The sequence below is a fragment of the Rhopalosiphum maidis genome, chromosome 4 (assembly GCF_003676215.2).
Source record: "Rhopalosiphum maidis isolate BTI-1 chromosome 4, ASM367621v3, whole genome shotgun sequence".
Lineage (NCBI taxonomy): Eukaryota > Metazoa > Arthropoda > Insecta > Hemiptera > Aphididae > Rhopalosiphum > Rhopalosiphum maidis.
Window position 1 is genome coordinate 39,633,756 of NC_040880.1, and position 72,089 is coordinate 39,705,844.

The 72,089-nt window shown below is 35.6% G+C and overlaps 6 protein-coding genes across 6 annotated transcripts; 4 read left to right on the forward strand and 2 right to left on the reverse strand.

Annotated features, from left to right (window-relative positions):
* The first annotated feature begins 348 nt into the window (after positions 1-348).
* On the forward strand, positions 349-992 carry LOC113558153 (probable deoxyuridine 5'-triphosphate nucleotidohydrolase). Its single transcript, XM_026963660.1, has 2 exons — positions 349-583; positions 646-992. Exons 1-2 carry the CDS (start codon positions 349-351, stop codon positions 990-992), a joined length of 582 nt encoding a protein of 193 aa, XP_026819461.1.
* A 14,204-nt stretch (positions 993-15,196) lies between these two features.
* Positions 15,197-16,192, reverse strand: LOC113558155. Its single transcript, XM_028188685.1, has one exon. The coding sequence runs from the start codon at positions 16,190-16,192 to the stop codon at positions 15,197-15,199; it is 996 nt and encodes a 331-aa protein (XP_028044486.1).
* A 155-nt stretch (positions 16,193-16,347) lies between these two features.
* On the forward strand, positions 16,348-17,595 carry LOC114253694 (protein ecdysoneless homolog). Its single transcript, XM_028188686.1, has one exon. It carries the CDS (start codon positions 16,348-16,350, stop codon positions 17,593-17,595), a length of 1,248 nt encoding a protein of 415 aa, XP_028044487.1.
* A 31,068-nt stretch (positions 17,596-48,663) lies between these two features.
* On the forward strand, positions 48,664-50,121 carry LOC113558156 (golgin IMH1-like). Its single transcript, XM_026963662.1, has 2 exons — positions 48,664-49,744; positions 49,838-50,121. Exons 1-2 carry the CDS (start codon positions 48,664-48,666, stop codon positions 50,119-50,121), a joined length of 1,365 nt encoding a protein of 454 aa, XP_026819463.1.
* A 5,913-nt stretch (positions 50,122-56,034) lies between these two features.
* LOC113558998 lies at positions 56,035-56,499 on the forward strand. The gene has a single exon (XM_026964590.2). It carries the CDS (start codon positions 56,035-56,037, stop codon positions 56,497-56,499), a length of 465 nt encoding a protein of 154 aa, XP_026820391.2.
* Positions 56,500-65,608: 9,109 nt separating this feature from the next.
* On the reverse strand, positions 65,609-71,418 carry LOC113556215 (UDP-glucuronosyltransferase 1-7-like). The gene is made up of 7 exons (XM_026961033.1): positions 71,191-71,418; positions 70,125-70,405; positions 69,647-69,723; positions 67,974-68,522; positions 67,654-67,876; positions 67,378-67,597; positions 65,609-65,885 (listed from the first exon to the last, which is right to left on the reverse strand). The coding sequence occupies exons 2-7, from the start codon at positions 70,363-70,365 to the stop codon at positions 65,609-65,611; spliced, it is 1,587 nt and encodes a 528-aa protein (XP_026816834.1). The 5' UTR covers positions 70,366-70,405; positions 71,191-71,418.
* Between the last annotated feature and the right edge of the window lie 671 nt (positions 71,419-72,089).

Sequence of the window (72,089 nt, forward strand, 5' to 3'; positions counted from 1 at the left end):
CTGAAAAATTACTATTATTATTATTACAGTATTATCTTTTCCCTTTCCTCTCTTTTATATATATATATTATACATGGACAGAGGACGCCGTCACCCCGACCCGGGAGAGACTCAGTTCTCGACCAAACTACTGGACAGAGTCTGTCGCGCGCGCGAGCCCGCACGTGTATTTATACTAGTTACCATTTCTTAAAATACTCCCTCCCATTATTATATTAATACATATATATTTTTAGATAAAATGATACTGTATGTGTGTGGACTTAGAATAAATACGATAGATTTTAAAACATTTGTCATTGTTAATAGTTTTTTAAATACTGTATGTGCGTCACGTGTATATTAATTATGACAGACGTTCGTAAATTAAAAGTTTTTCGAGTTGTACCACACGCACAATTGCCTACTAAAGCCACTCTACAATCGGCAGGTTACGATTTATACAGTGCATACAGATACAACATATCGCCTAAAGGTAAAGAACTATTGGACACGGGTTTATGCATATGTTTACCCGAAGGTTCGTACGGTAAAATAGAACCGGTTTCAAAACTGGCTTGGAAATATCAAATCGATGTCGGTGGTACGTTTGTGTATTATAAAATATTTTTTAATTGTATAAAAATTTAATGTTTTTACATATAGCTGGTATTATTGATGCCGATTATCGAGGAAACGTCCATGTCTTGTTATTCAATCACTCGAAAAAACCGTTTATTGTGAATCCTGGTGACAAAATAGCTCAATTGATATGTCAACCACTCGTATGGCCGATAGATTTGGAAGAATCCACAAGTGTAGACGTTACGTCGCGCGGTAAACGTGGGATAAAACGCAATCGTTCGGTTTCATCGTCACCGCCACTAATCACTGACGATCTCATTTGTCATGAAACGTTTGATATAAACGATTACACGGAACACGTATTCGACAACGGCGGAGATCTCATAGAAGAGATAGATGTAGAATTATTTATGGATCCGTTTGTTTGAATTTTTAATTTAATATATAATTTTGTAAAGAACTCATTTTATATGTATAACAATTTCATATATATTATTAATAATAAATGTATGTGCAATATATTCGTGCGTCTGGGTTTTTTAAAACCAACGTATTGATTCGAATGGTATATCGTATATAGATGTAGTTATTTTAGTTTCATAAGAAACAATAACTCTACGAGAATCATGTCCGATTTTTTTAAAATCCAAATTTTCGTTATGGTACACACGTAACAAGAGTATACCCATTGGAGGGATGCGTGCGTCGTGTACGTATACCATGTTTTTGGAGTAGCGTAGTCGTGTCCTCCATACGTCGCACACGCGATCTAAACATACGTCGTGTCTAAATGAGAAATTATTACGATCAAATGTATAAGTGTAATAAAATTGATCGTCGTGCGCATAAATAGGTAAAATTGTACATTGCTGGGACATGGTCGGAGAAAAATATGAATCCAACGCCAACCGTATGGAAAAATCTCCAAACACTCGGTCTGTTGCATTTTTTTGAAAACTATAAACGGCGTTTGGATGAAAAACGTAGTCTCGAGATCTAGCGTTAACGGAATCGTAATTCCGTCGTACGAACACCCCGTTTATTGGGTCGAAACAATCGATCGTTTGGTTGTTGTAGTGTCTGCGTTCCAAGTCATCCCACATGGTCATGCCACCGACGCCGGAACGCGTTTCACATACTTTTACGTTTTCACATATCAATAATTTAGCGTATCTGATACGTTTTTCAAAAGGTTCGTGTGTTAGTAATTTACCACGTACACGAAACACGTCTACAATCATTATCGTAAAGTTTTGACAATCCGATATCCCGGTACGATCGGTACACGATGCACCGGGACGTATGTATCGCCAGGATCTCGCATTATTTTTTTCGTCTATCGGTAACAGTACGGCTTCAAATGTGGCGTGTTCCGGAAATTTTTTCTGGTACAACACCGATTGCAATAATTCTCCGTACCGGTTATATGAACGCGTTCCGGTTTTTGTGGAATTTATTACAATATTGTAGCCCGCGTATCTGGGTTGTACGCATATCGACTCGTAATCATTTATTGGTTTTTCGTATAGTCGTACTGCCCGTGGCCGATTGATATGTCGGAACGTGCGAGCCTCACAAGAACCAATAGCGGTCCGTATATAAAATGATTCGTAATATTGCATAAATTTTAAATGAATACTGGGTTCCGCGTCCGCGATCACGTGATCGCGTAACGCCGGTGCTACAGATCTTGAATAATGCATATGTTCGGGCAACAAGTGATATAATAGATTTTGCGAAAACTGCGTGTACTGTTTTGTACGCAAGTTATGCATGGCGATACGCTCGTATACACTGCATGTTTCATAATCCGAAGATTGCGGGGACTGCATCATTTTTATGAGACCGAATATAGTCATGTTGTCGCGACCGTCATGCGTCGCGGTAACGTCTCGTAATCTGTTGATGTCCGGTAATATGACGTGATCCCGTTCGCAGGAACCCAAATGTAATGTCGGTTTTACCGAACACAAAACTACACCGTTATCGGCTACCGTGGTATTTATATCGATTTCCGTTAAACGTACGTCGTTAGTTTTAATCGCGGGATCGTTTTCGTTTATATTCGACGGTCCAACGACTTCTGGTTCAGTGTTGATTGACAACGTGTCGATTTTATAAGACCGTGTTATATTTTCCAGAGTAAACAGCAAAGCCGCGGTGTGTGTCGGATGTAAGGTGCGTACGATTTCCCATAGTAACAGTTTTGACGATTCGTAATTTTCGAATACTTTCAACAAGTCTTTGACCAACAATCGTCGACACTGCAACAGTAGCCGTCGTCGATCGGTAACGTTGTCCATATTATGGGTTTTTTCGAATCTTATTTATTATTATCATGTAGCGTGAACATCGGACAGAGGAAAGAACAGGATTCTTGGATCATGACCAATTGCTATCATTACGATGACTATAGGGTCGAAGATGCGTTTATAGATGCCATGACGCTTAAACGTCAATCGTATATGGCGTGTTTGGCATACAAACACAACCGCAAACGCATAAACCACACGTCGGTTCCGATCATACTCGGTACTTATATCGATTATTTGATACGTGGTGAAGAGGCAGTCAAACGGACTAGGGCTCAATGGGGACAAGTTATATTACAAGGAGTGCTCAAGGTATACATGTCGTTTTCTACGTTTGATGCACTCTCTATGCACGTGCGCGAGAGCAAAAACGAACGGTCCATTGAGTGGTATTTTTACATAGATGATGACGGTGTAGCGTTGAGTTATTGCGATCGAGTAATAACTATTACGTACAAGCGGGAAACTGTTTCGAGTCTAGATAACCCACAGTTGTGGATACAAATGATAAATACGGCTAATCCATTTGGCGTGGTTTCCGAAGGTAGCGAGTATTTGGACATGTTTAACGTTATTCTGAGTTATCCGTACGATATGAACGATTTAAAAAATCGTAAGTTTTTGAATTGTGGTACGGTCATAAACAAAGGAATAGAAATGTTAAGAAAAAACAACACGTCGTGTAACGTAAAGATGTCGGAATATTTTGAAATCGGTAATCTGTACACGGCTCTTAGCAAAAAAACCGCGTACGATCACGACGGGTCCAGTAAATCGTATTCGCAATCGTTCGACAGTACGCTGCACGACGGTCGCAGTAATAAAACCTCGCATTATCTATCTACCGTGATACGTGGTTCAAACGAAGCTTTTCGTAATTCCACGGCTCTGATATACCCGAACGATGCTTTTAATTATTTGTGTGCGGTGAACACTAAAGACTTGATATCCGCCGGCGAACAAAACGTGTTGGCCGATTTTGTGATGATGACCGAGGAAAGTGACGAAATACTGGTATATCAGTATCTGAAGAGTATATCCAAACCTGACGGGCGGAACGTGTTGATATTGAACGGGTTTCTCATAAACTGTCGGTGCGATTGGACGTTCGACGTTTTTTTGTCTGTAAAACGACATCGGGACTGTGTGAACGTTACTACTAAATACTATGAACCGTACATATATTGTTATACTAAATCGTCGATACCTATCAAATACAGTGCCGAATACGATGTGTATTTCTCACCGGCCGAAACCACGAAATACGGTATAGCGTACGAACCCGGCGCTCGGTTCTCTACTACGGCGAAGATTCTGGATCCGTGGGCGTTGGTTAAAAATCCACCGGCCAAGACTACGGTAGCCATAAACAACGTCAAAGGCAGCGTGGCCAATGTCACTTCGAATTTTCACAAACAACTGATGATGTCCTCATTAGGCATCACTTGTTATATCGAAATCGATGATGATGCTCGTATTCGTATATCGAACAGCGCAATAACCGGTCGTGGATACGCTCCGTTCACCGATTATTTTGCAGAAATAGATCGAGTGTTTGTCAAAGACCTGCCTCATATCGAAGACACTGACGCCGGTAAGGCTCTGCACTCGCTGTTGCGAATGTTCGATTTGCGTAAATTACAATACACTTGCGAGGAGACCAAAAACGAAACGTACGTGTTCAATAACGCTCCGCACCTGCGACGCAACGTGATACGGTACGTACAGACTATAATGAACAAGGATTCGTACATGCCGCCTAATCCTTGGAATCTGACGGCTTGGGTAATGTTTGGAAACGTACAGGGCGCCTGTGTAGAAGACGGTGTGGTTTTTGATAGAGAATTCGTGGAACAAGTACCGCCGATACACTACAACGCTTGTATTAGCGTAGAATTCACATTTAAAAACTCAAAAACCGCCAAAGACGTACGGTTTATAGACGTGTACGTAGACACTTGTGACGACGATACGTTAATCGGTTGCGTGGTGACCAACAACGAAGTCTATACAAAACACAGTAGACATTGTAATATATTGGTCACCGTAATAGGTAATCATTATTATCATCTGATTCATTTCAAACCCAAGAGTCAATATGATAATTTAAAAATAGACAGCGTGAAAACCAATAAAGCTCTGACGGTGTTGATACGAGGTCAACATTTAGGGAAATTCGGAGTCGGTAGTAAAATAGCCAATTCTTTTGGACAAAAAAACGTGTGCGCTGCCGTTGAAGATTTATCGCGATTTTGGGGCATTACTAGAGACGGGCGCCGCGTACACGCGCAGATTGTATTCAGCGACGTTTCTCTAATCGGTCGCATACCGGCGGGTCAAGTGCGTTCCATGTTAGCCCATCCGGATTGTGCTGTGGGACCAAATAAAGAGATCATAGCTCCGCAGAACATCGTCATACATGCCATGCACCCGTACACGAATCTAAAAATATTCGACATACGAGCCGATACGTTGGTGAACGTCAATGGTTTCGATTCACAAGCCCTTAGTTCCACGACTCTGGCGTTGCGCACGGTACCGGTATTGCCCGAAGTCAAGCGCGTAATCGGCATGCACGGGTTTCAATTGATCGACGTGTGAGTGTTTAAATAAAGGCGCTTTGGTATAAGTATTTTAGTAGATCTAGAGATTCGTAAAACGACAGAGCTACGTCTGCGTCACTATTAGATTTATTTATTTTGACTCTATACATTTGCATATAGTTTGCGTAACACGACCATATTAACATTACTGTTCCCATTACAGCGCAGAAAACAAGCAACACGGTCAGGAACACGATGAACAACCATAAAGTGGTACGTTCAATTGGTGCCGACGACGACGACGACGACTTTATGGATCCGGTTTCCCGGGGATACAGTTTAGAAGACGGTTGTTCTCTGTCGATGCCGACGATACCTGAGACCACTTTAGATTCCGACATGTTTAGACGAGATTTTCGTATTTTGTACAATTCGTTTTCGAAAATTGACGACACCGGCTGTGATGAAAATCACGTTAGAACAATGCACAAACGATATGAAGCTTTCGACGACTTGTGTACTTTAGGTGTTATTAAGAATTTAAATACACGTACGGGTATTGTACAATTAAATATTTCACGTTTACATAATATTGGATATATTTTGATGTATGATATAGAAAAACGTATACCTATTTTTACTAGATATGTAGATTTATCTTTTTTGTATAATGTACGTTTATATATGTCGGATTGTATATGTTTAAAATCGTTAGACTCTTATCATTTAATAAAAATAAAACAAAATTTCACGTCTACTTAAAATGTATATGTTATTTTTTAAATAAAAACACCGTAATCGCTATCATCATTAAATATATTAAAAGGACCAACGATTTTGTATAAAATCCGGTAGCCGAAGTGCATAACACCAGCAACACTGGTATTGTAGCCAATATCAATATAGCAAAGGGGTAAATTTTCTGTTTGTTGTTTTCGGCGCGCAATAGCCACTTTGTAAGTTTATCCGAAGACGTTAAACCGTCGCCGTTGTAATTCGATCCGACTTCAAGTTTCGACGATTTCGGATAATACGTGTTATCGTTTATAGCATAATTATAAACGTCCGTTGGTGATTTAGTTTTGTCCGTAAACATAGTACTCTGTGTACGTAAAATCGTGTTAGACAACAGTAAAAATGCGTACAATTACTGTGCTGTTATTGATTCTTTTATTAATACTAGTTATATGTTCTATATATATAAGTGAAAAACGTATAAAAACTTTCGAAACGGGTGATCGATCGGATCTCTTTAGATTTAAAATGGACATTCGATATCCGTCTTACGAGAACCCGATTATCGATGTAGAAAACGAGCGAGAGTGTAATGTCCACGGTTTAGAAAAATGTTCAATGACCGATCCCACGACGTTGTTCGGGTGTCGGGAATTACTGGTGCGCTGTACACATTTCAGCGAAGACACTAAATATTACGAAAACGACAACGATACGTATATCGTTATACCGAAAAATAATTCTACAGACGAAGGGTACGCTCTGGCGATTACAAATCTCGACCAAGCGTGTAATCCGTTTCATGGCGATCTGGTGCTAATATCCACTGATGTGGGTTCGTCTGATTATATGTTCGTATGCAAATGTAAGATGGACGGATACATAGGTAACGATACTATTACCGGGAATTGTACCACGGTCCGCGTCTGTAACGGAAAAATCGACAACATTGACAAACCGTTGGAAAACATAAATTGCGTCTGCGCTAATTACGAAGAAAATTATAGATACAACGATTTGTTACCCACGTGCAAATCAATCACAGTAAAAACGGCCAACGAACGATATCGAGATTGGCATTTTTTAGTGCCTTGGATTTCAGACAACCTTTTGTCTAAAAATTACTTTAATCAGACGGTCGCCCAAAACGTAAATACTTCTAGACTATTGAATCCGTGCAAGCACGCTCTACACGATACATCTCTGGAAATAAAAGCCGGGCACTATGATCTATTATATAAAACGTGCGTGTTTCAAGGTTCCGGAATACCGGTTCGTACTGGACTGTTGGCCAAACAAGACAATTCCGATTTCGATATGATCGACGGTGCGTTGTTTTCCGAAAATTATAAACAGATTCGTGTTTTAGATGGCGTGGTAGGAAAAAGACAGTACGCCGCGGTAACGGCTAAAACAAAATTGGGTGATTTTTTACCATTTAAAACTTATACCGTGGCGATGTCCGAAAACACAAAAGTCGGTATACCTGGACATTTACAAATGAAACCGAAACGATCTCTAATAGGACCGGTGTGCACAGCGTATCTTACCACATACACGTGTTCCATGGGTCCGAATTATAATAACACGGTACGCGGTATACCCACACTTAACGACGATCATCCACCAGGTTATTTCTATTGGGGTACCGAAGAATGGGAAAACGCGTATGACATGTTTTTGATGGGTGTACGTAACAATGGTTCGGGTTTAGAGTTACAAAACGATCGGTTGGACCGGTATAAGGAAAAATTAAATTATTACGGATTTCGACTGGTTTCGCAGTTATGGGACAGTGACGATTCATTGGACAATGGTATTGTACGTTTATTGGACGTAGATAATTACAAAAAACATTCGGAATTGTTACATAAATAAATTGTTCAGTAATCTGACAAATGCGACAACGTAAACAGTGTCAATTTTGATTGAAATGTAACATTCCGACATTATAAACAACGTGTTATATAAAACGGTATTGTAATATTTTCGTTAAACGAATTGGTAAATAATTTTTATAACAACACACTAATAAAATAAATACAATTATATATAATATAGATGTTAGAATCATAACCGATGAGATTTGCCAATTATTAATCACCGAGTTAAACGGATTGATACGTGTTTCGTTATACCATGACGCATCAGAAAAATACATTGCAGTTTCCAGTTCGGGGATAAGTCTCAGTTCGAGATTGGGAAGCATTACGACCGGTTGCGAACAATCAAAATTTGGTATACGCGTTATTGCATTTTGTTTTTGGAACTTTGGTGCTATTACAAGTCGCAACAGATCCATGTTGAAGAGAACCGTTGAAACCGCGTCTATAGGTGTGTAATATATTATACCGTTTTCCATAATTTTGCTTGTCCATTGTACCGTTCGTATTTTTTTAAATTCATCTATAGTCAATTTCATTTTAACTATATATAATGAATAACTTTAATTTGAGTAAATATTCATTTTCTCTGTTGGTGGACGGTGTTAAATTGTTCAACATGGCGTGCACGTACAACGATCTCGATGTAAATACTAACGATGCTGGTAGTGTTGAGGGCAATTCTTATGTTACAACTGATGATCCGACGTTACCCGATGTACAGACGAATGCGACTATGTCAGAACCGGTCGACGACGTGGTCCACGTCAATGATGATGGTGTTGAGGCCGATTCTATATCCGCTGCCGATACTGCGTGTGAAACTGATATCTTGTTGCACATAGAAGAAGCCGTAAATAATATAATAGCTTTGTCCAAAAGTAGAACTGACACTGTGGACACCGAAATAAATTCCGATATTATCGACGTGTATAATAGTAATGAAACGCAATTGTCCGTAACTGCTCGAGCGTCGTCAAAAATTCCCAAATCCGCGAATGTCGATATGTCTAAGGTGTTTGCATATATACATAATATCAGCGACAGTGTGGTTCGTATTTTAAAATGTTCCATAAGTGATATCGATGAAAAGCGTTTGTACGATGTACTGAAATTGTTGGAGACTTATGAGGCTTCTATGATGTTTTTGGCGTTTAATGCAAAAAATTTCGATAACGTATCCTGGAGTACGGCGCACAGCAAATTAAAAGAAAATCGATTCGATAAGCGTGTGGTCGTATTATGTAAAAAATATTTCAAAAACAAATCCGTGAATTACGTAGTGTCGACTATAAGAAAATACAAATGTTCTTTGATAGAAACGGCGTTACACGATAAACTAAAACCCAATATGATGTTTTATACGAAACCGAAGCCCAATATAAAACTATTGACCAGATTTCAACCCGTGCTCTTTGCTGCACAATATTGATTTTTTTTTCATTCAAGTTTTTTTAACGTATCTTTAAAATGCTCCGCCGTTATTCTGTTAAATTGTTTTTCTAATAAATTTATATCGGCTCGTACGTAATTACGTGTACTTGCTACATTTTCATGTTGTAAAAAGTTTTTTACAGCTATGAGATTTGGAGTCGTGTCGTACATAATACTAGACATAGTAGTTCGATTACCATGTACACCGTATCCGAATGGCAGTTTTTTTCCAGTGGCTCTAAAGAACACGGCCTGTTCGCGATTCACCAGAGTACGCGGAGTGATGTTAAATAATCTTATATCTAAATTATTACGCTCAAACATATTGTATTCATTAATATATAAGATTTTTAATTGTATTACAAAATCATTAAATTGTTTAATGTAATTGGGTTTCCATAATATGATTTTTTTTCGGGGTGATGTATTTTTACGTTTTATATCTACTACAATTGTTTTTTCCGTTAACTGTTTTAAATGGAACGTTGTAAACTGTAACAGTTCCGTAGTACGTAAACCCGTATATACGGACAACAATAATGGTGCCATAAATTTTGTAAAATTACAAGACATATATTTTATGAATTTAATAAATGATTCTTTGTCAATTATACGTATGTGTTTTTGTGGCTTAAACAACGTGGGATCACATTTCAAATGTTCGATTTCCTCGCCCGTACCAAACACACCGTGCTTGCGTAATAATTTTAAATATCGATTTATGGTGTGTATGGAATAATCACGGACACGCATGTAACCTAAACATATATCGAATCGACGCACAATGTCGGGTTCGTCCAGTAACGATAACTCGGACACCATGGTCGTCAGAAATCTAGGTAAACTAACGAAATCGTTTAGCTTTATCGACACTCGCTTATTAGAGGGGATAGGTAGTTGTTTGCGTATAAATTCTTTAGATGCGTCTTTTGGAATAGAATCTAATAAATCATTTAACGCACGTTCGTTTATAGCGCGTAATCCAGGTTTGAAATTATCCATTTTTTACAAATATCAAAACTATGTTGTACTTTTTAGTTATTTTGATATTTGCTTTTAGTTTGTTTTTCACGCTTTTATCTAAGGACGGTTTTATAAATAGAGAATTACATATATACGATAAACTGTTGAAACAACCCTGGTTAGAACGCAATGTATTAATTCTTGCTAAGAAATCGATATTTTCATAAAAAATGCAATCAGACCACGAACGATTGAACAATGCTCGAGATACTATATTTCAAGATATAATACGTAAACAATTCGGTACAAACGGACTAAATTTAATCACTACTATGTCTATTATATATTTGATGTTGTTCATTATATTTATAATGTTATTGTTCGGTATGACGTCGTACAAAGATTCACAGTACGCTGATTTTGTAAAAAAAACCAAATCACCTATGTTGGTGTTGCCACCAAATCTGGATACGGATTAATTAAATTCTATATTTTTTACTAGGATTGTATTTGTCTATATCGGCACCATAGTTGTTACGACGTCGTTTGTGCACGGTACCGACATCGATAGAATCGCTGTCTTCGGATTCGGATTCGATCTCGTTGAATTTGGTCGATACGAAATTCGAAGACGGTTCCACATTGGCGAATTCTATTTGCGGAAAATCTTTATGATCTGTGATTTTTTTCTTTAACTTGTAATGAAACAACCAATGAGACACGCACAACGTCAATCGCATAACCATTACCAACGATATTATCTGACTATTGGTTATAGGAGTATACGAATTGTTTTTATCGTAGGTCGACGGATCGTCGAAATCGTTCCACTGAACCAAATATTCGGTTTTAACATCGTTTTTATATATATCGGCTCCGTAGTTTGTGCCAGTTTGATCGCATACGACGTTGAAATTTTCAAATATATCAAAATTTTCTACCGGTACGATTTTTGTTTCGGGCAATTTTACAGGTTGATCTAATAAATATTGTATCATCGGCAACGATATAATCACCGTGTTGTTGTTATGCCATATCGGTTCGGCTAAAGACACGATCGTGTTCACGTAATTAAAACTATTTTTACCTATACTCTGAGCTATGATATCTAATAATATTTTAACGTATTCGTTATTATAATACGGGCACAAATCGGGTTTGAAAAAACGTTGCACCGTGTAATTTATACTTTCCCATGAATCTAAAGATACGCTCATAATGTTATTGTAACTTTTTTATTTTTTGCTGTAACGGGATTTTATTATCGGTATTGGTACGTGATAATATAAATGCGCTAACTCGCGACAATTGCGATATCGGCAATTTCAGAAATCTATACGTATTGATTATGTCATCAGCAGACGGCGTAGACACTGGTTTTCCGTAATTGTAAAATCGCCATTTCGTTAAATATATATAATAAAGTAGAGTTATCGGACGTTGAGCTATTTTACAAAAGTTTTTGCCAAACACTTGATCTAAAACGTGCACGTATTCATCGAAATCTATAGATTCTCGTACTCGCGTATCTTTATCTACTACAAATTCCACATTACCACTATATATAATATCGTACATCGATTCTTTTGGTAATATTTCAAAAACGTGGATGAAGAACACGGTACGAACGATATTCAATATATCAGTTTCGGTGAGACATAATTTTTCGTCGGATTTTGTCTCTTTACTAAAATACAGATTGTTTTTCAACAGACATGAATCGATTTCTGGTTTCGGCTGTTCACATAAAGTATAAATGTACCTAGCTTTATTGGACTGATTGTTGTACAAAAACATTTTATTCGTATCATCGATAGACACTATTGATTTGTCGTCATCCATATCGGGTTTTTATAATGTACACGTTTGCTAATTATCATACATCGGACTATAACCCACTACCTCTAAAAGAGCATTTAGTAAATCGATATAGTATAAAACCCAGAAATCCGGGATTTCGCGTAAAGATCTATCACGACGATTCCGATACAACTGTTGACACGATATACAACGTTATCGAAAAACTGTACAACGAAAGATACACACACGTCGTTAACATGCGAGGTTCCATAAAAGATATATGTCGGATAGCTCGTTTGTTTAACATAACCGTACTCGATAAAAGACTAAACAACTATATAGCATCTCAAATTTAATTTTTTGAAATTAAAAAAATTATATCAACACATTGTCGAATTCGATATTTTGTTGAATGTCATGCGAGTTTCTTGACTGGTGATGTACCGCAACGAAGCCAAGACCAACGGTGTGGCCACACAGTGTTTATGTGTAGTGTATTTCAGCAAACGTGGTTTATTGATTAATGTGAACGTGGCAGATGACACGTTGTTGGTTCTCAACAACGCAACTGTGTCTATTTGTATTTTATTAACGTTTCCGTTTTTCACTAACGAACTACCCATGTACGCAAACAGATATCTGTGCAGTTGTGGTAAATCGGTAATGAATTTAATATTATTATCGATCTCGTCGTACATTATTACAGAATTGGCGGGGTTATCATCGAACCAAGTTTTCGGTGAACATTTTTCCGTAAAAGCGTTCAGACTCATGTAATGAGTAAGTATATCGAACAGTTTTAAAGCGTCGTATTTCCCGTTTGTAAGACTAGATATGTTGGACGCGTACGCCATAATCTCATCGCATGATACTACGTTGGTTACGTGGTCTTTGAACAGGGGTAGATACCAGTTCCATGTGGACGTTGTGGTGTACGTGACTACCGAATACGAAACTTCGTTATTACCGTCAGTGGTATGCGTGTATTGATAAATTAGACCGAATATGGTCGAGGCGTGTGCGTTGCATATGAATCTGGATACATGATCGCTACACGGCGACAATCCCTGAAACATACATTTGTTATTATGTTCTGATCCGGCGTTGCGCCGATCATACGAAATACGTTGATAAAAATCGGACATCTGACATAAATATAGAATATTTATAAACTGTACGACCAGTCAGTGCCGCACGTTCGTCCGTAAAACATCTATATAACTAGTAATTTAGAGAAAATGGGTATATTGAATCGTGATCTCATAACCGATCGTTTCAACAATGGTCTGTATAAACGTACACATTGCAACACGTCTAATATTTATATCGACGGTGAGTTGATACGATTCAAAGGTATGACCGATCACAATAAAACCCAGAGAAACGCCGAAGAGGCTATAGCCCGAGAAAGTGCAAAATATTTACGAAATCTGGTCAGCGTGTTACAGTCGTATTTCGGTAAAACGTTCGATGTTGTATACGTGTACATGGACGGGAAACGAGTGCAAAACAAAGAACAACGCAGTTACGACGTGGACATATGCACGAGTTTGATCCGGGACGTTTTCAAAGAAATGTGCGAACGCGAGGGGTATCGGGTCGTTCAATTGGTCTCTGGTGAAGGTGAACTACAGATGTATTTGAATCGTGATAAATCGTCAAACCTCAATGTGTTTCTCACAAAAGACAGTGACATGTTGTCAATTCTATACGGACATACGCCTAATATAAAAAACGAGGTATCTATAATACCGAAAACCTACAACTTTGACGATTGTCCGTTAAACATAATTGATCAAAACGATGATTACGATAAATCTGTAGAAGTCTATGATTCGTGCGCTTGGGTAGAGTGCAACACTCATAGTAAACCGATGCGGATATACGGATTCGACGACACTGTGGGACGTTTAAAGTTTTCAAAGCTGGTGTTTCGCACGTTTTGTACCATGTCCGGTACCGATTTTACGGATTCGTTACTGACACCCAGTATGGTCGGCGGTTTTTTTACATGCATACGACCCGAAGAATTAGACATAGTCAATCATTACGAGATGGATTTGTTGGATTGCAATATAGACGCACAACGAAACACGGACGTTTGGAAAAATCGTATTTTTGAAATAGTGACATTGATTTTATTATCGGGGTTTCGGAACCGTGGAAGTATGAAACAGATAAAAAAAATTCACGAAATCGGTAAATTGAAAAACATTGTCGACTTGAAAAACGAGTTATACGATATAGTGCGCATATATTATATGTATATTTCGTTAGGTGTTATGTTACCGGTAGATGTACCACGGTTAAAAAATACAGCGTATAACTATGTAAAGACTATAGTGCATATCTGTAAAGACGGCGCTTTAGCCGATTATAACGATCGATTAGTTGCATCGAGTCTGTACAACTGGTCAAAAAATACGACACTGGTCGAATGTCTGAGAAATTGTGTAGAATACGAAAACGTTTTAAAGACCTCGGTATCAGCTCCGTTGCTTAATGAAGGCAACGTCCGACGACGGTTGTTTGAAGACGACGGAGAATCTGAATACGAATCTAAGCGATTTATCATGAACTTGGATTATAAAATTAATTTAAAAAAATACATGAACAAGAATAAGATCTTTCAAAACGAAATCGTAATATTATAATATAGTTTATGCATACGTATACGATTATGTTTAATATTTTGATTTTTTACACAGGCCCCCGTTCAGATGTTAATGGACGTGGAACCGATACATTTTATGGACATCGATTGTCGGAGTATGAACAACACCGTTTCCGAACAACACGTCGGAGCTGGTTCAACAACAGTTACACAGGCCATCGTCGAAAACACGAATTGCAATAATGTCGTAAATTTTAAAAACAAGATCAATAACCTCAACAGCTACGAAGACGAAGACGACGATGATTTTGAATTCTTTTAGCAATATTTCAATAATAAAAAACTTTTTTAGTCTATAAATCGTATTCCTTTAGCGTCACCCAACATCGTTTCCTTAAAATTAAAATCTTTATAATACGGGTGTTCGATGGGCACCGAATCCAAATCACTGTAAATAACGTTAACGCTAGCCATACGGCTACCATTTCGTACGAACTGGTCCGGAGGGCAAGGCATGTATCGTCCAACGTCCTCTATCGGAGAATTTATTGTAAAACATTTATACGGTATTTTTATACTTTTTTGATTTGGATACAGTGTTTTGTATTCGTACGTTTCTTCGGAACACCGTGTAGACCGATCGTCGATATTTATGTTGCGCACGCGCGTAACGTTTGGGTCACCGCAATCGCAATACATGGTACCGGCTTCTACGTCCACGACCGGTCGTATCGACGGGTGTGCTCCGTAAATATATTCGGAACAATAGTTACGCATTGGATGCAATCTATCGTACGGGTTTTCTATGAAATTGTTTCCATTGGAATCTTTACCAAAATAACGACATCTGAAACGATACGCTCCGTTATTCAGCAATTCGTCAGTATCGTGCATATCTATTGTCTCGGCACGCACTCTGACATTGTCTCTATAATCCCATAAAATATTCAACGGGTCGTTTATCGATACATCGTTGCAAGCTATCACGTCGTTTCCCGTTTCGCCGCCAAACAAGCGTGGGTATTTGGACCGACATGTTACCGAATTAATCGTCATTAGTATAGATGTCGTTTTTACGTTACACGCGGGTCTGCGGCCAATAGCACAGTACACACCGGGTTCCAATTTAGTGTTTTCGAAATACATAGAATCGTCGTTTGTGACATTTACTACGTGCGCCGTGTCGTTGGCGCATGCTCTTTTGCAATCGGTATCGGTTCCGGACATTCCGTAAAATATCGGTTTTTTATCGCATTTGTTTGCAAAATTTACGGCAGCGTTTGTTGTGATTATGTTCAATTCTGGTATATTATTAATGCCCGAACCGTTTATCAGACCGGCCATGGCGTCGTTTTCCTTTAAATGTCTAGCGTTTTTGACGGTTCTTTGCAATATATCGGTATCAAATCTGATATATAGTAATATAAACGAAATTAAAATTAAAATCACTATTAAAAATATACGTAAAATCATTTCGTAGACACACGCACGTTCGTAGCATGGACGATGCTTTTGCACGAGCTGCGTTGTACGCGGCCTGTGAAAAGTCTCCTATATTAAAACAAATAAAAATAGAAGATCTACAAGTTTCGGAACTACGGGAATTGGTCAACATCAACAGTTCGTTTCAGACGCGATATCTGCCTATACTAGTTTCTAAGTTTATTATAAAAACCGCTTTGCAATTAGGCGTAAACACGTTTAAAAACGATTATCCCGTACTCTGTGAGTACATCAAACCCGAGAATATAAAAATCACCGTAGAAAGTGATGAAATAGCGTGTTTGGAATCGTCTCCGTCTTCTAGCGTCTTTAAAAAACACAATATAATATTCACGGTGACCAAAAATATAATCACCGGTGCATTGGGTCTTTCGTTGGATAGTTTGGAAAAAATATTAAACGACGTCGGTACGCATGTTACAGATTCTGAAAAACAACCGGACAACGTCCGAGAAAAAATCGAAATAATAAATAAAAAACAACATCATATACCCATAGTAGCGTCGATAAGTTCACCTAAACATTTCTCGAATTCGTTTTCCAATACGTTCAACGATAAATCTAATACATTGAACAATCCGAGTGTCGTGAAATCATTACCATCGGTATCGGTGGTACAACAGAAAACAAATTCGACGACTAAACGAAAATCAGATTCCATCTCGATTGGTAGTGATGATGATGATGATGACGACGTCGTCGTCAAACGATTAAAAGAAACGACGACGGATCGGATTCACGAATACGTAGAAAATACGTTAAGTTATACAAACAAAGAATACGATTTAGAAAATCCTAAAAACGATGATGATGGCGTACCCGACAACGACGACGGGTCTGTGGTAAGCATAAGTCCGTCGCATTCAGCGTCACAATGTCATAATACCGAATCCATCATAGATTACACCAATCTATTGGACAAGACTATTGATAATAATGTGAATGCGACCGACGCGAGAGAAAACGATGAGGATTTTTTTCTAGACGATACCGACGACGTTGATCATCATCTGAACGTTACCGATAATAATGATAATAATAACACAGTGACTGCTATTAAACCTATTGATTATGACTATGATGATAACGACGACGAGTACGACGTAGTCAGTAAGAGTTCCATAGAACTTGTGCCGAGTCGTTTAAAAAAAAATACAAATGTCGATAAATTTATAAACTCGACAGAAGCTTTTCTGTCGAGAGTGAGTAATAACGATGCCGAGCTATCATTCGATTTCGATTAAATATCGACGCGGGCGTCTCGATTTAATTAGTTGCGCACAAGCGTTGGATCATGAACGGTGTACAAGTGATTCCCGACTTTATCATACACTCGCAACAAGCCGACGCTTATTTAACGTATTATTTGAGTTTTTTATCGCATATTCAAAACGAACAACGTCTGCACGAGAACCCGAACGATTCCAGATTCGTGCTTGTCGGTAACGTATCCGTGATACTACATTATGGAACGGTCACGTCTATTGAATACAAAATCAAATATGGCCGACGATATAGACTGCCTCGCATCGTGCATAATCGAAACGTGTAATCACGACGTGACTATACGCACGCAAGCACGAGCTTTGGCGGGATATATGCTCGGATGCAAGTCCATGGCACTGGTCGAATGCTTGCGACTGTTCAACAACAACAAACAAAAAGCACGTGATATTTTTAATAAACTTTTGGCTTGCGAATCGGCGTTTATGGATATAGAACCGCGCTCGTTGGGCATAGATTTGGTATCGTACACCACGGCGGAGATCATACAACAATCATTAGACGTAAAACATTATCAAAAAGAGAAACAATACAAATGCATTGGTCGAAAAATTCCGAAAATAAAACCGAATATATTGTTCAATGACAATGAATACATTTGGTTAAGATGGTGTGTGTTTTTTTTTGGTGTATTAAAATCTTAATTTTTTTTCACACAGCGATTTTGTATTTATAGGTATTTCAACAATGAATTTGAATCGACAACGCCTCCGTTAGAAGACTACAACGATACGTCGCGTGCAACATCGTCTGCCATAAATGGACAAATCAATGACGTCGATATCATTAAACCTTTTTTTATAGTAGAGTATCAACGTTTCGCTAATATATTGAAAATAAAAGAACACGATTGCGTGTACGCGTATAAAATAATAGCTATAGACAAACGTGCTATAAATATCGAAAAAACCGTTTATAAATTTTGCATGACACATGATATAGAATCGGATGTGGACGATTTTTATGAATCTAAAAATTCGTACACGTTTATAAAGAACAAAGATGGACGATTCGTGTGTACAAAAAATAAAGCCACTATGGACAATTTAAATTTTGAAAAAAGTAACGATATAAATTTTTTGGTAATGATATATCACGAAGTTGTAGTTTTCGAAATATCTTCAAACGTATACGAATCGTATGTATACAAAACTACTAAACGCAGTAATCTTATAAAACAAGAAGCTCTGGTACATTATTACGATTCGAGACCCTCGTGCAGTCTGATATTTTCGTCAGAACTGGCTTTTTTCAAATATAATGTTTTGTTATTCATTAGCAATTTCATAAAATTCATGTATTGTTACGCTACAAATCAAAATATATTCGATCCCAAAACTTATAATGATTTTAAAATCTTAAACATTTACGTTTGCGAGGCTTGTCTGTTCATATCGAGTACTAACTTATCAAACATGTCTTCTCGAACACACGGACCGTTGATCGCCTACACCAGTGAACGACCGAAAACGCTATTGAACAAAATGCAAAACAAAACGTTTGTGAACGAAGGATCCAGAGCGATGCAATCTATGAACATGGCTTCCGACATCGGTGTCCGATCGAACATGATTGAAATAAGCGCCGTATTGCATTGTAATAGTTTTAAGAAAAATAAAAAAGATTTGTTTTTAGATACTTCCGATATATTGTAACAAAAAAATATTGTATTTATAAATAATAAAATTACATATACAGTACACGATTATATATATTGTATTTATTAATAACAAATGGTTTAAATACATTAAGTTTTAATATAATTATAATATAAAGATACATCGAAATTGTCGACAACCCATTTACTACAATAATAACGTTTTCTGATTCTTTCGAATTTAATAGGCAACTGATTGAAAAAACTTTTTTGAAAATTTACCGGTGCTTCGAGATTCATCTTCTTGTACAATTCGCCAACGCGTATCAATCGATCGCCCGATGTTGGTTTGTTGTCTTGTAGCAATTTCAAATGATCGCATAACGTTTTGAATGCTTGTTTTACAGCATGTCTCCGGTTTTCGTGGTTCTGCTTACGAATCGCGTCTTCAAGGTTACGAGATTCGATACATGTAGCGCATAAAAATTTTATCTCGTAATACGAAAAACCTTTACGGTTCATTTGTAAATCATCGATTTTTGTCAAATCCACGTGTTTTGTACCACATTTGGAACACTCGTTGCAATTGCGGTGTATCGATTTTTTACAACAATGGGACGCACAACACCAAGTATTGATCGGATCGTAATTCTGCATAATGACTCCGGTAACTTTGACGTTTCAACAACTAATGAATAAATGTACCGAGTTATATCTATATATATACTTATCAATTTGATTTATACGACCATTTATTGGTCTATGACTATAAATCGATACAACGGCTATGGTATCAAATGGGGTTTTAATAATAGTGTGTGTGTGGTGGGGATACCAAACTCTGTATAAATACACGTGCGGGCTCGCGCGCGCGACAGACTCTGTCCAGTAGTTTGGTCGAGAACAGAGTCTCTCCCGGGTCGGGGTGACGGCGTCCTCTGTCCATGTATAATATATATAAGAGAGAGGAGAGAGGAAAGGGAAACGATAATACTGTAATAATAATAATAATAATAATTTTTCAGAAAAGTTTTTTTCGGCTACACCGATCGGTTACCACGTTATATGGCGCACGGTCGATTTTACGCCGTCAGACCGTACGAAACACCGTGTACCACTTGACGTCAACGTCCACTGTAGCCGTGCGCGTTATGTGGTACACGGTGTTTCGTACGGTCCGACACCGTATATCGTAAAACGCGCCCGTAAACGTATCACATGACGCGGTATACGGTGTCGGACCGTACGAACCACCGTGTACCACTTGACGTCAACGTCCACTGTAGCCGTGCGCGTCAAGTGGTACACGGTGGTTCGTACGGTCCGACGGCGTAAAACGCGCCCGTAAACGTATCACATGACGCGGTAGCCGATCGGCGTAACCGAGACGAAAAACTTTTTTGAAAATTATTATTATTATTATTACGTTTACGGCGGTTTATTATTATCCATTAAACAAGGACAACGATTATGATAAAAGTTATTTTTTATAAATTCAGCGTATTATCTATCCGTATTATCTAAGTATAACGATGCACCCGTAAAGGTAATGTTAGGACAAAACTATTGCTACGTTTACGATATACGGTGTCGGACCGTACGAAACACCGTGTACCACTTGACGTCAACGTCCACTGTAGCCGTGCGCGTTATGTGGTACACGGTGTTTCGTACGGTCCGACACCGTATATCGTAAAACGCGCCGTAAACGCGTAATAATAAATCGTCGGAAAAAACTTTCCTGAAAAATTATTATTATTATTGGACGTCAAGTGGTACGCGGTCGGGTTTACCGTAGGAACCACCTCGTACGGCGTAACGTGAGTGTTCGTGGGGGTCTCGTCGGAAAAAAACTTTCCTGAAAAATTACTATTATTATTATTATTACAGTATTATCGTTTCCCTTTCCTCTCTCCTCTCTCTTTTATATATATATTATACATGGACAGAAGACTCCGTCACCCCGACCCGGGAGAGACTCTGTTCTCGACCAAACTACTGGACAGAGTCTGTCGCGCGCGCGAGCCCGCACGTGTATTTATACAAAGTTCGGTATCCCCACCAATATTATTTATAATTATATGTGTGTATACATATAATAAAGATATCTCGAATGCCGGGCAGTCAGTATGTGTTTAAACACTGATGCGCGTGTTTTTAAATTTGCATCTTAACATGTATGGAAATCGTGATAACGAATATTTTCGTGAAGCACTTAACAATACCGATTCGTATTTATATAAAAAAATTTGTAAATCCGGACCCGTTGTTACGTTCCGTCTATTGGTTTCGGAAAACTTTGATTTGCGATCCGGTATAGCCGTGCACCGAGTGGAACCGACTAGTACGCGTTGGTCTACAATTGGTCCAGTCGCTACTGTTGTCGCTACCGCTGCTGCTGACGACAACGATACAGACAAGCTTGAAAATAACCAATGTGATGGACCGTGAAAACTTCGACAGCTATCGATACCAATATCAAAATCAACTCGATTCCGAACAAATCGTTCAACTGGAATCGCAACTGGACGAATGCCATAAACAAGATTTATGTTTTGTAGTGGACTGGTACGACGATTCGAAAAACATAGTCGGCGTAGGCTGTTCTTATTTAGAACCCGATTCTACGATACGTTTAACATTGAACATAACGCCGGGTCTGTTCGTACTCAGCGGCGATGTGAAAATTTTACGCGTAGTAGCGTCATTGTACGGTTACGATACTGTGCACGTGTACAAGCACGCGGTATACCAATCTAATAATTTTACTATTTTAGACGTGATGTTGGATCACGATCGGGTGTTAACAGACAAAAACTATTTGTGTAAAATACAAACGCCGACAACAGCGGCTAGTAAACGGTTGCACAGTATTTTCAAACGGGACAATGATGCTAAATATAAGTTCGCGGCCGTGAGTAATTATTGGAACGCCAGTAAACAAGTGATGTTTGAATTGATATGCGCAAAACGCAAAAACGATCCAAACGATTTAAAGGTACCCAAAATCACGTATCGTTGGTTTGATGCGGATTTACAACCGTACGTCGTGCCAAATCCGATCATACCGATGATAACGTTCGACATAGAAACCGTGTCTACGGACCCGTATCGGGTGCCCACGGGCGAGGACGAAGACGACGTTTTGTTCACTACGTCTATACATCATGTAAACGATTGTGTTTTGTACACGTTGGTGTATCTGCCTATCGAAAAAACCGGAACCGATGAACTGTTGAACAAAATGATGGAACTCGATACGTACTATGAATACAATAATCAGAAAAACGTGATTGAAGTGTTCATCGACGAATTGGACTTGTTGAAACGTACAATGGCACTATTGCGATATCCGACGACGACGACGACGACACCAACAACGAATTATAAAAAATACACCAAAACAAACAATAAATTACATTACTTAATCGGATACAATTCGATGCGGTACGACATGAAATATCTGTTGTTACGATGTCAATTTTACGGTATACATCCCGGAGAATTCGTTTATAAAAACGGTTATTCTTTCGGTTTTGGACAAATCCACGTTGATTTGTTTTGTGTGGCCATGATGCGTTATAAACTAAAAAACTATAAATTGGACACGTTGAGTTCTGAGATATTGAACAGTCAAAAAGAAAACGTAAACGCCGTAGCGTTGCGGTTTACGTTTCAATATATCCGGAGACAGCAGCGTCTGTTTGCACACGACGACGCATACATGCGACAACACAATATGCCGTCGTTGCGAGACACGTTACATTACAATAATAGAGACACGTTGTTGGTGAGCGAGCTCGTCGAAAAAACCGATACAATAGCGTACGTTATCGAATATTCGCACAACAGTCGTATACCGTTGAACACGATCAATACAAATTACAATAAAATAAAATTTCGATTGTTGAACCAGTGTGAAGTAACCGGTTTGGAAACCGGGAAATTTTTAACCACGTTAAAGACCAGTAAACAAACGCTGGTCGTACCGCTGCGCATAAACGAGTTGCCGGTGATCGAAGATCACGACCGTCTAGTGCCGCACGATTACGTTTGCCGAGACATAGATAATGAGATGTTGTTGGGAAAACTTTCGACAAACGGCACAAAGAAAAGCTATCCAGGCGGTGTTAATTATTGTCGCGGCGAATACGACGCGCCGGACGTTCAGGAATACGATTATAGAATAGCGTACCCCATGTTGATGGATCGATTGAATCTCTCGGACGAAACGTGTGCGGTGATGACGGCGATCGACGTCCTCTCGTTATATCCGTTTATCAAAAACAAAAACGAGTATAGAGTGTTCGATTACAACACCCATTCGGGTGACAGTAAAACGGGTACTCGGATACTTTTACATCGATATCTTTACGACGATTTAAACCCGGGAACCGAGTTCGAATTCACGTTTGAAAACTTATACGATCGCGGCAACGCTCCGATAATCGTAATATGGTATGCCGAGAACGTGTACCGAGGCGTATTGTCAGAGATAATAAAATCGTTTAACGTTAAACGTCAATCGGCAAAAAACAAGAGATCGTACTTGTCTAATCTATTGGACTCGGTTAATAAAAACATCGAAGAACTAGCATTCGAAGAATATGAAAAATCAATCGTACCGGACACTGAAAATGAGTTCATAACAACACAATCCGAAAATCAAGTGATTGTTATGAGATTAAATGACGACGGTGACAGTGGCGACGAATGCGGTCCGATAGAGAGCGAAAACGACGGCGACGAATGCGGTCCGATAGAGAGCGAAAACGACGGTGACAGTGGCGACGAATGCGGTCCGATAGAGAGCGAAAACGACGGCGACGAATGCGGTCCGATAGAGAGCGAAAACGACGGCGACGAATGCGGTCCGATAGAGAGCGAAAACGACGGCGACGAATGCGGTCCGATCAGTAAAAAATGTAGAATTTCCGAAAAATGTAAATCCAAATACAATTTATTAAACAGTAATCCGTTTATAAAGGAACACACCAACGGAGATTTAGAGTTTTTAGTGCCAGACGACATCGATAGATCGGAACGTTTAACTATATTGAAAAAAATACACGCCGATTTACAATTGGAACACGACGCTTTGGATAATTTGTATCTGACGTTAAAACCGATAGTGGCTAGTATATACGGAGTCATTGGCGCCATGAAACCTGAAATGGCCGCCACTATCACGTGTATAATACGTACGACTCTTTTGAACGAAGCCAAATACGCGATATCTACGGGACGTGAAATATATTATTGTGATACGGATTGCATACAAATGAACGCCGGACCCGATTTATCAAATGTGTTGAACTCGAAATATCAGTACACTGAATTAGAGATGAGCGACAAGGGACGGTGTATGTATGTACGACCAAAAGTCTATTATCGTTATATTGACGGCCGTATTAAATACGGAGCGAACACCAATGGACCACAAATCTGGAGACAGGCCGTAGAGTATTTCGAACGGTACGACGCCGTGACCACTAGTATGGACGTGTTGCAAGCGTTTCGTGATTTTTTCAAACACGTCTACGATTGCGTGTTGGAGGATTGCGAACGCAATGCCGGCGAGGACGAGTTTCACGGATTCAATATGCTCACCCATGATATTAAAATAACTACCAGAGAGTGCACTTTGGATCTAAAGGAATACCTAAAAAGATTCTATCCATCTTTAGTCGGAACGTTTCGACAAAACGTATACTATTATCAGAACGAAAACGACGTGACTCAGACGATTTATAGACCGTCCGTCGAGACGTGCGCTCGTGAAAACGAAATGTTTTCCGGACTTACGGAACCGCCGCACGCACGTAGGATCGCTCGTCTACAAAAAATAAATTTATTCAAATTTTTTTACAGTTCGTTTAGCACCATATTCAATCTGTTAAATTTCCACGTTAAACGCAACAACGCACCGTTCAATGTATCTCTGAATGATACGCACGTCCGTTATTTAATGCTATGCGGATATCTAGACGTCTACCATGTATTTTTAAAAGCCGAACAATACGACAGTTATAGGTGTCTGACGTTTTTACCGAGAGCCGATGGCGGACGACAAACCGGATCGAAACGTCAAAAACTATCCAACGACGACGACGGTGGCGGCGACGACCGGGCCACTGGATCAAAATCGCCATTCAAGAATGATAATGACGAAGAGGACGTGTGCATTCAGACTCTGGAAAAGGCGCTGTCCGAAGATAATAACTACAATGTCGGGGACAACGCTTAAAATTATATATGTATATAGTAATGTTCGCGTTCGTACAAGTATACGTTCAATAATCTAAATTCACCGACAACGTGTTAATCGTTCGTATTGATATTTACGACGTGTTGCCGTGTGAATTTAGATTATTGAACGTCTACTTGTACGAACGCGAGTCACTCGATTTATGTATTTTGTATGTATATATATACAGATGCTGAAATAAATATATTAATATAAAAAACATATAGTCTTTTCTAACATACATATACGATGGATGAACATCCGTTACCGGGTGCCCGTATTTTAACAGACGACGATTACGACGACGTCATTTCAAATAAAGCCACGATGGATCGTCGCACCGACGACGCTAACAATATTTTGTTAAATAAACATTTTATAAACAACGTACCGTTAAACGTTACGCGTAACATTGTCCGGTATTTGGACGAAGTTTTCGGTTCGTTGATGCGCCGTTTATCGGAAATAGACGAAGTTAAAGCTTTTAAACACATGGGTAATATCGTAGATAGTATTTTGAGATACAATAACATACATTTCCAAACTATAAACGTACGAGACGTACAACAGGAATTCAACATGCCTGAACCGTTGTGGTATACATTTGATTTAGAGACACTAGATCTGTTCGTAAGTCACAATTGGTATGAATCGTACGTTGCTATAAACACCAACGTACCGGTCTTGTGGCAATGCGGTAACATACCTTTAGATAAATTCAATTCTACCGAACAAGATCCCATAGTGGGTCCGTTAGACATGGCCAAAATTAAGTGTATAATGGCTTGCGATCACGTCGCTCAACACATAATACATGATTACACAAATAATCGTGAACAACTATCGCATACCGATATACACGATTCGTGGACAATAAACGGCGCTACCTTGCACGCCATGTTGGATCTAACGATATATGTAAATCCGGAAGTCTCTCAAAATCACAGAGACTCGTACGAATCCAACAACACCGGCATGTGGTCGTTGTTTTGATTATTTTTTTGGTTTTATCGGATTGCAGACAACAACGATTCGTTGTTTTTTTATTAAAAATACATAAATATAAAATTATATAATTAACGTATAATAATTTATAAAAAAACACACACACATAAATACAAAATAGTTACAATACAATAGGATTGGTAGTTATATAACAAATAATAAACGCATGTATAATGTTAGTAAATATAAAAATTTCGGTGGGTTACAACAATAGTAATAAGTTAAAAATCGTTATCACATTGTGCTATAGATTGAACAATATCGTTTGGACGGATCGTAATATTTGGAATATCTGAAAATTTTTTCATAACACCTGTTGTATTCAAACAAATTGTTATTCTTCAACGCGATTCGCATTTGACGATGGGTGGTCCGCATAAGAGATTTCGAGTTTAGAAATCCGTGCAATTGTGATCCCAATGTGTACGGATCGCTCTGCAATCGAAACAACAGTTCGCTCAAAGTCCCGGGCCGTTGGGTCTGGTGCGCGCAGTAACCGCTCAGATATTGTGCTAGTCCCTCAGTCCACCAACGTGGTTGCGTCGCGACTCCCTCGTGGATGTGCGTTATATAATGAGCGTATTCGTGAGCCATTGTATGAAACAGGTCCGGACACAGTTTCGACAACAAAATCCATATCGTGTGATTAGAATGATATTGTCCACAAGTCCCGTAGGTGTTTGGTAGTTTATTGTACGAATGCGTGTTTGCTATAATAATGCTTATGTTATTGTGAAACGCACGACTCGTATCTACTCGGTTATCGGTCGAATTGAACAAATTGAAATATCCCAAACGGACCGAGTTGAAAATTTCCACAATTTTCAATAAATCAGCGTCGTTTAATACGAAATCCGATTTGGCGTTAATGTAAAATCCATTGACGTGCGCGAAAACAAACTCAAAAACAGGACCGTTGCGCGTGTTCGTCAATCTGGTATTGACTAGGATCTGTCCATTGTTTGCAGATACCGTATTTGTCTTGGGCGGTTCCGTGATGACGGGTTTCGCTGTAGTGGTCGGTTTTGTGTCATCCATCCCGTGAAGTCGATCGAACGCTGATCGTAAAAATTCCCTAAGAGTCGGTAATCTTATGTTCGCAAATCCTCTGGTGTTGTACACGAAATTATTTTTTAAACCAAAATCCAATGATCGCGGTGACAGTGACGAACGTAACAAAATCGGATTTTCAACACTTGCGGCTTTTGCACTGGACATAAGACCGATAATCATAATTGTTTTAAACATCGTTATTAAAAAAATATAATACTTTAGGTTCTCGTAAAAAAAATAACTTGACGCTTCGCTCGACACGACCGTTGTGTTTTATAATTTATGGTTTTACGATTTTTTTCGACTTTAATACTAATTCTAAAATTGACGTTTTATAAAAATGCACGTACATCAAGATACATACCTTTTAGAATTTACGTCAGTGGATTTCCCTATAAAGAATCGGTGACAATCGAAAAAATATAATCCATTAAACAAGGACAACGATTATGATAAAAGTTATTTTTATAAATTCAGCGATTACAACAGCAACGCCGACCCTGTTGTTATTATTATTAATTATCTAAGTATAACGGCGCGTTTTACGATATGCGGTGTCGGACCGTACGAAACACCGTGTACCACTTGACGCGCACGGCTACAGTGGACGTTGACGTCAAGTGGTACACGGTAGTTCCTACGGTCCGACGGCGTAAAACGCGCCCGTAAACGTATCACATGACGCGCTAGTCGATCGGTTGTCATCGCGTTTACGGGCGCGTTTTACGATATGCGGTGTCGAACCGTACGAAACACCGTGTACCACTTGACGCGCACGGCTACAGTGGACGTTGACGTCAAGTGGTACACGGTGTTTCGTACGGTCCGACGACGTAAAACCGACCGTGCACCACATAACGTGGTAGCCAGTCAGCGTAGCCGAGAAAAAAACTTTTCTGAAAAATTATTATTATTATTATTCGTGGACATGAATATCAAGTGGTACACGGTCCGACACCGTATATCGTAAAACGTGCCACATAACGTGAATGTTCGTGGGTCTCGTCGGAAAAAACTTTCCTGAAAAATTACTATTATTATTATTATTACAGTATTATCGTTTCCCTTTCCTCTCTCTCCTCTCTTTTATATATATATTATACATGGACAGAGGACGCCGTCACCCCGACCCGGGAGAGACTCTGTTCTCGACCAAACTACTGGACAGAGTCTGTCGCGCGCGCGAGCCCGCACGTGTATTTATACAGAGTTCGGTATCCCACCACATCATAACGTTATATCGTTACGAACTGTCACATTAATATTTACCCAGTGTAAGCAATAAAAGTACCCATACCTAAAAAATCGACAACATTAAATAATAATAATGCGGTACACGGTCGGGTTCGTAAATCGTACGCCATGTTCAACTTATCCTTATTTTAATTATATTAATCAATTAATTGGTATATAGGTAATTGGTATTAATGTGTATAAATAAAAAATGGTTATAAATCTTGTTGTAGTAATCGCAGAGACGTCAATCACACCATGATTGAGACTTATAACACCGTATGCGGGATGCCGATCAAATCGTACGATCATTCAATATCAAAGTTCATAAAACAAATAATCGGTTTGAGTCCCCGATGCACGATGGGTCATATGTGCGAACGGTGCAAACGTCGTAAATCGTTATTGTGTAGCCGGTATCATTTGTATAGAAACTTTAATTTCAATTTCTTATTACAACGATACTTCCCCAAAGTTTCACCGGACTTGATCGAAAAGATGTGTGATATTGGAGTCGGTAACGTCGAACGCGATTTGAGATATTATTACGAACGATTATACATAAAACATCAAGATCCGGGACATTCGTATTTTGTTGATAATATACTACCGGAATCGTTTACGTACGATAATGATACGGCTTTGAATGGCAACGCGTTTTGGAAAGTCGTATTGTACGAATCTATTGTACGTGTACATGGAAAAGACTTTCTATACATCGCACAAACCAATTTGGACGGTATTCTGGAGTCTGGTTATTTTGAAGACGCCGAACAACAAACACAGGATCATTACAACGTCGTCTCTGCCGGTAGGAGAGCTTTTAGTTACAACGATTTGTGTATATATAAAATCAACAATACCGATTTTATCGAATTTTTTACATATGTTTTCGATTTGTATTTAAACAAAAACATATATCGTACGGACACTAGATTTATAGACGTTTATAATATAGACCTTTCCATTACTGTGGATTTAAATAAATTGTTTTTAATCGATTCGTGTAAACTGTTGTTGTTCGTGTTGGGTCGACCTATGGCGTTATTGTTTACAGACTATATATCTGTAACTGCCGACGATAATTGGTTTTATGTTTTAAATATAAAAAATCGAAATTCGTTACACGATCGTATAGACGTTCACGTCAAAAAAATAAATAAGTATAATATAAAACACACGGTTTACGAGTATTTAGATTTAATGGTAGACGACGAGCACTTGATCAAAACACTTGAATATGATTTCTTTTAATTATATATATATATTGTATCGAATACTATGTATTTGTTGTCAAACACTCGAGCTGTTATATTTTAATATTATATGTATTGTATTTTTATTGTTATCATACATTTTGTTTATTAATTATATAAATTGATTTATATTATCAAATTTTATGGAACAATTACATTATTGTACGTAGATTTATGTATAGTAATAAATTTGTAACATTTTAAAATATATATATATATTTTTATTTCCTTATTAATGTTGCACATGCGTCGTCATCGTGATTCATAATCAGTATAAAACAAAAAACATACGGTACGAGCGTCAGTGTTTATACAATTAACACGCGCGCGTGTCGTCGTTTTACGTTTTTCGTTCGTTATTTGAAATACGATATGTGCGAATGCGCAGTCGTTGTGCGATGACGGATCGTGAAGTTTCCAATTGTCGTGACGTGTGTGCGTGCGAACGTAGCGGTGAGAAGGCTCGTGTCGAATGCCTCAAACACAGCGTATATCAATTTTATAAACGTAGGAGACAATTGCACTTGTACCCACGTAGACAGATCGACAACGCGAACCAAGTTCTGGATATTGGACTCGACGAGGCGGTCAAACACATCGATAACATCACTAACAGAGCCAGTGAATCTTGTATTTTATTAAATTTTTTGCAAAAATTTAGTACACGACATCCTAAGTTTGCAACGGAAACCGCGTCGTTGGAGTTTGTAAAGTGCGTGGAACTGTTTAAAGAATTATAATAAACATGATAACGGTTACCGAAAAGCACTTGTTTAAAAGTCATCGGTATCCGAGCAATTGTCTAATTTTCGAAGATAACGTGTTCACGACGAGTGGATCTGAATGTTTTGTTACCGATTTGGAAGATTATACGATTTTAAGCGATTTCGATATTACCGAATACATAGAACCACCGGACGCCTCACAGACACAGAAACGCAACTCGAAAGGGTCGCCGACAATTGATAGGAATACCACCGGTAAATGCATCCCGAGACAGATACGTTTGAAAAAACAAAACAATTGGATAAACGTGGCGCACATACCTAATCTCTCACGTCCGGTGATAACGAGAAACCGTTTGCGCGATCGCGTGTGCAGTGGTCAGATTTTAGCGTATCATTATAAAGAATGTTCAATCGAAGGTAACCGTTGCATATATTATGGATTCATACCTACTTTAAATTTTAAATCTCTGCAACGCAACGAATTCGACACTGGTATCACCGTCAATAACAATAATAACGACGTCGACAACAACACCGACGTCGTTGCCAATGACGACGACGACGACGACGACGACGAAAACATGTTCGACGCGCGTTCTTTTTACGGAGCTCATGTGACCTTACAAATAAACGTACAACACGTATGGCCTCGTAAATTGTACGTTCACTTGAAACGTGATTGCGCGTGTAGTTGTAATACGAAATGTGTACGGGTGTCGGTGTTGACTCTGAATGACGTGTCAGCCACGACAAGTGCTCGAGACGTTATATTACCAAAAACGACGTATTGCCTAAAACAAGTTCCTTGGGAATCGGTTTACGTAATTATGGGCAATATCAATAAAAACACAATCGAAGGGCACAAAGAACACAGAATGTGTAAAACCTGTGCGCAATGCCGTAAATGTATAAATTCTCCCGTTTTTTGTCGAGACCACAAACGCTGTAAACATGAAAAAATCGCAGTGGACCTGTCTAGTTTCAACATGTCTCTCGGCATTCCAAAGATAAAAAAATGTCGAAAGATCATTTAACTCTGTATTTTTTTTTTCAAATGTGTATACACGTGCGTAGATTTAATAAAAAAACTCAATTTATTATTTCAATGCAATAACGTATTATTTTATTACTTTATACTCACAATTATAAAAAATATATATAAAAAACCCATAACCGATATTACAAAAAAACCCAAGTCTTGTAGACTTTTATTTAAAAAAATGTTTTACATTTCGATTCCGGAATCCCTGTCTTCTTCCTCTCTCCGTCTACGAACTTCTCGACCCATTGCCAATATACGCGGATCCGATAAGCCGTGATACATTTGTGCTATTAGACTACTACTACTATTGTTGTTGTTGTTGTTGCTGCTGCTGCTGCTGCTGCCGCCGCCGCTGCCGCTACCACCGTATCTGTCTGTGGTGTAACCACTACGGCTACGATTGTTGTTACTGCTGCTACTGCCGTATTTATCTGTAGTGCGGTTATGGCTGCTGCTGCTACCGCCGTATTTGTTTGTCGTATAACTTTTACTAGTGTTATTATATTTATTCGTATCACTACCGCCGCCGCTACTACTATTACTACTACCACCATATTTATCAAATAAACTAGAATTGTTGTCTTTACCACAACCACTAATGCCTTTACCACCGGTGTCTTTAGTGATTTTCTTACTCATTTTATATATATTAAACACACACACGTACGCACGCACGATATTTTGACGAACAGACACGAATTAAAATCAAGTGCTACGTGCAACGTTGGCGTTCGTACGTTTATGACGACAACATATTCGATAAACGTAGTTATATACACAGAGTACACGCCCAAGTATTATACCGCCTCTCTCTCTTTACCACTTTATCACTATTAATACCACCATCGTTTTTTTACCGACAATGAATAGTTATTGAGAAAATATATAATAAAAAATTATAGTTTATTTGCATAATAAAGTAATAAATAATCATATATAAGATAATAATAAATGTATATAATTTAATAACATGAAACGACTACACATAGACATAAAAAATTTAAAATAAATATAATAGATAATAACTGATTAACATATATGGAATAATTGAAGAGTATAATGATAATATATATATAAATAATGACATGGTAATACACGTGACTAGCGTTATAAAAAGTCTTATTTATTTGTTTTAGTAGATTTTTTTACAGCGAATCTCGACGGCCAATTATACTTTTCGCACATGGAATCGTAAATCGGTCGCAGTGTCGCCCTTTTTCCGAACATTTCGTCCATCTTGTTATATGTAAACATACTTAGTTCTTTCAATTCGACACGTGGAGTAACTTCTTTAAACATTTGACCGTGTTTATCGAACAACAGGGGCGCTTTATAGTGACAGTCTATACGAGTGATTAAAAATTTTTGAATATATTTCAGACTCACGGTGCCGGTTTTTAAGAGGTTTTTGATTTTTTCCATACAAACGACACACGCACTGATAACGTACGACTCGTTGATTTTGACGTTGAGCGTTCCGCTTTTGGACATATTACATAGATTGCAACCGCGTTTGTCGCGTCCTTTACGATTCAACGACGCATTGGTGACCAAACCAAAAGTGCGGACGCCGTCGACAGTCTTAAAATCTTCACCCTCGTTCAGTATATAGTTTTTATAATTTGTCATAATTATAGAATTACGTTTTGACGACGTTTTCGGAACGGTTGTGGTGACGACATCGACCGGCGTCGCCCGTTTCGGTTTTTTCTGTTTGTACGGATCGGCCAATGTGCGTTTACGTTTTTTCGGTTTTACGAACGACGTGCGGTTAATGTATTTGGCGACGTCGCCCGGTATAATACCGGCATCGAATAACGTTTCATTATATTCGCCGCATATCACCATACGTTCGACTTCGAGACGGTTCCGTTTCACTTCGCCTACAATCAGTTTTTTTTCTATCGCACACGTCGTATCGCTCAACAATTCATTAATTCGCTTTATTTCCAATTCCAAAGCGTTCGATCGCGCTTTCATCTTCTCGCAATCCACTATTCTGTTTTTTTCTTCTTGGTGTTTCAATAAATTTTGCATGAGCCTGTTGCGTTCCAAGTAATCCTTAGACGGATCCCATACGTCGGTTTCGCTGTCGGTGTCGTTAAAATCGGTCATTTCACCAGCTGGTATGCTCAAATCGACGACGTTCCTGTTCTCACCTATCAAATCTACGTCGTCATCGTCGTCTTCGCCGTCGCTATCGTAATCGGAACCGTTTTCTGGGAACATGAACACTCCGCGTTCGTAACAAGCCACATTATCATTGAATTCGTTATAATCTCTGTCTCCGGTCCCGTTACACAACCACGGCGGATAGTTCAACGGACACGGCAGATTCTTGTTCAACAACACGTATTTAGTCTCAAACAGGTCTATGTGTCTGATGATCAAATTAACACATGTCGTCGTCGGTATACACACGGTTTTCCCGTTCTGCAGCAATAACGGCCCGAGTATCCAGAGCAACACGTCGAACGCAAATTCCATCAACACCAGAATCACAGATCTATCGATCACGAACCGATCGTTTTCAAAATTACAATATTGTCGATGCTGTCGTTTGATACATTCCGAAAAATCGGTATACACTTTCTCCCTCAAATTCACGTCTAACAATTTCGCGGAATACCGCGGCCACACGTGATGACTGTACATTTTTAAAAAACAAGTTATATGCAGTATCGTTATATGTTTTTGATACACGAGACCGGTATCTTTTAAATATTGTATAAAATAGTGTACAAATATCATAAAATAATTGTCCAATTTAATTAATAATTTTAACGGGACGTCTGCATTCTTTTTAAAAAATTTCGAAAAAATCGAGCGCACATCTTTTTTCGTAAAAATAGTACATGGTTTTGTCTTGTTTTTCGTCGCTTGGCCATCGTCGTCGTCGTCGTCGTCATTTGTTGTAACGTTGTCGGGTGCACCATAATCGTTTTTTTCGGCATTGAGACATCGATACCACACGCTGTGCGCGGTACACGATTCTTCGGTCTCCAAATACGTGTTGATCATTTGCGCAAACCACGTATATATGTGTACACGGTTTTTCATCAAATGGTTAAAAGTGTGGTTAAACAAAATACTATGCAAACCGAAATCGAAAAACACGGATGCCCACGGCTGTACGCCCGCGTCGCCTATAAACATGTACACGTACATCATCAACTTTTTGAGTGAAACCAAAGCCATAGTCGGTATCTTGCATTTATTAGAAAAAAACATGTAACTTTTAAAACACAAAAGTGCCTTGGTCATCACCTCGTACGGTTGCATCGCAGCAGGTAGTTCGTCCTTTTTTTCCGTAGAATTGCTTTTGAGCGCTTTGGATCTCTTGACCAGATCGTGATACAACATCAAACACACCTCCTTCTTGTGTCTTCTGTTGATGCGCTCGTTATAGAATCGTAAATCCTGTGCCGATAGACGCCACACGCCCAAAAGCAACAATTCGAGTTCACCTTCTATCAGGTCGTACGATTTTTCGAGTCTGGAGTCCAGCAACCGTCCGATCAAGACTTCCAAATGGGACACGTACGTTTTGGGCACGATGCCGTACAATATCTTAAAATACCGCAACTCGGAATTGTTGTTTATTATGGGCAACGTTTCTTGTGGAAAAATATCAGAATGCGTGTGCACCCGTTTCAACATCTTTCCCAGTTTAGACGGAATAATCTTCAACGCACGGTTCAGTTTCGTCTCGACTATTGCCAAAATCTCATATAACGCGATGTACTGTTCAGGATCGGGATTTACGATAGATTTGTAATCGATAGCGCTCATGGTTGGCGGACGACTCACGTCGATAAACTTTCGCAACGGCGCGCTCTTGTCCACCACGGGCTTACGTGGTTTTATTATATTACAAAATCTCGGGAAACTATGCGTAACAACGTATTGCTCATCATGAAAAAACCAGGTTCTTCACATATGCCGCATTGACTCAGGAAATCATATACAATACTATTGTTTTTGTAAACCATATTTCTGTAATTCACCGAGTCTTCGAAATCCACGTCTATGTACGGTTTATAGTTTTCTTTATTGCGAGTGATCATATAATTTTCAAAAATCAACCATCTCATAGTGTTGGCGGCGTCTGGTAGACTTAAAGTAGTGGTCGATATGAAATACTGATCAGACGCAATCATGGCAAACATACTATCAGCATACGAATTTTTAGATTGTTCGTGTATCTGATGGCCTCGCAATTGGATCGTATGAAACCTGTCGACGACCGCACGGTCTATAGACGATTGTGTTTTGAATTCTTTGAATTCGACGTGTACGTTGGTCGCTGCAAACACAATGGCTTGTCCGCTTAACGGCAACTCGTATTTTTGAGTATAAAACTGTTTCATGGATGACGGATCGTTTCCCGTAATACTTTTTATAAGTGACGGATTTAATGTTTTCAATTCGTTGCATCGTATAAAAAGTTTTTTAGAAGCGAGCCCAGAACGCGTTTGTGCTTCTTCCAGATCGTTTAAAGAATCCCCAGATGGATGCATCATTTCTGTCAATATATTTAAAATATGACTTTTGCCCGTACTTTGATTTCCGTAAAAAATATAAATTTTTTTCAATACATTTATGGGTACCATAAGTGTACTGTATATATTTAACGCTTCACGTGTGGCGGCTTCTTTGAAATTTGTAGACATGCATATCTGTAGACCCATTATATATAATTTTTTTTCAAATTGATCCGTTTTATCAATCATTAAATTTTCTATAACTCGATTGTATATGTTCCAATAACTTTTAATAGTTGGTACCGATTTAATTTTCATGTTAAAATTATCACAATCAGTATAATGTTTAGATGGTTTTGGCATTTTGGAAATACCGAAAGCTTCGCACAACAGTTTAAACGATCTACATTTTAATATAGACGCCGCCAATGTAACACCGACTATGGCCGTGCGTTCGTCAATTTTTTCGAAAGTATTGTATTTACAATAAAAACTTGATAATCGATCGTAGTAAACGGCGTCAGGATCATTACACGTGAAAAGTTCACTGTCGTTGTCATTTTGTTTGTACGTCGATCTAAAAATTTGACGAAAATGATCTAACCAATCTTTAGAAGTTACATGTTTTTTATGCCTAAACAGAGCTTGACAAAGTTTTTGATAATTACATAAAATAGTCAATCCGTTTGATGCTAACAATTCCAGTAAATACACAACAAATTGACGATCAAACGGTAGATATTCGATTACATTCTTAATATTTGGTAAAGTTTTATGTTGTTCGAGTTTTTCTAGAAATTCTTTAATGTTTGTAATATCCCATACATGTCGTATACTGAATAGCGCTGGCTTCAATAATAGTTCCACGAATATAGAATCAATGTTATCACGTATTGTATGAACTACACGTCTTACCGTTGTTCGTATTTTCAAAATGTCTAAATTCTGTTCATTATAAGCTTTTAACGGTCTACCCATTGGCCATATAGATGAAAATAAACCTTTATTGAATTTTACTAAAGGCGTTTTTGATGAATACAAACCGGTAATTGTATTGAACATGCCGACCGATGTAGCTATCATAAATTCGTTACTTTCGCAAAACCTAGTAACTTTGAATTTAGATGATTTTGATTTCAGAAAATCTTTTACCACAAAATCTTTTATATCTTTGTTAAACCAATTGGTCAGAAATGAAACACGTTCGAGAGTCTCGTAATGAAATATATTATCCTCCAATATGTACAAATGATTGTTGAAATATTGTAAAAAATGACATTCCTTACATATATCCACCATGATGTTCATGAAATTATCAATACAATCTTTTTGGACTTTTGGTGGTTTTGTTGTACATAATTTAAAAAATGAATCTGGTGAATCCACGCCCAATCTGGTGCACGCTAAAAGATCGAATATTTCCGACGTAGACATATCCAGCGTTATTTTTTCTATTACGTATAATCTCAAATACAGTAACATGGATATTGCGTCGTGAACGTACATATGTTCCACGATACAGTTGTAATTTGCAGTAAAATGTTGTATACTGGCGTCTTGAACGTCTGCGTATAAAGCTCGTATGAAATAATAAAAATCACCGTCGCTTATGTCTTTCAATAATTTTTGTAACGCGACCACATAATGTTGAATATTCAACCCACCGGAATGCACAGCACTGCAGTATATGAATTTATCGAATACTCCAGGCGTCAGCGTAGTGTTAGATCGGTCGATAACGTTTAAACAATTATGGTTCGCGAAAAACAAAATGTTAAAATGTAACATATAATCTTCAAACTCGGACAAGAATCTATTTACAATATCCATGAATAATGAATCGTTGTTCAATCTGTTGTAGTCCAATACAGCACCGTTTATGTTAATTGAATCTGTTTCCGGCGTAGTCTGCAGCACCCCAGTCCCGTTTACGGAATTTGGTTCTATCAACGTAACCGGTATTTTGGATATTACAGAAATTATTTTATTAATATATGCGCATAGGTGAGTGTGTTCGGTTTTATAAGACTCGTTTCCAACGTCTATAGACAACGTATCTTTGAAATTTGGTATTGTGTCTGTCCTTTTCGAAATATCTGATTCAAATATCAAAAACTTTTTACACATCGAATTCAAAACTATATAATTATCATTGCATTGGGTCGTTGAAATTTTACAATTATCGTAATACGTATATTTACTAGTAGCAGGGAACACTATCAATTGGTCCAATTCCATGTCGTTTTGCATAGTCTGTCTGTAAAAACTTCCTGGTTTTTTTGCCGAATACGGCAACGGCATGAATTTAGGTAAATCGATCACTATTTCAACGTCGTTCATGAATCGTGCGTTTAAATAATTGACTATATGTTCTTGTAATGGTATAGAAACCATTGTACTAGAATATATATGATAGCCACAATTTAAATTCCAAAAAGATACATGAGCATGTTTATCGAAACGTTTCAGTATCGGTTCCAAATATCCGCACACTTCATACGCTTTGAACTCACTTAAATGTATTTCCGAATGATTGCCATGACAATGCATACAATCAAGATCCAACGCCAACGGACGTACGTAAGATAATTCGTAGGCTATGGACAGTCCGTGACCGTTTTTATTAAACATTTTTTGTAAATCACGAGCTTTGATCGGATGACCATCATCATTTTGAATATAATACTGACGCGTAGACTGTGAATACAAAACACACGGTTCACGATTTATATATTTATCGGATTCATATATTTTAAAATGGTGTTTATTCAAAAATTCGATTTCGAGATTTTTTGTAACTTCGCACATCGCTATAGGTAACAACTCCGTAGTCATTTTAAAATTTAAAACATATACGTACACTCGATATAGTCAAACGCACATATATTACTTGTATAATATACAAATATGAACCGTTATTACCAAACACGCGACATCGACTAAACGAGCTATCCGCTGTATTTATATTTATATAGATATTGTCTCAACATATATATATATACGTATGCACCTGCGTACAATTTAAATATGATTTTTATGATTTTACTACTGGTCGTGTTCCTGATGCTTTATATAATACGAATTAGAAAAAAGACCAATGAACACGGACTATTACAGTCGGCCGCCAAGGACAGCGAATTTAAACAATGTGAATTTATAATATACGACAAATCTTCAAAAGACCACTGCGATCGACTTATCGTAATAGAACCTTTTGGTTGGGTGTTGTGGAACACTCGTCGGAATCTGTTCGTATTGAATCCTGAACGAGATATACAATGTAGCGGTTTAAACGCGGGAGCTATACACATGTTGTACGATGAATTTTATGAAACATGCTTGGACGTATCTTACGATTATATAACGAAACATTATATGGCTTTAAACGTAACAGACATCACCGTACGTCGTATACCGTATAACATAGATACTAAAGTGTTTAAAATAACGGATGCCATAAACCGATTATTGGAACGCGATTTGCTGCAATACAATGTAACACGTACGATTTACAATAATAGCCTAGTGTCGAAAGACAATAGATTTACGTTGAACCGTGTAGGTAACTATATATCGTATAAACGAGATATTTACGATTACGATATAGACAAAAACGAAAAAACCGAACACGATTCAATTATAAAACACAATAATCTAACGAGACATAACCCAACGTTAAATAGTATTAAACGCAACAAAATCGAAGATGCTATTTTAGAAAACATTTTAAAAAACGTGTACCTCGAACAAGAAGTTAACGTCCAGGCGCGTAGAACCGCCACTCGAACGCAGTGATACTACAATGATGATGAAATCTCGTTCCATTCTAACCACTAAAACGATAGACGTACAACGAATAAACGAACGCAACAAACGCAGTATCTCGGTCAATCAATCGTATATAAAATTATCAAAAAACAAAAAATTTAAACCGGATCAAGTCAAAATATGTATTTTATATAAATATTGCGGTGGTTACTTGTTGTTTGAATTAAATAACGACAACGAACCGATACAAATCTGGCGAGATTTCAATCGCGGTAAATTTCCGTTAAAAACTCAATACACGCCGTTGCATAAGTTCAATGAAAAAATACAGACTTTTAAACCTGACATAATATACACCAACGATGCTATGCCTCTGGAAAACCTGAACATGATCTATACATTGAAACCTTTTTTTATACCGGTACACGATTTATTGACAAAACTAACGTTACGATTTACGGACAGTCAAGAGTCGCCCGTATCGCAGGTCGTGTCCGAATCCCGATTAGATATACCCACATACGAATCGGTAAAAGAATTAGATTCACATATAACGTATGAAGAATACAGACAAATATATCAAATAAGTTAATTTTTTATTTTTTTAAAACCACACAATTCACAAACACTTATTATGGATTCGGCTTCGTCTCCGCTGCGTAATTGTATTGCTGTATTTGTAAAAACGTGAATACATTGACTCGTGTTGAACGTGAACGTGGTGCGCGCCGTTGGATAAACAAAACCAGACACATTATTACTGCCACTGGAGCCGGGTTGCGATTCTTCGAAAAAAAAATTCGGAGCCGGTAAATCGCGAGAACCGGTCTGCATCAATATCCTATAATCGTTGACTCGTCCCCGGTTATCGCTCTCGTCAGTCCCGACGATTTGTTTGTAAAATATGTTGAGACTCGATGTAACTATTACGATTAAAATTCATAAATCGATTACACTGGGCCTGTCTCGGACTATACTATTATACGAAATATATACATACCAGTCGGTTTCATGATAAAATGCCGTTAATACGCCGTATGTGATTTGTTCGGCTGTATACTTGTACACGTACACTAAATTGGAGTTATTACTCAGTACCAGTTCGACGTTATACTGCAAATGACGAGCTAGTTCGAATATATATTCTATATAACCGCTGGATCGCAAACAATGCAATATTTTCGAAAATTCTAAATTAGGTTGTCTGATCACATTCGCGTCTCGACTGTTTTCCAAATAGCCCGAATCTGTTTTTAAATAAAAGTTCAAAGACTCTGTGGTATTGTCCCAGTCTAAACGGTTTCTGAAAATGAACGCCCGTGTTGTATAAATCAAACGACTAGAATTTATGCACATCAACGGTATTTTACTGAAATATTTTTCCAAAAACGAAACATCGTTACTCAAACTCTCGTCTAGTATATCGTTAAGACAGGCTAACGACACGACTCTGCGTGTGTCTATATACTCTAAATTATTTGGTATATAATCACATTTTAATATTTTCATAGTGAAATCGCACTGTTCGTCCGGCGTGTATTGCCGTTTTAATTGTTCTCGTAGTTCCTGCACTTTACGGCTCGGGTTCATTATTAAATTTTCGTTTATAAATTGTTGTTCCAACACTCGCATCGATCGTGAAGCCGACGCCAACCGCCGTTGTGTCGGATTCATAAAACGTATAATTGAAGTGCTTCCTGGTAAATTCGATCTTAATATAGTATCGTTATTCATCGGCGAAACAGACAAATCTCGAGAGACCGAGGGCTCCATTGTGGTTTTTGCATATTATAAAATACGACTATTATATAGTTATATATAGAAAATTACATTTCAAAGTTTATAAAACCCAAACAAAAAAAATGACTGCGTCGTTAATCTTGAACAATGATGATGAACGAACCGCTGGTGTGTCGGTTACACCGACAAATAAATGGCGTACCGTTGAAAACGCAATAGTGAACGACTATCATAACACGTTGCGTGCTTCAAAACGTATGAAAAATTACAAAGGGTACATAGACGTTCCAGAAAACATTGAAACTCTGATACGCGAAGCGGACGGTTCCGAAATCTCGTTGCGAAAACAATTTATTGTATTTACATCGTTATTGAACAGTATATCACAAAAAATAATTAAAGAAAAACGAGTATTAAATTTAAAACGTAAATTATTATCTGAAGATGATTTCGAATTGAATAACAACAATTCGATGAACGATAACGAGCCACCACCGTGCAAAAAAACCAAAACACGTCGTCGTCGCAGCAGCAGCTGCAGCAGTAGCGATTCGTTTGCAATACGTAATAAAATGAGTAAAACCGAAGCTTCGATTTATGATAAAGTAAAAACCCGTCAATCCGTAGTACCTGCAAATATGTATAAATGCAAATCTACCGGTGCCATGTTAGCTACGGCTTTATTCTGTTTACACGACTATAAAAAAGAAATAATTATAAAAGCAATTGTTGCTATATACAACAACAAATACCAATCTGTAAAAGACGTTATAGAATTAAGTTCAAAGTCCATTTACCATATCGGTGAAGAATTAAAATCCATAGACGTCGAATCGTTCAAAGAACTGCCGATTGAATTCCGTAAAATAATGTGTTTTTCCATACTAGATATTGCTAACTTGTTATGCGATAAAAATATTACATATATCTTAGCACGTATGGATTATGATCTATATTTGTCGACGGCAATATCCGCCGTAAATAAATTGGCGTACACCACTATTGAACCGTACAATGCGTTAATAGCTATGTTCTTGAAACTGGGAGTCGAACTACGTAATAAATCTAAAAAAAGCAAAGAGATACAAGACCAATTCAAAGTAAATCCCACAGAGACAATGTTGTTGATTTTGAATAATTTAAAATCGTTCAGAGACGACGAATTGGCCGACAAACGCCGGTTAGATTCTAAAAATATCAAAAGTCAATTTGATCCCAATATAACGTATTACTGTTTTGAAGGTCCTATGCATTTTGATAGCCATGTAAGTATAGCATACAAGACAGTCGGAGACGAAATGTTCCAAGTCAAATATTACAAAAATTGTATATTTGATGTAATTGGTACTAAAAACGAATTATATTATGATAAAAATTGGTTAGAGCGACTGGAACAGATTACAATTACACCTAAAGTAGTAATTAGAGAATATACAGGCGCACAGCTAAATGACATTGATGATAATAAAAGCATAGGAGTATCTTGGATGGATAATGGAAAATCTTATTATAAAACATTTAATATCACTAAAAGCAGAAAATCCAAAGAATAATAACGTAAAATTATATATACATATATTATTTTTTAAAACCTAATTTTCCCAATTATGTATAACTAAAAAAATCTACATTAAACGTATACGCACACGCAATGCACCACGATTCTTATTAAAAATTATAATATTTTTTAATTAATATAAATATTATTATACGCTTTAACGAATCGAGATACTTTTTTAATGAAAAAAAATATTAACATAAATTAAAACATATACCTGTAATTAATTTTATAAAATATATTTTTGCTTAACGCAGTCGTAACAGTAATTGAAACCATTTATAAAATCATAAATGTTACAATTTATTGAAGTTTTGGATTTCATAAATGTTTGTGATTCTTTGCCAAATGAAACATCTATAATATTTCCATATTTTTGATACGACTTTATCAAAAACGCGATAAATCTCGATATATGATCGTCACTTGCATTATTAACGTCTAACATTATTAGATAATCGACATCGATTTTAAACGGAGTTTGATTTTCTGATTTATTTACAACGACCGTACACCGATCACCACGTAAATTTTTTAAACTATTATTTATAAATTCATATTTATAACGAACATCTATATATATAAACGACATACGATTACGATTTATACATAGTTCTAATTCTTTAAAAGGCGACGTTAGTAATACATCATTATTTTTATTGCTACCGTGGTCACCATATGTACATTTATGTATATTTTTACAAACATCGTGATCCGCATCATTGTTACATAATAAAGTTTTAATATTATTTTTCGTATCGTCGACGCCGTTGGGGCTCTCGACATATTTATTAATATCATATGAAATCGGAGTATCGTATAATATAATATCAGAATATTTATAAGAATTTTTTATACAAGAACACATGTTAATAATGTTTTGTCGCCATACACTTTTCAACGTAAACAATCGTTGATTCACATCAACACCGGAGTCATTATCTGTAATAATTTTTTTTTCAAAACTCACCGGTTGTGATTCGGTTTCTGTCATAGAAACATAACTCAAAGAATGACGAGTGACACGATTGGTCACGTCTTCAGCAAATCCCAAAAGATTACTGTCAACTGTTATTAGAAAAGGTATACTGGACATATTTTAAACACAACAATTTTAATACAATTTATATGTGTATTTCTAATTGAAAGCACGCCACAAAGCGTGAGTTTATGTTCATACAATACAACTAAACTTACAACTATTATCTATATATAGAATACATTTATCATAACATTTAATTTTTTACTACAAAATTTATAAAATAGCTACATACAAACATGATATGAATCAATCTATATCAATAAGAACATTTAACAATTTTATCGGCAAGCATCGCAACGACTCGTTCGTCAAATGCAGAATTGATTATATTGGCTCGCGTCGGTACATTGGTCAATATGTCAAAATCGGGCCCATGAAACAATTGTAAATTTTCGACGTCCGTGTCTTTTATAATGTATACGTTATTGTAATCATCGAACGTGTCTATGAGAAAATTCCCGAGTGCGAAAAATGCGATAATCTGAATATACAAATAAACGTCTACATTTGTATCTATACCATTGTATTTTTCATTCAAACGATTATAGTATCGATTATAGTAATTATTTGTCAAATCAATAAGCAAGAATGTGTTTTTTAAATTTTCCAAAGTTTCATGCGACACGGTTTTAAACCAATCGACCAACTCCCGATAATACGCCTGATAATACATACCAAATTCGAATGAAATCGATGGATGCCTTAGTTTTGTTACAGTTTTCAACGTTTTTATGTTATATTCTATCGCAACATGTTTAAAATCTCGATGTATTTTTTCATATAAAATCGGACAGGCCACCGAATGTTCGAAAATTCCGACACCGGTACGTGTTGACAGTTGCTCCGAAGCCAGCTTATGATCCAAACAATTTGCATACAGGGCCGAATAAGTAATGTAAGACACCTCGATATTCGGAAATGCTGTCATAATCTTATCAAGTATAACGGTCTTTCCAACACCGCTCGGGCCAGCAACATATACGGATCGTTTGATTGACATAGTATCAACAAAAAATATATATAAAAGTAAACACAAGTACAAAATTTGAGATATGCACGGGACTAGCACCACGTTTGAATTGTTGAGCGCGTATGGTGTCTAGACGCGGATGCTGCTATAGATATATACGATTAATAATATATATATGTTTACAGCGAGCCTGTTGCTAGGGTCTACCGACTTGTTGTGATGCGCGCTCTTTTCCGAAAAAAGTAATATTATACAAAATACACAAATTCTTATTTATTTTAACAATGTATTTATTATAATAAATTAAATATGATTTTTAATATTTTATACGCATATTATTAATTTTACTATGAACGGTTATTCTTTTAATACCATTTTTTAATAAAACGCGTATTATTTATTTATCGTATACAAACGCTTATTGAATTTTATTGTTGTTTTTGGATAAAGTAAAAAATTGTTTATATAATCATTCTGCAGTAGTTTTACGTTTATTATATGGTACGACTTCTATATTGTGTCGACGATTCCCTTCTTCTATAGCACGAGAGAGGTCAACATGTGCGTTAACCAATTGATCCATTAATTCTTGATTAAATTTTATTTTTACAGGTACCCGTAACGGATTCTGTATCACCGTATATGTTTCCATATTTTGCATATCACGTTTCAGCGCATCGACCAACGTTTTTGCCGACGAAATAGACAACTGTTTAGACGGAATCGTGCGTTTACACGTGACCGTAGCTACTATAGAATTAACAGAAGTGTATCGAGTAGGCGTTAATGAAATTTTAACGTTGCACAACGCCAAGAAACGTGGTACAAACATACGATCAATCATAGGCTCCTTAGACTGTACAAATGCCCGTAAACAAGTCAACGCCGAAGATTCAACACCGAACGTGTCCATTATATTCGATAATATCGTAGATTTCTGAAACATTGTAATGTATTCAGCGACATCGACCAACGTAAAATTAGTATTTGTGATATTCGTAAACGCGTTTATTATATTTATAAACTCGTCACTGTTCAGTGTATCGTTTAATATCTGTGAATTACCAGTCAATTGTTGAAACGAACGCGCACCAGAAGACATTGAAATATTACTTGTTGTATTCGACGGAATCAACCCGTCTCTTAGGCTGAACATCGTTCTCTATATTTAGACATATATATAGATGAATACAATACGTAAAAATGTTGTTGCGGCGTCGGAGCACGACCGACGTTTTTTCAGCATTGGAAAAAAATCGACAATTAGTCGTATACGACACTTTATATAATAAAAAATTATATTACAATTACGATATATTGAGTCCGTTCGATATCAATCAGTTACAAAATTATACCATAGCTTTATGTAACAGATATTTCGATATAGACCAGATATTGTTCAAACGCTTACAAGCTTGTTCCGCAGACGTACTGCGACTAGTACACGAATACAATTACATAGAATATCCAAACGATGGAGATGACGCGGATTACGGCAACAAAGAGTTTGTATTATTGAATCAAATAAACAAACTCATTCTGAACAAAAATGATTTCGAAATTACAGTCCATTCATTCGATAAAGCGAATGTACAATTAAAAAAACCAAAAGAACCGACAATACCTAAAAATATAGAATATTTGTACAGACTGCGTGTGCCGACTAAAGATATATACGAAGACGTGTCTTTATATAATTTCGAAAAACTAGCATTCGACAATCAGACGAGATTTGAATTATATCCCGATTGTTTGTTTTCTACGTACTTTTATCAAAACACTTTGCATTCGTTAAATGTACAATCGATAAATGATTTAAAATACGACGATCGGTGGCAATCAAAGTTGGCAACGCTATTGTACCACACAAAGTTTTCAGAATACATAGCAACTGAAGCGTTTTACAGAAATTCTATAATATTAAATGGTATTGTTTACGATACCTCTTTTGTACCAAAGTATCGAGTACGCGACTTGAAACGACAAATCTATAGAACTAGCATAAACCTATCATTGTCAGCATCAGACGTACGAACAGCCGCAACAATCGAACACGATTCCACGAACCCGCCAGGAACTTTCAACAGCAGTCGCGACACCATTTCAATTAATTATATACAAAATATATGCAATAGCAAATCTTGTGAAAACATAAAACACCTGAGCAACGAATCGATGTTTGCGTACCGAGATCAATTGGATGTCAAAACCATACAAATAATCCCGAAACGTTATTTAAAAATATTTTCAATATTCCCGTTCAAAGACGGTCACTATGTCGATTCAGACGGCCGCGTACACGCTATAAATTTTAACCGACAACCGACAGTGGTGTTTACGAGTTTAATAGAATCACTACGTCGTATTTACAAATCTAAAAATATGGAAACTGCCGTATACGAATGTGCCAATTTATATAAATTTAAACATTTATTAATGTTCGCGTCGTACAACAACGATTTAGACCTCCAGGGCATAAGTCTGATTGTGTTGCGCGCCATGCGCGGAAATTATATTGAAATAAACGACACGGGCAGTGTATTAAAATTACCGTACTGTAACGAAATTTTGGCTTGGTTAAAACGATATTGTTACGGTCACAAGTGCATAAGTTATAATTACGATAATAAATCTACAAATAATTTCATTATATTTCCAAGAGAGCCCGACGTTTCTACAAACATTACAAATACACTGCTCACGGACAATTATACATTATTGAAAAATATAGCAAAAACAGCTCGATCTGATTTAGATTGCTCTTTTATATGTTCTCGGTATACAGTACCACCTGTCTTGTACAATATTTTATATAATAAATTAAAAACGACAAGTGAGATATACGTGTTTCTCACAATCGCCATACAAGAAACAAATTTGAACGCCTATAGAGAATATCGTGAAAAAGTACATCCCGAATGGACCGGTGGTTTATCACACACCGAATTTTTCAAAATGCACCCGTTCAACGTAAACGTACGTGTTGCGCCGCTTGACGTAGAAACATCGATCGACTTGGGATCACTCCATAATGTATTACCTACGGATATGCGTAAATCGTTATTAAATAAAATCCCAACAAGGGGTATTTTAGAAGATTACGAATTCGTGGATCGCAGACTACGTCAGTTAGTAATCACTGGCAACGTGCCTTTAAACAATTTCGAAATAATATCTTTATTAACGTATAAACTGAAAAAAATATTATAGTCACGGATCGCGAAACAACACAGTTCAAATACGTGTACAATATTTTTTTATTTAATATAGAAAATGCGCGCGTGTGCGCTTAGATAAATACAACCATGACGAAACGCAATAATAATAGCAAGACCAATCAAAAATATAAACAAACGTATTCGGGATCGCAATCGTCTATAGATGAAGACAATTTTGATTTAGGATACGACAAAAATATTTACAACGATATATATGACGATGCCAACACGGAAAAAATAAAAAAACTAAAAACCCGACACCGAATCAAACACATAAAATCAACTTCGGACGACGTCAAAAACGCAAACGATATTCTTCAGTCCATAAAAACCAAAAACATAAACGCTATAATACCGAATTTAGCGACAATTATAACATTATCTAAAGAATCGTCAGATTACAGTACAGTTTCGGAAAAACTGACACGCGAGTTGATATCTGCTATAGAGCACAACGTCGGTAGATTTCTAGTACTCGACGGTTATCTGAACAACCAAAAAGATTTGTTAAAATTCACCGAATCCGAAAACACGATTTATAAATTAGATTTATTTAAAATAGAAAATCAAATACGCGACCTATGGAATCTGATCGAAACGGTAAACTCCGTCGATCCGACCGTACCCGTAGACGGTATTTTGGATAACCTGAAATCTGAATTTAAAAAAATTCGTAATTTAATCGACGACTATACAGTTCTGACAAACATACTTCGAGAAACCGAACAAAAAAACACAGAGTTGTCCGAAAAATTAAAAAATTCACAAGAACATGAATCGAAATTAGTAATAGAGTTAAACACATTGAATGACACATTGCATATTTTAAAAAATACCGGAAACCCGTCGTACGATTCCGAACAAATAAAAAAAACACGGCAACAGTTCTTCGAACAGTTACAAGATCACGCGTTTGAAAATATAAAATTACACGGCGACGTGTTGACGAACCGAAAAACAGCGGACTTGTATAAAACGAAGAATCAAGAATTAGAAAACGATATAAATAAAAAAGATTTTGAAATAAATCTATTGCACAAACGCATTACCAGAGTTGAACATGAATTACAAACGTTACGTGATACAAAAACTATAACAGAACGTATGGCCCAAAGCTGTTGGTCATCCGCACAAGAGTCGGAAAACAAAAAAGATCGTATCGCTTGGCGTATAAACAAGATTATAAGCACACTGCACTCGGATACAAATGGTTTTTTTTCTCAATATTTATTAAATTTTACAAATTTAATGTTGAACGCAGACAAGAATAGTCAAGAAATCGATATACTGTTAGATGACATCAAACAAATAAATAATATCATAAACGAAAATTCAGAGTTGCAAGTAACCGTGTCACACTATTTAACTACGCGCGAATATTCGTTACCATCGATACCGATGTCGTTGACCATTTCGCCGTATTCGGTACCGGCGGCTTTAACGTACCTAAACGACGACGAGAACGAAGACGATTACACGTCATACGCTATAATGGGACAGGACGACGATTCTATGAACAAGATGGAAGAGGATGTATTGATATGAAAATAAAAACAAAAAAATTAAAATAAAATTATATTTATTTTTTTAATAAATATCACAGATTACACGGTGTACGCTCCAAGCGAATTGATCATTTTGTATCGCATACCAAGTTGTTGTAATTTTTTATTTTTTTCACAATACATGCGCGGCCTACGGTGTATGACTCGATACGGAATGTCTTGCGACCACCGCCGTCCGTTGATCAAATGGTTTCTGCTATCGATCAGTTGTGAAATATATGGAATTTTGTCATAACGTTTCCTATATCTTTTTTGTATTCTAAAAGTTTTGGATGATCCGGTTGCACGATTTAATCGACGTTCAGGTTCCAATCGAGACTCGAACAATTCCGAAATCCCATATTTTTGAAAATTTACATAATACGTTAAAATCGTATCAATCGCTCGACAAAACGCACAAAACCGTATGTTTTGAGGACAAAACATAACCGACGTCTGATTCCTTATAAACGTGGTACCGATATAACTGACCGTCTTATCGTTCAGTTCGCTGTAAAACGGTTGATATTTAAATCTCAAAAACGTGTCTATTGTATCGCGTTCGCTACCTATACAATATATATGTTCGGGTTTATAACGCCTGAGCACTTCGGTCACACTACTATAGTATCCGTGTATGGCACCGTCTACAAAAACACCGTTTTTCAATATAACGATCGCGAATCTTTTGAAAAAGTGTAAATTTCTAAAATGTCGATCATTGCTTCCGCTATTGTCATTTTGAACACGTCGCCGGTCTACGGTGTTTGCGTTTTTTTGCATGTTTTCATATATCGTAGCGAAAAACGCTACAAACCCGCCACACGCATCAACGGCGTTACGATTCGTTGCTTTTTTATATTTATTCAGCATAGAATCGAAACATTCGTGATTTTTTAAATCAAATTTTTTATACTGACATTCCGCACCCCATACATGGTTGATTAAACGAGACGATATGACGCTGTTAACCGAAATAGGTATAATCGTATCTTGTGCGTACAGAGTTACAACAGGTTCGTTGTAATAACCTCGATTTTCGATACTGCTTTGTATCAATTTTTTTATTTCGATATTTAATTCCAAATCCTCTTGTATCACATCGTCCATAAATGTAGTATAATTATCACTCATTAACGTCTTGTCGATAATAATATTTATACCGTCATCGTCTTCTTCATCATCGTCATCATCACCGTCGTCGTTATTATCGCCACGTTCGACAACTGGTAGTAAAGGTCCGATATCGTCTTCTGTACAAAACAAATCCAACACGTCTTCGCCATTGTGTCCCAGGACCGTTTCGGCACTAGCATCATTGGTATCCATCGAAAGGTTGTTGTAACAGCGACGCACAAAACAAGACTGACCGATAAATCACGTTACTATATAGTATATGTATTTATATAATTTTTAAAAATACGACTTGCGCAATGCTACCTATCGGTTTGGAGAACCTACACTGTTCTCTGATAATCCAAAGAGACGCGACTGAACACAGTGAAAACGTATTCAAACAAAATCTTTTGAAATACTTGCCGGACGATTTCGTTACAACTGAAAACTCGGGATATTCTATTACAAACATTGCCGGTTACATACCGTCGTTACCCGTAAATTCCATATTTAAAAACATATCGTTCTATCCGTCCAATTGGCCGGATTTTAGTAAATTACCCATAAACGGTCCGATAACGACCACCAATAGTTCCGATATAAGTCAAAACCCGCAAACACGCAAACAAGCAGTGTCCATGTATTCCGAAAACGACATACGCGCCGAACCACATCAAACAGCGCGCAACGAACAATTTGATGAGGCTTCGCTGGAACGGCGAAAAAAAAAATTAACCACGTTTCCAACAACGGGTTCGAACGGAGACGACGTTGATTACAAAACAAAATTACAAAAACTAAATCTATTGACTCCGGACCAACACGTGGATTACGATAAATTCATCGAACTGTCCGGTTGGATTTGGCCAAAACACACGACAGTCGAAAACGACGATGTCTTGGGTTCCGAGACCGAAGCACTATCCGTATTACAAAAGACATTGGAATCCAATGAAATCGATGTATGGAATCACGGAAACAGTACCCGTCTTATCATATGGACTCCCGAAATCGCAATTGTCGATTTGATAACACATATGAATATCGGTAAAATAATGAAAACCGTAATGTTAACGAAACGTAATTTAGAAAGTTTTGTCAAAACGGTGATCACTTTGTTCCGACACGAATTATAACAAATTATTTTTTAGTTATATATAGACGGTGAACACGAATAATGAATTTAGAAGATTTAGCCAATCTTGGCGATGTATCAAAATTCGATATATCGAAAATACGAAAAACCACACAAACGTCTATGCGCTCGCACCTGAATCTAATACGATATAACGGTGTCGAATTGACGAGAGATTATGTGCAAAAAAACGATATGAACGATATGCTCGATAATCTAAAAACCAGAAAAGGTCAATTCTTAAAACCCGAATATAAAATACAAATAGCGGCCACGCTACGCCGATTATACGGCACGGACATGACGATAGACGTGAACGTATACCGCAACGACTTGCTCAGACACAAACCACACGCCGAAAACTTTGAAATGATGGAAAAAATAAAACGCTTGATAAACCACGCCGCCGAATTTATACGTAAAATCGATATAAACAATTCATTTAACGTAGATTTATCTTCGTACGAAGCCGCACTAGCTATACTGTTGTCGAGTGCGACCAGTCATCGGATTATGGAATTGCACCAGTTAACTATTGAAAATCTAAAAGACATACTACAGCACCGTCCGATTTTCCTACACAGCAAAGGTTATAAATCGTCGACCACGCGTTGCGAAATAATACCCAACGAATTACTGGTAGCGTGCGTTGATTATATAATCAGAAATAGAGAGAAAATAATCCAAGGAGCCCGACTACACGAACGATCTAACCGATATCCGGATTACACAGAATCACGCATAAAAGGCGATTACGTACTAATAACGTCCGTCTCACAGTTGCGAAGAGCCGCTAAACAACTGGCCGTACTGTTTTCACTAGACATCGAAAATTTGGGTTTTAACAAGTTTAGAAAATACATAACGTCCGTATTAATCGACGGAGGCGGTCACGGTTTAGCGCAATTCATAAACGCGCACAGTTCCGTAAACACTACTTTAACAAATTACGATATAGGTACTAAAACGAGTATGGAAAAAACAATGAACGATTTAGTGGGATCCATAGAACCAACAACAAAACCTCTGAATCTGATGGAAGAACTACGGCAAGCCGAAACCGGCAAAAAAACATATTTTAACAATCGAATTGGCTCGTATACAATGCCAGAAAGCCCGTATTCACCGTTTACTATTTCTAAAAATGACGGCACCTCGAACAACAATGACGATGATGATTTATAATAGTTATTTATAATAATTTACATGTATATGTATACGCGCACGTTTGTAAATTATATAATAAAGTAATTAAAACAACTATTATGAAGATACGGCTCGAACGAAGTGATTAAAGTTTGTTCATGATTTACGACTCGATTAGCTAAAGAGACGCACACACGGTTTAAATGTATTTAATTTTTAATGTTATATATATAGTAACCGAATTTGTAGACCGACAATCACTTTAAGTAATACGCATAGTTCCGACAACTATATGGCGAACTCAAATTTCGAAACGAGTTCTATAATTCAGAATTATGTACAACTGAGACAAAAATTATTGTCGGACAATTTAGACAAAACGACAAACTCGAATTATGATAAACCTGAAAAACAAATAACCGACTTGGCTCTATACGAATGTCCGCCTGATTATGTACCTATAACCATACCGCGGTTCTACGTGAACTGTGATGAATTCGCTGAACATCGTATTGTGGACAACATGTATTTCGTGTCTTATGCCAAATTGTTAGAGATTTTGGAATTGTCTATAGACATAGAAACCGGAGACAATGACAAACAAATAGAAATCTGTCCGAAACTAGTAAAATTGTTAAAATCTAAAGAAACCGGTATGGAAAACACAGATTTAGAAAACAACGACAATGTCGATAACGTTATATACAAACAAATAAAAGCGATACTGTCAACGTTACAGGAATTTGGAAATTTCCAAAGTCAATTGGACGTAGACGATATATTTATAGACATATCGCACGAAACGATATCGTTCAACACGATCCGGCACTATGAAACAGATCCAAATACGGGATTACTAGTAAACACGTACGAACAACCTGTAAACGGATATCATTTTTATTCACAAATATGTAACGAAGACGAACGTTTGTACGTAAAACAAACGACGGGCGAAACTGACCTTAACCAAATGTATTATATATTGCAAAAATTTAAAGAAAGTCTGCTGTTTAAACCAAATCGTGTATGTAACTATACATCGAAGTTGATCAATATATGCGTTTTATACCTAGTGTTGGAAAGTCACGGTATACCGGTACGTGGTAATTATCTATCGTACGTGGATACCAACATTATAAGTTTTATGATAGATTGCATAGTCCGTAGTCGTATATTGAGTCATTGGAAACACAACCCGTGTACAAGACAATTGATATCTGATTTAATTACAAATTACAATAAAAACAATATGTTGGTCACGGTGTGTAAATTCGAAACGGCACGGGAACGGGCTCAATTCCTGTGCGATCAAATAAAACAACATGGTAATTTTACAAAGTCTATATCGTATTCGGAATACGAAAAACTCATAAAACGTTTCGAAAACCGAATACACGATCAAATGTATTACAATTTCGATAAAATGTTCTTGATGAGTTTAATCGAATTACCCAGTTTTACAGCCATAATAGATACAGCGGCAATGTCTAATGTATAATTTTTTTCGCTCGCATGATCTTGACATCATCGCCTCGTACGAGCACCAATCATCGCAACAATTGTATAGTACACCATGTAACGCACGATTTCATAACAGAAACGTATGTCATTCAACGACATCGCAGCCACCGAACATGATCGGATTCGGATCTGAACGTATGTATTGTAAGACCATTGTTGTGGCACGTGAGACGGGCAGCTAATAGCGATACACCCGTAACACGGGACCCGCGTGCCCGAAGGCAGTCTTGGGTCTCTGGAACCATGCCATCTGCGCACTAAGTCAAACGTACACACGTTCAGTCACTTCTGCGGAACGTAATCCGGTGCATGGATTTTTACGAATATACATTCTGTGATCATGAAAAACACTAGCGCATGTATCATGGTAACAATATACAACAGCGTACAACAGACTGATGAACGAGTGTCATATATATAGGTGTGTGCGTACATGTTTTCTAGAAACACTCGCAACGAACACTGATGCGAGATCGTCGAACACGATCGCTTTATATACAAACGGTCCGACGCATATACGCACACCAGCGCGTGACCTAACGACAAAACCGGTTACTATAGATATCGTTCAATGAATACGTGATTCGAAATACGGAATCGGACCGTCGGAACCACCGTGTACCAGTTGCCGTCAACGTCTACAGTAGCCGTGCGCGGCAAGTGGTACATGGTGTTTCGTACGGCTCGAAACCGTATATCAAAAAAATGTGCCGTAAGCGTAATAATAATTTTGGTGGTGGTGGTCGTGGTGGGGACTACGAAAACCCGTATAAATACCGGTGCGGCCTCGCGCGCGCGACAGACTCTGTCCAGTAGTTTGGTCGAGAACAGAGTCTCTCCCGGGTCGGGGTGACGTCGTACTCTGTCCAGTATAATATATATATAAGAGAGAGAAGGGGAAAAAATCTCACGCGGTCTCGGTCGTCGCCCGTTTTTTCAGGAAAGTTCGATCGTGTTATAATATATCATAGTAATATAGGTATACAAATATAAAAAATGGCACTCCTCAAATTTGAAAATATGTTTGCTGTTGCTGTATTGATATACAGCATCCAAGCTCTCCATCCTTCGATAATGGTATCCGGGCATATCATAAAAAAGCAAAAATCAGAAACGGATTATAAAGCTCAAGGAGCTGCTGCAGCCGGAGATGTAATAGCAGCTACCGGTGGTATTATAGCCGCAGGATCGTTGGCTACAGGCCCATTTGCACCAGTTGTAGCGTCAATTGGAGGAATAACCGCTGCCTCTGGAGGTTTGATATCAGTGATTTCAAGAGCAGCCGATCAGTCGTGTCGTGAATTTGGTTGTCATAACAATCGTTGCTGGTCTTATTGCAGCATAGGAAATCAATGGTGCTATACAACCAAAACATACTCTCAAAGTTATGCATATGTATCTTGTACACGCGACGATGAATGTAATGGGTGTTGGAAATGTGGAGGTCCGTGCACGGTGTGAAACATATATTATTATAGTAGTAATATAATAGTGGACATTACACGATGGTGTTTAGAAAATCTAGTTGAAAAATAAAATGATCTAATAAAGGCAAAAAAAAATAGTTCGTTGTACGTATCGTACAACGGAAATACGTAAGTCATTGGAGCCAAAACGATCAAAGTACGCGGTTTTACTTTATTTTAATTTTTTCATCTTTGTATCGACGACATATTTTAACGAGCACATATTATAGCAATCTCAGGAAATCGGACTGTCATATTTCATCAACCTTTCATAAAATTCGTTCATTAAAATGCATTTACGATAAGGCATTTTCCCGTTTGTCAGCCATACACCAACGTTATTTGGCGTGACGCTTATAACTTTACCGGTACGTCCTAAATCGATAAACATCTGCATATCATGATGCGGCGATCCGGTTCTACAACCGATAATATCTCCGTATTGAAATTGTCCATCGGATTCGACACACACGTCCCGTTTTCGTTACGACACTCGTTCGAAGTTCCAACTCTAGTGCCGTTTAAACAATATTGTTCATCTTGTTGTTTCCACACAAATACTTCACAATCGTCGGCAAAAGCTTGATGGAAATAATGGATACAACAAATCAAAAGGAATGCCAATTTCAACATTTTATTATTATTTTACTCTAAAACAATGGTATAGAAATTGAATATGGTACTATATTACGTAAGAAATATAATACTATATTCGTCGGAACGTACGTAGTCTGTATACGCGTATATCGTAAAACGCGCTCGTAAACGTAATAATAATATTTTTTTAATTTAATTTTATAATTTTAGTAGGGATACTGATTTTTATGATGTGGTGGGGATACCGAACTCTGTATAAATACACGTGCGGGCTCGCGCGCGCGACAGACTCTGTCCAGTAGTTTGGTCGAGAACAGAGTCTCTCCCGGGTCGGGTGACGGCGTCCTCTGTCCATGTATAATATATATATAAAAGAGAGAGGAGAGAGGAAAGGGAAACGATAATACTGTAATAATAATAATAGTAATTTTTCAGGAAAGTTTTTCCGACGAGACCCCACGAACACTCACGTTACGCCATACGAGGTGGTTTCTACAGCCCGTCGCCGTAAACCCGACCGTGTACCACTTGACGTTCAATAATAATAATAATAATTTTTAGAAAAATTTTTTCTCGGCTACACCGATCGGTTACCGCATCATGTGGCACGTTTTACGATATGCTGTGTCGGACCGTCGGAACCACCGTGTACCACATAACGCGCACGGCTACAGTGGACGTTGACGTCAAGTGGTACACGGTGGTTCCTACGGTCCGATGGCGCAAAACCGACCGTGAGACACATAACGTGGATTTTTCATGGGTCTCGTCGGAAAAAACTTTCCTAAAAATTATTACGTACGTAAATTATTATTTTGTACCAGGTATTATTACATGTGTAGTGATATTATGTGACACGTTTTACGATATATGACTGTACAAAACACCGTGTACCACATAACGCGCATGGTACGGTGTCGGTGGTGTATTATTAGTATCATCGTCGTATATCATAAAACATGCCACATAACGCATGTTACGATCGGCGTAACCGAAAAAAACTTTTGTGGAAAATTATTATTATTATTATCATTCGTGGACATGAATATCAAGTGGTACATGATAGTTTCTACGGTCAGACACCGTATATCATACAACGTGCCACATAACGTGAATGTTCGTGGGTCTCGTCGGAAAAAACTTTCCTGAAAATTATTATTATTATTATTATTACAGTATTATCTTTTCCCTTTCCTCTCTTTTATATATATATATTATACATGGACAGAGGACGCCGTCACCCGACCCGGGAGAGACTCTGTTCTCGACCAAACTACTGGACAGAGTCTGTCGCGCGCGCGAGCCCGCACGTGTATTTATACAGAGTTCGGTATCCCCACCACATCATAAAAAATGTTCACGTATCAGTATTATTCGTTATGAACTGTCACATTAATATTTACCCAGTGTAAGCAATAAAAGTACCCATACCTAAAAAATCGACAACATTAAATATACCTAAAATTTAAAAACGGTATGACAGTTTTAGTTCAGATACCCGATATCAAGTGTCGCATTTGCTCAGTTTATAGTACGTATACATCATCATGTTGAAAAAATATCCAGCGTTCGCAAACTTGTCGGAACCACAGTTGTATTCAAAAAGTGTTTCTAAATGGAGTTGTTTAAAACGATATTTATATTTATCAAATCAAAATCAGACTAAGATGACAATAAAACAAGAACCATACACCTCGATTCGGTAAATGTATTATTTACGTTATACAATAACATAATTAAAATTATGATTGTTTTTTTGTTCAATAGAACGAGAACTGTATTGAATACGTACCAGTCAACTAAACAATCATGATGGCACACACAAACATTGTATAGTTTATATGTTTTTAACATGTATTATTGATTGTAAACAATTATGTACTTTTTAAATAAAACATATATATATACACATCACGTAATTCAATATTTATACTTGCTCGTTCTTTGGTCCCGGAGCGTTTATAATGTATGCAAGTAATATGTCGTTTTGACTGAAAAAAAATAATATTTATACATTTACGTCTGAATATTCACCGACTACAGCCGTACAATATGAATCGTAAGCTACGCATTGTCGAACACTAGCTCCGTACACGTTTAAAAAACCCATACGGGCGAAACAATCTTTAACATAAGACAATAAATGCACCGTATCGAGTATACGAGCATCGGTCACGGTATTTATTTCATAACCGTCGACGCATCGAGTTACTATTTTGTTGGGTGATATCATGAAATGTTTACTAAACAAATGTATTAAAATTCCGGGAGATATTTCTACAACTGCTCGTTACGTAATATAATTATATACGCATGGATGATGATAAATGTCACGCGGACGTATTGTCCGGTATGGGTAATGGGATACCATGTGTAACGTATCGAAGTAATAATTTTAAATTAAATGATATATATAAACCAGAGACCTACAATAGTAGACAAAAACGAGATACGATAATAGACATGCCGGAACAAGATTTAGCATTAAATACTAAAAATACAATCACGTCCGTGATAAATGATTTAGAACATGATATTGAACAGGATATTTTAAACGAAAAACGTAAACACCGTATGAACGGAACTCGTTATCGTTGCTTGATATGTGTTAATAAATTCTTGAAAACTATTAAATTCATAATAATCAGTATACTATCGTTGGGCGTAATGTTGGCGGGAACCAAAGAAATTGTATCGGTAGTCGGGCACTCGTTGCCTGGTTTAAATACTAGTGATATACTATCGGGATCTAGTGGTATTTTTAATATCCTAAACACAGAACGTCCTCAGTTTATATACAGTCGTACAACTCCAGATGGCGTAAAAATCGATTTCTCAAATTACCAACACGAATCGCGATTCACAACACCGGTGTCGTCAATAAAATATGAACCCGCGATGCAGCTAAATGAATCAGTAAACGTTATTAAAAATAATAATACGGAGTTTGATCATATGTCCGAACCTAATAACGATAGTGCTATCGTTACATCAAAAGACGTAAACGTTGATCGACATGAATCACGAGTCTACGGCATGACAAAAATTAATTCCCCACACGATGTACCAAATGAATTGATTAATATTACTAAAAACAATATTACGGCATCTAATCATGTATAACCATAATTCATTTGCACAGAATCGGAAATCTCATCTAAACCAATGTATATTTCATTAACATTATACAAAAAAATTATAAATAGTTTTTAAAATCAAATAATAATATCTTTAGTACTCAGTTATAGTCATAAATCTTTTTACTCACTACATAAGAAATTCTACGATATACATATTATCATCAGTTATAAATGCTATAGATCGCTCATTGCAATACAAAATACGCTGCGCGTCAAGTGACGGATGCCGCTATGCAGCGCTATCGTTACCTGCCTAGTTCTGGCAGATTTCTCTCCGAGCGCTAGTATCGTAACCGCTTCGTCATTGACGTCGACCGCCGTCGCACATTCGCAGTATTCGCACATATTCGTCAACCATCGAATCCAACAATATTTAAAAAAAATATATAATCATCGTCAATTGCTAACAGTGATAACTGATAACTATGGACGTAATAACAGTATATTTTTGAGAGGGCTAAAATTCTTTGGCGTAGATAAATTGAGTTTCAATCGAACTTATCCTCTTTCAAAATCGGTTAATTAAGTCCGTTGTACAAAAATAAGAGCAATAAATTAAGTACTATTTGAATTATGATCAAATAGTAAATAAATACTGTTATTTCTGAAATATTATTACTGAAATTCTTATTGGTACACTACCAATATACCAATTTCATTATTTTAAATACAATACAATATTAAAAACAACATAAGCTTTTTTTTTTTTTATTTTATACACTTTTTACATTAAATTAATTTTCCTATGAATTACCAAATATTAGGTACATTTTTTTTGTATTGAGTCGCAAAATAAATACTAAAACTAAAAAGTTACACATTATAATAAACAATATACGATATTATATTTATATAATGATATAATAAACAAAATCATATAATTTTACTTATTGGTTAAAAATCTTAATTTTGCTGGAATTTTATTAGTTTGCTTATAGGTTTTTTCATCATTACTTAAATATTTACATTTTTTGCTTATTCTAGTGACAAGAAGCAATTTAAGCATAATATGTAGTGATCTTTACATTCCGATTGTTCAAATTCTAAATATTTTGTATTAATATCTTTCAATTTAATCTGCAACATCTGATATAATAACCGTTTTTCACTTTTAATGTCATTAAACACTCTGGCGAAAGTATTAAGTCCAATTTTACAAAGAAAAACAAAATAATTAGATGGTTTCTTCAGGCCTTGAGTATTTGGGTTACTTATATTTCCAAAAGTTTTAAAGGTTATCAATAATTGATTAAGGTCATTTAAAATGTCTTGCTCAATGATTGATAATTAACAAGTTTGACATTTAACGTTGTCAATACAGTGTTTAGCTAAGTAACCAGCAAAGTAAAGTATAGAGCATAGATACAGGTAGTAGTTTATTAATTAAAATAGAAAAACTTGATGAAGAGTTCGAACAATCACTCAGTGATTCAAAAATTGGAGTATCTTCATTTTTGTCTGTTAATTGATCATTTATTTTTTTTTCAATTTTAATATCAGACAATAAGTCAACAGTTAAACTTTTATCATCATCATTTTCACAGTTACATTTTTCTGATGTTTTCATTAATGTAAATGAACAGATGCTGGCAAAACAGGTCCGAAAAAGTCAAGCAGTCGGATTTCTATTATATCCATTTTTTTTGTCTTACTATTGAAAACATATTTTCAAGTGGGTCTTGGTTTAATCTTCCAGTGAATAAAAAAAAATGTTTTTCTGTCCGATAATTCAAATATATTTTTTTCTTTTTCGAATAATTGTATTAAAGCAGTTAAAGACAATATCATTCCTGTAAAACAGGGTGGTACTGATATTACATTATTTTTGTGACAAATCTTTTTTGCTAGTTTGAATGTTGAAATTGTTTTATTAATATTTTCAAATATTTGTCGATTTTGAACACTCATCGGCCTTTGATTAGGGTTTTTGTCAAACATTTTTTAATTGACTTACGCTTGACTACTTTTATAATTATAGTAAGAAAAATTTAAAACTTCTTTTACAGCCTGCACTTAAGTATGGTTGGCTATCATTTTTGGAGTTAAGTTCAATCGAATAATTAAAACGGATTTCATTAAAAACTAATTTACCTTTTTTTGCCTTTTTTACTGGTGTAGTATCATAGGTTTTGTTACAATTAATGCTACCTTCAGTTATATTTTCCTCGATGAATACTGTTTGTTTACAAACAGGTGACATTCGTTTAGCCGAAGTCTTAGTTGAAGATGCGTTATTAGAAGTTTCTGGTTCTATAGTTTTAGTAATGAAACAATTACAATTTTAAAAATAACCATTCTTGCACCTAGTACTATGGTCTATAGTGCCGGATGTAGTCTTTCAGATGCCCAAGCAGTAAAACAATTTAAAATACCCAATATCTAAGAAGTTATAAAAAAAATGATGGATAATCCACGTGTGTGTTTTATCTACATGTGTATTGCTTTTTCTTAAATCAGTTAAATCATTGGTTTCAATAATTTTATAATATAAAATCAATGCTTAAATCAAATTTAAGAACCATTTAAAGAATAATTCTGCGCTATATTATTAGTGTTGGGTCATTGGGTGAAATCTTGATACAAATTAAGTATCTATACCTTATTTAAATACATAAATTAATTAATATTTAATTGGTAACTAAGATTTAAATTATGAAAATCTACATAAATATCATTGTGTTAGGTATGTACTTGAATTTTTATCAATAATCTTTTACTTATTTAATCATTTTTTAATTTATATCAAACATAATATTCTTTGTTTAAGTAGAAACTAGACATTATTAATAAAGTATAATAAATAAAAAACATTTTATCGATCATTATAAAAATCCTGATTTGTATTATAATCTAATACCTTGATAAAAAAGTACAATAACATACAAATAAAGTGGTCGCTCAACTTTTTGAACGGTAAAAAAACATAAATCGTAATTTTTTTTTTTTTAATTTATGAGACTTACATAATTATAAAATGTATGGACATATGAGTAAATATTCAGTAATATTCATAAAATAATAAAAATATTATACACACTGTAATGATAGCCACTCTTCACAGCTAGTTAATACAAGAAGAGTGTCATCATTATGTCCCTCAATATAATATATTATATTATAACATTGTATAATACGGTCACACAGATTTTTATATTATAATAAACATCTGTGGTCTTTTATAGTTATGTCCTTACTCCTTTTTTACAAGAACCGTTATAATCTGTGCTCGGATGATACCCTTTGACCACCGGCCAGATCCCCAGAGCTTCACTCTCTCCGCGTTCGCCCTTGGTGGCAGTCATACTTAATAAATTATATTTTACGTTTTAAATAATAAATATTTCAAATATATAAGTTGTGTTGTTGATTAAAAATAAATCCAAAGTATTTCAATATCAAGTCCATTTCTTCTTCCTTCGTCCATCTAATATCAAGCGGGTCTCCAATCAAATTAAGGTAAGTCAATTTACCATATAATTAAATCCTTATATATATATATATCGACGAAGGTGGATATATATACATATAAGAAGGTAGTAACTTGAGGTGTGTGGTTGTGTGCGCAATATATACAAATAACGAGTCTTAATTAATAAAGAAAAGGTAAACGCATGTATTGCGCGCATAGTCTGATTTCTCTCTTTACTACAAGACGACATATCTATGTAGTTAAAATTAAAAATATGTTTTACAAAATAACATTTACTTACAACAATTTTTTTCTTACAGCCTTTTGATTAGCAAAATCATTAATAATTTTAGTTACATTATTTTTTTTATTTACTGCCTACTATCAAGTTTACACTTAAGACTTCTGTACATTTTGGGGCCCCTTGATTATGCTGAGAACCCCCGCCCCCCGCTAGTTGCGGCACTGTACTCAAGTGACATATCTTGACGTATTAATTTTGAACCCCAAATTATATAAATACAAATCAATATATTATATTTTTGAAAGTGATATATTTTTATACAAATTTCCTATACAGAGGGTCAAAATGTTTTACATTTTTTTACTAGTATTTTGGCATCTGGATGCCCCTCAAACTTGTCCTCGACAAGTGCCCTTAAAACCTTCCGTCAAATCCAGCCCTAGTACTGCGGTATATATATTATAGCTGAGTAATTTATTTAAAGTAATTACTAATTGAATACATTGTAGGCACAGCGTTTTGTGTAAGTCTACAATTTGAGGCATTGGAGTTCATATACATAGATGCATCAAAATGATGAGAACAAATATACCGTTTTCTCAGCTTTTTTGGACTTAATGTTTCTAGCTTAATATTTCCTTTATAATATGGAATAAAATATTGAAAAACAAAATTATACGAAGAATAAATACAAAATGTTGTAATTAATATTAATTTATTCCTACCAGAGTTTAAAATCCATTTTTTAGGAAGTTCAGTATTTTTCGGAATAGCATGGAAAATCACATTTTTAGAATTCCTTCTATTCATTTTACAATTATAAAAAGCACATTTATCATCTGACATTTTAAAAATTATTAAAGAATATAATACTAAAAATATTAATCTATGTACGTCGTACACTCGTACCGTGTACTCAAATCTACTGATTCCAATCAAAGAAATAAAAATACAAAACATTTTCTTAATATTGATGTATAAATAAGTTATTTATAAATACAGAAATACGATTACGTACGACGGTGGTCAGCGACGATGACGATTCAGCGGCGGACGATTATAAATAATATTTAATTATTTAATTTTATTGCAGACAAAATACCTTAACGCGCTCTATAGGAAATAATTTCCGCGCAGCGTATTTTGTATTGACGTGAGCGATCTATAGTATTTATAATCAATGATATTATGCTCAATCATCTTAATTTGAATATTTTTGAAATACGATTTTGACTTATATATCTCATATTTTTTGTATGGGTGTACAACTGTACAATCCCACGCCGAAAAATATTATTAATAATAATAACGATTTAATATACATGTATAACGCACAAAATAAAAATATTTTAGTAATAATAACAATCAATAAATAAAAAAAAGTTATAAGAATTATAACAGAAATCTAGCTATTTCTCTTTACCTGTATGGTGATGCACTTTTTCCAAGTGACTGTGGATCGCATGCACGATAAACAATTTAGTAGTAAAACTTTTTTACTACGAAGTCTCACAGATAACAACAAAAAGTCATAGATTTGTTGAATTTATCGAATAGAATTAAATATATTTGGTTCTCAAAAATATTTCGTTAGGTATACCCATATAAGTTGTGACTATTATATTTTATGACATCTTTAACATTGAAAGCAAATAACAATATAATATTCTACGTAGAAATGTAAAACAAGTATATCTTAAAATTTCACAAAATGTTAATCAGTTTTCTGTTTGAACAAATTAAACAGTAATCGCATAATTCGTTTAGTTATAAAATATAAAATACATATAAAAAATAATACGATTATAATAAGAAATATAATAACGTCTAATAAATAATATTGGTACCACGTTAAATCAACTGCTGCAGAACGTAAATGATGAGCACCTTTATGTCTGATTACGTATTCCACCCAGTATACCGCTGTATCGAGAGCTGACATGGGCCGATCACGAAAAATGGAAGACATTCTTTTAACATTTTCCGAAAATCTTTAATAACATTCCACAATAATAACAATTTTACAATACATTTGATGTTTTTAAAGTAGACGTCATAATATATTTATAAATAAAACACCCACGCTTTTTAATATTATACCTGTGGTATTATCCAGTTAAATATTTTAAAACACGAGTATTATTCTATTGTAATAGTTAAAATATTAATTTATTTATTTATTTATACTTTGTATATATGTTATTTAGCAAGTCATTATTTAGTTATTTGTATTATTATACAACCCAGGAACTCAGCTATATATATATGTATATATTATATATTATATACATACATATAATTATTAATTTTAATAGAAGGCCTATTATTGTCCGTTCCCAGCCCCAACATTTGGTGACCTCGACGTGATTATGCATAATATTTTAATATAAGTTATATCGTATTATCTTAGAGTAATGGAACGATTATAATTATTATAAGCATTGAAGTATTAATATTTGTGTGTGGCTTATTTGGCATATAATAATAATTTTCTGAACTTCAGTCACTTGCTATTATTGTAAACTCTTATTATTTTATTTTATTTAGCAAACATTTGATTTGATAGTAAAATTATTCTGTTACGGCTATCGTAGTATATTGTGTATTATTATTATTATTTTTATTATTGCGAATCGTATATATTAATATATAAGTTATTGTATGTTCCGCAGTTCTTCAAGTCTAAATTAGTATAATATTGTATATATTTAGTGTTGCATCACTGAACCGTAATTTTTATATATTATTCAAGCTGTTTCTATGTTATATTGCTTAAATTCTTTTAGGAGTGGCAATTAATATTTATGCAATTATAAGTTATATACACACCTATATAAATACATATTTTTTAATATTGAAAGGCTTCATTAGTTTACTCCCTATTAGGCGTGAGCATACAATTATTTATTATTCCAAGCAATATGGTGCTGGATGATAGTGAGCAGAAGGCTCTGACAAATTTAAAGAGAAAAAGGGGTGTAATAAAGGCCTCTCTCACACGTGTTCGTACGTTTGTATACAAGTTTGATCCAACGTAGCAGGCCGTATCGTTACTTGAATTCAGGCAAGAGAAGCTACCACAAATCAACCGAAAATTTGATGAAATACAATTACAGATAAAGTTGCTTGTTGGGGAGGAAGAGGATACTGAGCTAGAAAGGGATAATTTTGAACAAGATTACTTTGCGATCAGATCTCAGATTCAAGAACTAACTAGCTTGAAAAGGCCTCATAATTCAACAGCCGTCAATGCTTCATTCGCAGCTACGAACGTCCATCAAGCTCAGTTACCACCTATTCCACTAAATAATATGATTATGCCGCTATTTTGCGGCGCCAACATAATTAATCTAAAAACATTATTTTTCATTTTTTTTTTTAAGTGATTTATGTTAATTGATACGTTTTAAGTTTAACTTAGTTTAATTAAAAAACAAATATTATATTTAATAATTAATTTGAGTTGTATTCACAATTACTCACTTCTTATCATTGATTATATGCTTAATATCTTTTTCAAATATCTCTTCAGTTATTGTAAAAATATTACTCATAATACCAATCCCATTTTCTTGGCTGATTTTTACATTTTGAAACTGATCTCCAAAAACAGGAAATCCAATAATTGGAACCCCAGCATCTACCGTTTCGATAATACTGTGGACTCCTCCATGAGTAATAAATACTTTACAATTTGGATGATCTATAATAATGGAAATTCAAAACATAAATAATTATTATTCTCAAATAAAGTGTTACTTAGGATTTCTCTTTGTGGGAGCCAAGAGTTGACATAAAAGTTGTTTGGAAATTGTTGAGTGTCATTATTAATCCATTTAAATACAATCTTCTGTTCTAATCGACCCAATACATTGATCAAACTGCGCAAAGACTGTTTAGGTATACTTGTCACATTCAATATAGTGCCAAAATTGAAATAAACAACACCCGTGTTAGCTTTTTCCATAAATTCTTGTAGTCTCTATATACGTAAAATACCGTATGTTGTATAAAACTATAAATAACAATTGATAGGTAGTCAAAAAATAATTATACTAAAATAAAATATGAATCAATACCTTATGCATTTTCTTAAACGGTTGAACGTGGATACCTGGTACTTCAATAAAATTCGGAACATAGGGTCGAGGACTAAAAATTGTTACATCAGAGTCAATTAGACTAAGCGATATGTTTTTTAGCATCTCCGCCATCGTAGGTCTGTTTTCGTATCCCGGGTATTGGAAATAGGTATCCATCATATTTTCCAATTTTGGAAGATATGTAATGAGTTCGACAAATAAAGAGTAAAACCCAATATAGCTATTAGTGAATCGTTCCCAGAAAGTCAGGGACTTTCCACCATCGAGCATAAAGTCCTTAATGTATGAAAAATCTGAAGGATTTTTTGCCCATTGAGATACACTTGTCCAAGGAGGTACTGGTACGATTGAAATTATTGGCGCTCGGTATTTATGTCCCAATGCTACAGTACACTCTTGAAAGAATGATTCAATAATGACTAAATCAAAATTTGATTGATCATACTTAATAAATTTCTGTACTTCTGGATCTGATATAAACATAAATGTTGTGTCAACAAGTATCGTGCTACGCAGTGGCGTAAACTGGGGGTCGCACGGGGTCGCACTTGCAACCCCTGAAAATATCAAAAGGTCGCAAGAGTATCTTTTTGCGACTCCAAAAAAATCACGATTTCAGTTTTCAAAAAATTGAAATATCAATATAATAATAAATTAACTAATTTATATTTTGAGAACCAATGTTTAACTTTGTTTTGAAGCACTGGAATTATTATTATATTTATATCCTTTCCACAATTATTTATAGTTTTGTTATTAATCATTTTCTATTATTATACCAATATGTATATTTATTGTGATCGGCCGACTCGAGTCTCAATGGTAGCTGATAATAATTACAGAGGCCGCCGATTACTACTGCAGTAAATGATATTATTCCTTCAGTAAAAAACCAAGGCTCGGCAAGTTAATGGTTTTTTTTAACTCAGTTAAGTTGATATGCGTCAATAAGAAAAAGTAAAAGTTAAAAGTTTAATACAATTTTTGGTTAACTCAGTTAAATATTTTTTTTTATTCGTTACCGTACTTTATTTCTTATCAACACACAACTAAATTATAGACTATAATGTTTATATTTCAAACAACATACAGTATTTCTATATAGTATGTGTTTTAATTAATAGTGTTTAATTGTGTTTTATCTAACAATAGTCATCTAAATAATAGTTAAGGTGCCTAAAAGCTGAAAATAATTAATTTACATTATTAAATAAAATCTTTCATACAGATATTATTTGTGTGTTTGTAATAGAGTATTAGTGTATTTTTTAATAAAGAACCACAAAATATTTTATTAAATTGATAACAAGGTATTTAATATACATATTAAAAACAGTTCAGTTGTTTATATCATTATATAAATTCACAATGAAAATATTTTTTGACAAAAAAACGACTGAAATAGTGAATGTAAAAAAAAATAAATTAACTTATTTCTTAAAATGAAAGATAAATTCGTTAACTAAAAAATAAATTTAGTAAGTTAATAGTTAAGTAGTTTAATATTTTAAATCTATACTTATAATATATATATATATATATTATATTGTATTAGGTATTGTGTTATACAAAAAATATAAATGGCAGCTGATTTGAAGCCTGCCCAACCTAAAAACTGATTGCAACCCTAACAATTTAGCCCAATTTACGCCACTGGTGCTACGTGTTATTGGGTCTTCGATAAACGAGTAATCTATACTCCGTTCACGCATTAAGAAATCTGACCCTAAAAATCAATTATATAAACATGTAAAACCATAATTTAATTATATATATAAATATATTTTATTAACTAAAAGGCTTCAATTACAAAGATTATTAGCCTATAATTACAAAAAGTTATAGTTTTACAATATAAAAGGAGACATTGTCTTATTATTGTAGGGGTACAATGAAAAATTTGTAATATTTACAGTTTTTTATCTAAATCTATTTTTTTGAAAAATTTAAAAATGTTGACGGAGTTATGTTTTATATTATTTATTAATATTAATTATATTAATTATTAATATATTAAATATATTAATTATATTTTATATTTTTAAATATTTATCAATGATATTTTAAAATTTAACAGCTAATAAATCATAATAATAATAGACATCCTAGAAAATAAATTTAACTTACTTCCGTCAATATCAAAAACGTAAGAAGGAATCAATTGTGTATATGTCGGTGGTGGATCTTTAACTATAAACTTTGATACTACTGTAACATTATGGCCACGATTTGCTAATTCCAAAAATAATGGTTGGAAAGAAACGATGTGACTTTTCCATGGCGATGGCACAAAAACAAGTATATTCGAGCTTTTAATCGCGTTAACATAAAAATTTAATAAAATTGCCAATATCGTAATGTATTTCATAATTGTATTTTATTTTATGTTCTTAGTTTTCATGTGCAACCTGAAAGCATTATAACCACATGTAATATGTACATTTATTAATGTTATTAGTATATACCTAGATGGTACCCCACAAGGAATATTAGCTACTAGTACCTATTTTAAAATACAATGTCTAACAATACTATTTGTCAATAACAAAAGTAAGGAAAATATTTTATGTTTACAGGATGTTTACACGCGAGCTAATTTTACTCTTTTCAGCGTAAGATGATAGTTTATTAGAAAAATTATAAATTTGAATGCATTAATGAATCATTGTTACCATTGAATTAAAACTATTATTTTTAATGAATAATATTAATATCTAATAACCGTTTTGTACAATCAACAAATCTGTATTTTTTTTTTTTTTTTTATCAAAAACCTTAATGATTTAAAAATGCTTTAATACATTTCAATTTTGGTAATATTTTCAATTTATAAAATTTATTGGGATTATAATTATATTCTCTAAATAAATTAATATTGTACCTACATTAAATTTACTTATTTTAACGGCAAACTTTATTTTGTATTTCATATTTTTAAAAGAACATATTTTTCTGAACATTTTTTGAAGTAATTTAAGTAATCATTTTTAACTACTAACGCTCTAATGAATAGTAGTTTGAAAACTAGAATAACAGTATTATTCTCAGATAATAATAACTAGAAATAAAATGTTCTCGTGTTATTAGTATATACTGACATAAAATAAAAATTGATATTGCGACATCTAATAATGCTTATGTATAATTATTTTTTGTAATATTATAGAATATAGGTATATAAATAGAAAATTACTTTTACGATTCTATATATTTTTTGTACACACTATTATATTAGGTTTATATTTAGTACACTTCAACCATACTAGATATTATACCACACACGCTTTTAAAACATACAAACTATTGCAGTATTTTGTTAGTTAGTCATATATTATATTAAATGTTAACAAAAAGAACTAAAAAAACACGCTCGCGCACACACACTAAATCACTTGGTTATGGAACTATAGTTACTGATCGTATAATGAACACTTCTGAATAGTTCTATGTGATGATATACACTAGTGTATCTATATAGTCATGATACTGTATTCAAGGTTAAAAATCTACAATCCCGTTAAGTACATACGCGTGTATCAACGATAAGCATTACCAAATGTAAAAAAAAAAGTTTCAATTTAACGCAATTAGTTTGCTTTTGTAAAACCCGTATTGGCTAAAATGTATAAAATTAATTCAAATTATTTATTTACATTACATGGATACTAATTAACTATATTCTGAAACTTAATTCCATGCATATAAAACGAATAAAATATTATTAATGTATTTTACCTACTTGTAGTAGGTATTCAATAGTAAATTATTTTGTTTCATGTTGATTGAATAAGATAAAAAAATAACATTATTAAATTTAAATAAATAGTTATATATTTTTAATTTAATATCAAGCAATAACAGATATTATAAGTAGAATAAATATAATGAAATATTATTTAATAAAAAATTGTATACAAATGATGGTATTTAATGTTGAAGTATATATTTTTAGTTAAACGTAGACGGTATATATTATACTCGTATAATACAGTATAGCTTAAATATTTTAAGAATACAAGACGTGTACAACAGCAAATATGATTACCTTGAGATTCATTTAAATTACATCTAATCATTATAATCATCTAATAA

Bases quoted from the DNA above. Each gene is read 5' to 3' on its own strand.
- LOC113556215 (XM_026961033.1), bottom strand. From the start codon at position 70,365: ATGAAATACATTACGATATTGGCAATTTTATTAAATTTTTATGTTAAC. The intron at 67,598-67,653 runs GTAACACTTTAT...CCATTATTATAG, and splicing joins CCCACAAAGAGAAATCCTAA to ATCATCCAAATTGTAAAGTA. The intron at 65,886-67,377 runs GTGAGTAATTGT...ATGTTATTAAAG, and splicing joins CATATAATCAATGATAAGAA to ATTTTCGGAAAATGTTAAAA.
- LOC113558153 (XM_026963660.1), top strand. From the start codon at position 349: ATGACAGACGTTCGTAAATTAAAAGTTTTTCGAGTTGTACCACACGCA. The intron at 584-645 runs GTACGTTTGTGT...TTTTACATATAG, and splicing joins ATATCAAATCGATGTCGGTG to CTGGTATTATTGATGCCGAT.
- LOC113558156 (XM_026963662.1), top strand. From the start codon at position 48,664: ATGACGAAACGCAATAATAATAGCAAGACCAATCAAAAATATAAACAA. The intron at 49,745-49,837 runs GTATAAACAAGA...TGTTGAACGCAG, and splicing joins AAAAGATCGTATCGCTTGGC to ACAAGAATAGTCAAGAAATC.
- LOC114253694 (XM_028188686.1), top strand. From the start codon at position 16,348: ATGGACGATGCTTTTGCACGAGCTGCGTTGTACGCGGCCTGTGAAAAG.
- LOC113558155 (XM_028188685.1), bottom strand. From the start codon at position 16,192: ATGGCCGGTCTGATAAACGGTTCGGGCATTAATAATATACCAGAATTG.
- LOC113558998 (XM_026964590.2), top strand. From the start codon at position 56,035: ATGGCACTCCTCAAATTTGAAAATATGTTTGCTGTTGCTGTATTGATA.